The sequence below is a fragment of the Salmo trutta genome, chromosome 8, assembly GCF_901001165.1.
Source record: "Salmo trutta chromosome 8, fSalTru1.1, whole genome shotgun sequence".
Classification (NCBI taxonomy): domain Eukaryota; kingdom Metazoa; phylum Chordata; class Actinopteri; order Salmoniformes; family Salmonidae; genus Salmo; species Salmo trutta.
The window spans coordinates 24,109,717-24,181,805 of record NC_042964.1 but is presented as its reverse complement, the minus strand read 5'-3'; the positions used below and the strand labels follow the sequence as shown (position 1 = coordinate 24,181,805).

General features: G+C 43.0%; 3 protein-coding genes across 3 annotated transcripts; 1 reads left to right on the top strand and 2 right to left on the bottom strand.

Annotated features, from left to right (window-relative positions):
• Positions 1 to 8,036: 8,036 nt before the first annotated feature.
• Positions 8,037 to 18,197, top strand: vgf (VGF nerve growth factor inducible). The gene is made up of 2 exons (XM_029760586.1): positions 8,037 to 8,312; positions 13,246 to 18,197. The coding sequence occupies exon 2, from the start codon at positions 13,290 to 13,292 to the stop codon at positions 15,450 to 15,452; it is 2,163 nt and encodes a 720-aa protein (XP_029616446.1). The 5' UTR covers positions 8,037 to 8,312; positions 13,246 to 13,289; the 3' UTR covers positions 15,453 to 18,197.
• A 9,430-nt stretch (positions 18,198 to 27,627) lies between these two features.
• Positions 27,628 to 47,729, bottom strand: LOC115198565 (AP-1 complex subunit sigma-1A). Its single transcript, XM_029760585.1, has 5 exons — positions 47,523 to 47,729; positions 37,612 to 37,790; positions 33,963 to 34,071; positions 30,452 to 30,589; positions 27,628 to 29,935 (listed from the first exon to the last, which is right to left on the bottom strand). Exons 1-5 carry the CDS (start codon positions 47,523 to 47,525, stop codon positions 29,888 to 29,890), a joined length of 477 nt encoding a protein of 158 aa, XP_029616445.1. The 5' UTR covers positions 47,526 to 47,729; the 3' UTR covers positions 27,628 to 29,887.
• A 649-nt stretch (positions 47,730 to 48,378) lies between these two features.
• LOC115198564 (plasminogen activator inhibitor 1-like) lies at positions 48,379 to 56,279 on the bottom strand. Its single transcript, XM_029760584.1, has 8 exons — positions 56,126 to 56,279; positions 54,216 to 54,454; positions 51,405 to 51,629; positions 50,950 to 51,144; positions 50,291 to 50,590; positions 49,848 to 49,934; positions 49,502 to 49,585; positions 48,379 to 49,232 (listed from the first exon to the last, which is right to left on the bottom strand). Exons 2-8 carry the CDS (start codon positions 54,451 to 54,453, stop codon positions 49,195 to 49,197), a joined length of 1,167 nt encoding a protein of 388 aa, XP_029616444.1. The 5' UTR covers position 54,454; positions 56,126 to 56,279; the 3' UTR covers positions 48,379 to 49,194.
• Positions 56,280 to 72,089: the final 15,810 nt, after the last annotated feature.

Genomic DNA, 72,089 nt, shown 5'->3' with positions numbered 1-72,089 from the left:
CTGTCCACCAAGCCCGTCCTCCTTCCTGTCACCTTCCCGGACTATCCTGGCCCCCCACTGAGTCCTGTCCTAGTGGACTCAGGTTCTGCAGGCAAGTTACTAGACCGGTCAGTGGCCTTATCATTACGCATTCCTCTAGTCCCTTTACAACCCCCTATTCCAGTCCATGTCCAGGCCATGATTCCTATTTCCCTCACGGTTGCTCACAACCACCATGAACGCATCACTTTCCTCATCTTAGACTCTCCTGCACACCCCGTAGTTTTAGGTTTCCCCTGGTTACAGCTGCATAACCCCAGGATATTGTGGACAGAGAGGAGGTTGTTGGGTTGGTCGCAAGCGTGTCAGGTTAGGCGTCTCTCTGTGTTTCTGTGCCACCTCCGTAGAAAGTCCGACCAGGCCACCCACGTCCCTATCCCGGAGGAATACTGTTGCCTACAGGTGGCTTTTTCGAAGACAGGTGCCACGTGCCTTCCCCCTCATCGCCTATGGGACTGCACTATCGACCTACTGCCTGGTAACACCCTCCCATGGGGGCACATCTGCCCTCTCGCACATGCAGAGACCGAAGCCATGGAGGCCAATGTCCAGGAGGCGTTGGCCCAAGGATTCCCCCATGTCCACCTCTCCAGCCTGTTCCAGCTTCTTTTTTGTGAAGAAGGACGGAGGTCTCTGCCCCTGTATTGATTACCGGGCACTGAATAAGGGAACTGTTCAATTCAGTTATTCCCTGCTTCTCATACCCACTGTGATCGAACAGATGCACGGTGCTCAGTACTTTATCAAATTGGTTGCCTACAACCTGGTGAGCATCAGAGAGGGGGATGAATGGAAGACCGCCTTCAACACCAGCACCGGGCACTACGAATACAGTGTAATGCCCTACTGCCTGACAAATGCACCCTCAGTGTTTCAGTCCTTCATTAACAAGGTGTTTAGAGACATGTTGGGTCACTTTGTAGTGGTGTACATAGACGACATCTTGGTGTACTACACACGACTAACATGTCTCATGTCAGGTCTGTTTTGGAGAGGCTGATAGGGCATCACCTGCAAGCCAAGGTGAAGAAGTGCCTTTTCTTCTAACAGGCAGTCTCCTTCCGGGGCTATCGAATAGCCACCGCAGGAGTGGAGATGGAAGAGCAGAGGGTCAGTGCAGTACGGTCGTGGCCTCTTCCATCCAACATAAAGGCGGTGCAGCACCTCCTAGGTTTTGCCTAGGTGCTTCCTTAGGGGTTTCAGCACAGTGGTGGCCCCTCTCACCTCCCTCCTGAAGGGAGGACCTCGACAGCTGCACTGGACTGAGGAGGCCAACGAAGCCTTCCGTGCATTCAAGGTACGTTTTACGAACGCACCTGTTCTGGCTCACCCTGACCCATCTCTGCCCTTCATCGTTGAGGTGGACGCCTCCGAGGTTGGAGTAGGGGCTGTTCTCTCCCAACGCACTGGATCGCTGCCTAAACTCCATCCATGCACCTTCTACTCACAGAAGCTGTATCCCGCAGACCGGAATTACAACGTGGGGGATCGTGAGTTGCTGGCCGTCAACAAGGCGCTGAAATATTAAAAACACAGGATGGAGGACTCTTCTTCAAACACAAAATGTCATTTTTTTCAGTTGATATTGGCAAAGGAACCAAACCAGCCGCATTGCGCGCACAAATGTTCCAAAATAAATGTACATATGCATGTTTTTCAATCATTTAATCCAACCTGTTTGAGAGCGTCAACGGGCGTCTGCATAGCCAGGCTCTAAAATAGAACTTGGTTCTATTGATGCGCTGCAAGTCGCGCTTCTCCCATCTATTCATTGGTTTTTACCAGTATGGTGTCAAATCCTATCCAAAAGTCGAACGAGCACTAGATGGCGCCCCCGCGAGCAAGATGACACATCATTGCGTGAGCAAACTCTTGAGTCAAGTGAGAAATGGGGTCGAGCGAGCAGAGGACGGGTTCTGCGAGCGCAGGCCAGCATGGTGCGTGCAAATTTAACTTGACAGCTTACGAGTGTGACTTTGAGGGAGCAGAACTGCATTTCCGCATGCAGTAGATTCATTTGAGAGCAGAGATTTTTGTTCGACTGAAGAGATACTTACTACATGTCAAGACTCAGAAATTACTACACTCTCACAAATACTCTGCTTCCCCACACATCTTTTCTCCCGCCCAAACCAATTTTCCAGTTTGCTCTCCAAAATCAATTTTGCTCTCGCAACTGCTTACTGTAATTTTTAACTGGGGAAAATTCTAGCCAATGAACATAAACTGTGTTTCTGTAGACTGCTACAGGCTGTCAGGTTTTTGGACCAATCACAGATTGACTTCTCCCTAACCTGATTTTTGACCATGGACATGAAAGGGGACGATGAAAATAAAGGTAAGTTCGATCGTTTTTTAGTGGAGAAACTAGCTAACCAACTAGCTAGTTAAACAACTATGATTTCAATATAGGTAGGCAGTTATTTGGTCTTGTGTTATTAAAACAGGCTATTGATGAGGCAGGCTAGATGAATGTCAGCTAGCTAGGAAGCTAACTAGCTAACGTCAGCTAGCTATGTGGTTTAACCAAAGCTTCTGTCTATTATTGGTTAGAAAGATGGTTCTATACTGAATGTATGTGATAGTCATTGCGAAACAATATGAGTAGTGTAGGTAAGAGATGAAGTAAACTTATAGGAGGAGAGCTCTCCACGAGGTGGATTGGGCTTGAATTGATGGCAAGCTGTTCAATACTGAGGCATGCTGACTGAAGTGCCGTGGATTGGTACAGGGCAATTCCGCGGTATTGAAGTGATGCTGAGACTCAGATTGTTCGCTTTAAAATGTGTGTCAAACAAATCAATGATTGCACATAGTTAAAAATATCCTTGTGCATAGAGTTGTATGGTTTGTTTTACTTTGAAGTCATTGGTTTTGTTTGACACATTTTAAAGTGAAAAATCTGAGTGTCCACATCACTCTGTTATCGTGGATTTGCCCTACACCTGGGCTCAGTCCAGTCCCACATCTTATCACTTATTTGGCAAAATAATTAACCATTTTGATACAGCAGTCTTAAAATGGACTTCCATCTTGAATGCAACATTAAGATGTTAAAACATTTAAACTCTGTCTGTGACATTTCCAGTCACAAATTGTAGACTTGTTTACGTGCTGCTGTGCGGTTTGTTGCTAATGTTATTTTGCTACCTGCCAACTTTACGGTTTTTACTTTTAATTACCATTTTATATTTTCCCTCGCTTGACTTTTTTTCATTCAATTTTGTCACCCCGGACGCTTTATCTGGACATGGTTCTACACGACCTCCACCAGCCAAAGCTAAGTAGTAACATTAACATTAACATTAGGCCTTCTAATTTTACCTTTATTTAACTAGGCAAGTCAGTTAAGAACAAAGTCTTATTTTCACTGACGGTCTAAGAGCAGTGGGTTAACTGCCTTGTTCAGGGACAGAACGACAGATTTTTACCCTGTCAGCTCGGGGATTCGAACTTGCAACCTTTCGGGTCCTACGCTTTAACCACTAGGCTACCTGCCACCCCAATTACAGTCGCTGTACTCATAATATACCGGAGAACGGTGCCTTATGGTGAGGATAGCCTTGCTGCAAGCCCTGCTTCAGAAGCAATCATTAGGCAAGGGTAATTTAAGTGTAGGAAAGGATGAAAAAGCGTCTGTGCCACCAATAAGTACAGATAGTAGTATAAATCCCCTCGCACAGTCCCCGCAGCCGAACAATTTTCTCATGGCTTCTGGAAGGAAATGCTGTAGGAATGCTCAACTGGTTTTGCTCATTCAGCCGACAAACTTTCAACTGGTTTTCCCATTAAGCAACGAGTCGTAGTCAGAGGCCGAGCCTCCTCTGGTTTCTCCTCCACCCATTTTGGGGTCTGAGACGCCAAAGCCTCCCACCACTAGCTCTGACAAATTGAAACCCCTAGTCATTTGCAACTCCAATACCCGCAGTATTAGACTTAAAAAGAATCATCCAGCGATCATACACTGTTTACCAGTGGGCAGGGCTACCGACATTAAGGCTAATCTGAAGATGGTGCTGGCTAAGGTTAAAACTGGCGAGTGTAGAGTATAGGGATATTGTTATCCACGTCGGCACCAACGATGTTAGGATGAAACAGTCAGAGGTCACCAAGCACAACATAGCTTCAGCATGTAAATCAGCTAGAAAGATGTGTCGGCATCGAGTAATTGTCTCTGGCCCCCTCCCTGTTAGGGGGAGTGATGACCTCTACAGCAGTCTCACAACTCAATCGCTGGTTGAAAACTGTTTTCTGATAGAATTTGTAGATAATTGGCCCTCTTTCTGGGACTCACCCACAAACAGGACCAAGCCTGGCCTGCCGAGGAGTGATGGACTCCATCCTAGCTTGAGGGGTGCTCTCAGGGGGTGCTCTCTTTGACCTCATTTCTACCAGGGTGTCACCTGTGCAACTAGAGGTGATAAAACTGTAGATCACATTTACTCCACACACAGAGACGCATATAAAGCTCTCATCCGCCCTACATTTGGCAAATCGTATCATAACTCTATCCTGCTGATTCCTGTTTACAAGCAAAAACTCAAATCAGGAAGCAATCAATACGGAATTGGTCCGATGAAGTGGATGCTAAACTAGAGCACAGATAGGAGTTTACAACGTCAGTCACCAGCTTCATAAATAAGTGCATCGATGACATTGTCCCCACAGTGACCATACGTAACATATCCCAACCAGAAGCCATGGATTACAACATCCGCACTGAGGTAAAGGCTAGAGCTGCCACTTTCAAGGCGCAAGACACAAATCCGAATGCTTATAAGAATTCCCACTATGCCCTCCAACAAACCATCAAAAAGGCAAAGCATCTTTACAGGACTAAGATCAAATCCTACTACACAGGATGTGGCAAACTATCACGTATTACAAAGGGAAACCCAGATAGGAGCTGCCCAGTGACGCGAGCCTACCAGATGAGTTAAATACCTCCTATGCTCGCTTCGAGCAAAGTGAACCATGCGTAAGAGCACCAGCTGTTCTTTCCGTAGCCGATGTGAGTAAGAACTTTAAACAGGTTAACATTCACAGACGGGTTACCAGGGCGTGTACGCAGAGCATGCGCTGACCAGCTGACAAGTGTCTTCACTGACATTTTCAACCTCTCTCTGACCCAGTCTGTAATACCTACGTGTTTCAAGCAAACCACCATAGTCCCTGTGCCTAAGAACGCCAAGGTAACCTGTCTAAATGACTACCGCCCCGTAGCACTCCCGTCTATAGCCATGAAATGCTTTCAAAGGCTGGTCATGGCTCACATCGAAACCATCACCCAGAAACCCTGGACCCACTCCAATTTGCATACTACATACTATCTCTGTTGTATTCCACACTGCCCTTTCCCACCTGGACAAAAGGAACACCTACGTGAGAATGCTGTTCATTGACTACAGCTCAGCGTTCAACACCATAGTGCCCTCCAAGCTCATCACTAAGCTAAGGACCCTGGGACTGAACACCTCCCTCGGCAACTGGATCCTGGACTTCCTGACGGGCCGCACCCAGGTGGTGAGGGTAGGCAACAACACATCTACCAAGCTGACCCTCAACACGGGGGCCCCTCATGGATGCATGCTCAGTCCCCTCCTGTACCTCCTGTTCATCCATGACTGCGTGGCCACGCACGACTCCAACACCATCATTAAGTTTGCCGACAACACGACGGTGGAAGGCCTGATCACAGACAATGATGAGACATTCACATCGACAGGGCTGTAGTGGAGTAGGTCGAGAGTTTCATGTTCCTCTGTGTCCATTTCACTAAGGACCTATCAAGGTCCAAACACAACAACACAGTCGTGAAGAGGGTATGATATCACCTCTTCCCCCTCAGGAGGCTGAGAAGATTTGGCATGGGAACTCAGATCCTCAAAAAGTTATACAGCTGCACCATTGAGAGTGTCTTGACCGGCTGCATCACCGCTTGGTATGGCAACTGCTCGGCATCCAACCGCATGGCGCTACAGAAGGTAATGCGTACGGCCCAGTACATCACTAGGGCCGAGCTCCCTGCCATCCAGGACCTCTGTACCAAGCAGTGTCAGAGGAAGGCCCTAAAAATTGTCAAAGACTCCATCCACACAAGTCTCGGAGGAGAGAGGACACATACTTACTCACGAACACACAGGCATTGATTGTTGGTTTTAATTGTACACATTTAAAGATATCCAATACAAAGCTTAAGTTTCCCACTTTGCTATGTGTCCCACTACTCACCCTAAACATTAGACCTTGCATATATATATATTTTTTTTTTCAGATTTTATTTATCTTAGGCTATCAGAGTTGGTATGCCTATAGCCATAGGCCTAGCTCAACTATTTAGATAATTGAATATTAGTTTTGACCTCACTTTCAGACATATATCCAACCCACGTCCCAAAGGGGCCATGTGGGCAGCATTAGAGAAGGTGAGTCACTGCGGGGAAACGAGGAAGCTGCAAAACAACAAACCCGCGCGCCGCTCTAATATTGAGTGGCAGACGGTAAAATTAAACTGTTATAGGAGAATCTGCCCCCTTGGCACCCGATTACCTGTGTCATCTATCTCTGCTGGAAACACACACAGATCTACACAAACGCATATACATGCACGCGCACATGCACACACACTTCCTCTCTATTTCTCTCTGTCTCTCTTGCTAGGTTTACACAGGCAGCCCAATTCTGATCTTTTTTTCACAAATTGGTCTTTTGACCAGTCAGATCAGCTCTGAAAAAGATCGGATGTGATAAGATCTGATGTGATTGGTCAAAAGACCAATATCAGAATTGGGCTGCCTGTGAATACGCAGCCTCTGTGTTGCACACAAACACTTCCATGTCCAATCCCTGTAAGAGTCAGACAGGCACTGCTCATTGCAGCCTGCCCCACCATCAGATTAAATTATCCTTTAATTTGATTGGACTGTACTCTCCATACAGCAGTGTACGCCTTGACATTTGCTGGAGAAAATGCATAATGTTTCCAAATGAAGAAAGGGCCGAGAAGGCATAAGATAGTAAATTAGTCTAACGTTGATAATCTATGATATAAACTAATGGATACAAGCTTAATTGACATAATAGGCTCATTCATGCATTTCAGAGGACAAAACCTTCCAAGCATTCCAACATAGGTAAGCAGGGGGGTGTTACAGGTGCCCCAAAGGGACAAACTAGAATATCAATCCACAACAACAATCACTTTTTGTGCAGTATTAATTTACTACGCCAAGAAACCACTTCATGTGCATTACTGTATATAGGCTGGTCATCTAGGTTTGTACCTGTAGACTTTCCATCACCATGAAGAAAAACAATGCACGATACAGTAATTGAGTACATTTGAAATAAGTGGTGTGTGATGATTTGATGATGTGGCTCAGTTGGTAGAGCATGGTGCTTGCAATACAATGGTTATGGGTTCAATTCCCACGGGGGACCAGTATGAAAATGTATGCACTCACCACTGTAAATTGCTCAGGATAAGTGCATTTACTAAAATGGAAAATGTTAGACCAGAATAGATCAGATTATCAGATTAACTATCTTGTACAGATGATTATCAGACTCAAGTTACAAATGCTGGTAAAGACTCAAAAGTAGTATACTGGCCCTTTAATAGTTAGCGATTATAGTGTCTTCAGTGCAGGCAACAACAAAAAATCTGCACCCCCCCTCCTGTCTGGAAACAAATCGCAGCACCCACCCCCAAACTACTTCTCGCGGCTGAGTTCACCTGTCTCCCTCTCCTGAGGTGTCTTTTTGGCTATGCTCCCCCCTGGCGGGAGAAATACTATTTAATTCACCCCGTTTCCGTTCATTCATCAGGCTACTGCAGTGTGGCAGAGCCAGAACGCTCGTGGTTCATTCAAGCGAAGCGAAAATTCTTATCAATGAAAGCTTGGTTCCGTCACTAGGGGAAAACTCTGACGTCGGGTCACGTAGGCAGGGAGGGGGGGACGTATAAAGAAGCGGTGCTGTCGGTGATAACTCACTGAAACAGAAGCACAGCGAATGAGGCAACAGTAAGGAAACCTGCGGTGCTGTCCGTGATAATATTCACTGAAACAGACGCACTGCGAATGAGGCAACAGTAGGGAAACCAAAAGGGAGAAATAACTTTCTACTTTATATACACTTCCAAACAACACCGAGCTTTATTTGTGTTAAGTAGACATTTGTGTCTTGAGTTAGAGTAGCACGTTCAATTAGAGAGATTTGAGGAGTGACAAGGAGGGGAAAGTAGCCTATCTGGTTTCACCACACGACACCAGGTAAGTCTTAACTACTTTAATATATCTTATTTAAAAAGTGATCAAACTGATTGATCCTATGGCATGAACGATTGAAAACTAAAGCTATGGTAACGTCTTTGAGAATGTGTATGGGCTTCCACCTTGCATTTTGTTAGACAGACTGTAGTTGAAAGAAATAGTAACAAAAGTGTTTTAATAATAAAGGAAAATATATTGAATGTGTTTACTCCAATTAGGGGGGAGGTGGTAGTGTAAGGGGTGAAAAAAATAAGGAAAATAAAAAATATGTATAAGTGCATTCAGAAAGTGATCAGACCCCTGCACTTTTTCCACATTTTGTTACATTACAGCCTTATTCTAAAATTGATTAAAATGTTTTTTCCCCTCCTCAATCGAAACACAATACCCCATAATGACAAAGAAAAAGCAGGTTTAGACAAAAACAACTGAAATCACATTTACATAAGTATTCAGACCCTTTACTCAGTAATTTGTTGAAGCACCTTTGGCAGTGGTTATAGCCTCGAGTGTGACGCTACAAGCTTGGCACACCTGTATTTGGGGAGTTTCTCTTATTCTCCTCTGCAGATCTCCAGGTTGGATGGTGAGTGTCGCTGCACAGCTATTTTCAGGTCTCTCCAGAGATGTTTGATCTGGTTCAATTCCGGGCTCTGGCTGGGCCACTCAAGGACATTCAGAAACTTGTCCCGAAGCCACTCCTGCATTGTCTTGGCTGTGTGCTTAGGGTTGTTGTCCTGTTAGAAGGTGAACTGTCACCCCAGTTTGAGGTCCTGGGCACTCTTGAGCAGGTTTTCATCAAGGATCTCTGTATTTTGCTCCATTCATCTTTGCCTCGATCCTGACTAGTCTCCCAGTCCTTGCCGCTGAAAAACATCCACACAGCATGATGCTGCCACCACCATGCTTCGCCGTAGGGATGGTGCCAGGTTTCCTCCAGACGTGACGCTTGGTATTCAGGCCAAAGAGTTCAGTCTTGGTTTCATCAGACCAGAGAATCTTGTTTCTCATGGTCTGAGAGTCTTTAGGTGCCTTTTGGCAAACTCCAAGTGGGCTGTCATGTGCCTTTTACTGAGGAGTGGCTTCCGTCTGGCCACTCTACCATAAAGGCATGATTGGTGGAGTGATGCAGAGGTGGTTGTCCATCTGGAAGGTTCAATTCTGGAGCTCTGTCAGAGTGACCATCGGGTTCTGGGTCACATCCCTGACCAAGGCCCTTCTCCCCCGATTGCCAAGTTTCGCGGGCTGGCCAGCTCTAGGAAAAGACTTGGTGCTTCCAAACTTCAATTCCTTTGACCGCATGGCTTGGTTTTTGCTCGGACATGCACTGTCAACTGTGGGACCTTATATAGACAGGTGTGTGCCTTTTCCAAATCATGTCCAATCAATTGAATTTACCACAGGTGGACTCCAATCAACTTGTAGAAACATCTCAAGGATGCTTAATGGAAACAGGATGCACCTGAGCTCAATTCCGAGTCTCATAGAAAAGGGTCTGAATACTTATGTAATAAATAAATAAAATATTTAAAATGTATACATTTGCAACAAAACAAAAAGTTTTGTCCTTGGTGTATTGTGTGTACATTGTTGAGCAAAATAAATAATTTAATCATTTTTAGAATAAAGCTAACAAAATTTTGAAAAGATCAAGGGGTCTGAATACTTTCCGAAGGCATATATAATTTTTTATTTAACCTTTTATTTAACTAGACAAGTCAGTTAAGAACAAATTCTTATTTTCAATGACAGCCTAGGAACAGTGGGTTAACTGCCTTGTTCATGGGCAGAACGACAGATTTTTACCTTGTCAGCTCAGGGATTTGATCTAGCAACCTTGCGGTTACTGGTCCAAAGCTCTAACCACTAGGCTACCTGCCACCCCAAAACATATATATATATATATATATATATATACATAAAAAGAGTATATATATATACATTGATAGAAGCCACAATCTATCTGCAATATTAAAGATGATCTACACCATAAAATAAACAAAAAATAAATAAATAAATATAACACAAGTGTTTTAAAAGATCAACACAAAGGAATGTATTTTCACAAGTTTCAACATATTTTTCAATACTAATCTTTGTAAATTGTAAGAGATTACTATCTCCCGGTATGAATAGCCTACAAGAAAATGGGTGTGGATTATGAGAAGGGAAATAATCGAATGATAGAAAGACTGAGGTTGGCTAATGATTGTGGTAATCATATTGACAGGGATTACCGGAGATCATGATAATTGTCATATCATCATCATAACCGTCATCACCATAGCCTCTTCCCTGTCTTCCATCATCTTTGCCATCACCATGGCGTCACCAACTGCCAAAAATAACCCCAGGAAGACCAAATAAAGACAAAGGGTGAAAAGGACACTTGAAACAGTTGCATCTGGCTGCGTAAAAGATTGGTTTTGCATGTCAAACCAATTTTGATGCTACTTTTTAATAGTTAGTTGAGACATTTATGTACATGCATTAATTATGTATATAAGTGCTCTGCTTTCTTCTATACTTTCATGCATACTAGAGTTCCTGTGGTGATACAGTTCTTGCACTTTTATTTTTGAGGCAATAGAGAGTCGTGTGGCGTTTCTACTGGGCAGATTATGGCTAGATGGGGCTTCTTAAAAGCAGATGAATAATGTGCTTTGGTGGAGAGGCTGCACCCTACGTATATTGCCCTCATGGATGGGCATTTGCGGATAGAATTATGAGAACGGGAGAGACAGACATATGCGGTTACAGAAGCTTTTTAATACCTGTACAAAGTGTACCACACGAGGTACAACGTTTACCAAACATTATACAGCTAAAGAATTAAGTTTGGAAAAAGTGGGACCAATAAAGCCAACAAAAGAGATGGAATTGTAAGGTGATATAGATTGTTGCTATACAGTTTGCCTACGCATGACTTGGGCATGTTAGGAAAGATCACTCTATTGGGTGAAAGTGAGATTTGGGGTGTATCATCCACACACACACACACACACATGGGTGCATCATCCACACACACACACACACACACACACACACACACACACACACACACACACACACACACACACACACACACACACACACACAGGTGCATCATCCACACACACACACACACACACACACACACACACACACACACACACACGGGTGCATCATCCAGGCCAGGTAGGTTGTTTCCTAATCTCTCACTCTGTAGATTACACTGATCCATCTGTGTTATGATTATCCAGGGGTCAAACCTATATCATGCATCCCAAATGGCATCTTATTAACTGTTGGTCTACTATTTTGACCAGGACCCATAGGGCTCTGGTCAAAAGTAGTGCACCGTGTTGGGTAGGGAAAATCCTGCCAATTGGGATGCAGCCTCAATGCGGTAATATGATCTTTTAATCTCATTTCCATTTTCAATCTCATCTACATTCTGGGATGATATCGGCAATGAATACAGACCTGTGTCAGTGGTTAAATCCAATGGGTTTATGTTTGATATTGTTGTGGCTGTAATGAAGGAGAATATCAATTGGGATCGATTATTTCATCAATCTATTCATGCTACTTATTGAATTTTTAAGCGAAAAAAAAAACAAAAAACTAAATCATTGTGGAGTTAGTTACGGAGTGTTATTATACTGTAGCGATCAATGTGAAATCTGTTGTTGCCATGGCCACAGATATAGATGACCTTACAAATAACACCTACTTCTTCTCTGTAGCACGCGCATTGGAACGCTTTCTTGCCAGTTGCCACCCGCCCTGTTACCACGTGCCCGGAGCGCTCACATGCGAAGCGCGCATTACACACGCAGGGAGCACCAGTCCGAGACACTGAGACAATTAACCTTTTGTTAGATCAGCTCAGTGGAGGCGCCAGGAAATACTAAATACTGTATAGCATGTGCCTAATCCAACAGTTTAACACAAATCGACGCACAAGAGTTTCATTTATCTTGACACCTTGCAGTAAATAGCCTACAGGTATTCTAGTTTAGCCTGTGGAGCAGTAACGTTCAATTGAGGAAAAGTCAAAATTGGACAAACTGGATTTAAAGGAATTGTTGTGAAAGCAATTAATATGAGCCATGGAAATAGCCGAAAAGCTAGCAAGTCGTTGAGAAACCATTTCAAACTGTTAGCCTAATACTGGTCAGCCATTTTGTGTGGGTCCCTATGCTCAACTGATGTTATTTGTGACCTGCACAGAGGTGCATGATCTACATTGATTAAGGTGAATGAATATAGTATTTTGTCTATTATGTATGTTATATTTATGGGGGAAACTGATAGTGTGTACTGAGAAAATGACATCTGTTGTAAAAGCAACCTACTCTAAAGTTTCATCATGATTCTAGGTTGAGAATTGTTTTCACATGCAGATGAGTGATGACATCATCTACTCCATTTGTGCTTATTTTTTGGTTCATATCCCTCATTCCTTTACAGGCTGACTCACGTCCATGAATTCATTTCACTTTAATAATGCTATGAGCTAATGGTTTTCTTGGCAGTGATACCACATACTTTAACTGAACTGTATATGCAGCTCCCGAAGTGGCGCAGCGGTCTAAGGCACTGCATCTCAGTGATTGAGGCGTCACAACAGACACCCTTGTTCGAATCCAGGCTGTATCACAAACGGCCATGATTGGGAGTCCCATAGGGCAGCGCACAATTGGCCCAGCATCGTCCGGGTTTGGCCGGTGTAGGCTGTCATTGTAAATAATAATAATAATAATATATATATATATATATGCTCATTAAACAATTTGTACCATCCTATAAAACGTTTCATTAAAGGTATATAAAAAGAAAATGCTTTCTATTGTATAGGGGGGTTCCATAGATTAAAAATTCTATGTGGGTTCACCCATTTTTCTTATTTTATCTAACATATCTCTATTTTCTGTCTCTCTTTCACCAGGAGCATCACCTTCCCTCGCCCCCTCTTGTCCTTTCTCTGTGGTCATGATGTGGTCCCACTTCGCCACAAGTGCCCTTATCCTACTGGTTGTCCTGTTGAGACTCACCCTAACCCTCCCGCTCACCGCCTCCGTGGCAACCGAGACACACAGCCCCAGCGACAGCCATGCTCCTTCCCCTCTTGGACTTAGGCCAGCCGAGGGAGAGAATGAAGGGAGGAAGGGCGGACTTCCACAGAGAGAGAGAGCAGAAGAGGAGGATGAGCTTTTTGGAGACATGGACCCCAAAATGTTAGCAGCCGTTCTGCTGGAGGCGATGAATAAGCCGCACGGGGAAAGGAGGAACGGTGTGGAGGATGGGAGCAAGGAAAAAGAGAGAGGAAAAGAGGAGAATGAGAGAGAGAGGCAGGAGGAGGAGAGGGGAGCGGAGGTGAGAGCAGCATTGGATGAGGAGGGAGCAGACCGAGACAGGGACGGTCGCGAGGAGCTTGAGCTGGTGATGGCGGCCGCTGCGGCGCAGGGCAAGGAGGAGCGAGAGAGGGATGAGGAGGAGGAGGAGAGGAAGAGAGCACAGGAGGAGGAGGAGGAAAGACTAACAGAGAAAGTGACTAGCCACACCACCAGCCAGACGATTCCTGGAAAGGAGAAACGACCTCCGGCAGAAGGAGAAAGAGGGGAGGAGGTGGGAGTGGAGGAGGTGGGGGCAAGAGAGGATGCGCAGCAGGGACCCCCCACCTCACAGGAGACCCAGCAAGAGGAGGAAGAGGAGCAACTAAGTCCAGATGAAGTGCAGAACCTCCAGAGCATGTTGGAGGAACTACAGAACTACAACACAGCTAACAAGAGAGAGAGGGAGGCCCAGGAGCAGAGAGGGAGAGAGAGCAGGGGCTACAGCCAAGACGACACAGACCAAGCCCTGATCCACAACCAGATAAAACCCAAAGCTAAAGGATACCCCCGAGCCATGTCGAAGAAGCTCAAATGGCAAGAGGAGATGCAGAAAGCCCTGAACATGCCCACTTATAGAGGAGGCAACTTCATGGACGACTTTGACAATCTGGCTCGCCCGGCGGCTGAGGAGGATGATGAGGAAATGCTGAGCCCCGAGGAGGAAGAGAGGAGGGCGAAGGAGGAGCAGGAGGAGGTCAGGAGGCAGGCGATGGAGGCGCAGAGGGCCAAAGCCGAGGAGGAGAAGTTGGCGGACATCGCCTCGGACATGCTCCTGCAGTACATGGTCAAACAGGACAAAGGAAAGTACCAGAACAAGAAGACCCTGCTGTCCAACGCAGCAGAGGACAAGCGCTCTGATGAGGAGGTCGTCAACGAGGACGATGATATTGATCCTCAGACCATTGATAAGCTCATCGAGATCTCCAGTAAGCTCCACCTCCCAGCGGACGACGTCGTTGACATCATCAGCGACGTTGAGAAGAAGAAGAAGAAAGACGCTCCTGAGACATTGCCCTGGCAACGACCCCAGCAAAGACCCCTGGTTTACCCAGCAGCCAAAGCCGTCAATGCCCAGCCTTCACACCCCCGATACCCCACCCTGAAGCAGCCTCTCCCGGCCATCAATCCCCTCAAGGCCTGGTTCAAGGACAAATCCTCCATCAAACCCTCAAAACAAGACCTCTGGATCAAACCTCAACAGAAGTCCTTTCGGACTTCCTCCAACTATCCTACCTATCCCTTCTACCAACAGAAGCCCTATCAAGGCTACTACCCAATTTACTTCCCCCCTCCCAAGCCCAAGCCCCGCTTCTATGCCAAGCCTTCCTTCATGCTCAACGACCTCCTGTCGAATTCTCTGGACTACGACTTTGATTTTCCCCCCAAGAGGAGGTACCGTCCCTGGGTACAGCCCCGCCCGAGGAAGCCCCCCGCGGCACTCCGGCGGAACCTCTACTACCCAAATTACTCCAGCTACCCCAACTACCTCCTCCCCCCACACCCCAGGACATACAACCCCCTACCCGTCCCAGTCCCCATGCCTAAACCTCGCTCGTACCCACCCAGGGGTCAGGTTCAGCCTCGCCATCGGCATGGTTACTATTACCAAGCACCCTCAGCACCTTTGGTGACCCGGGACCAAGATTACTATGGGATGCAGGGGATAGGGATGGGGCCGCAGCAGCAAGATAGCAATGAAGACCTGGAGAACTACATTCAACAGGTCTTTATGAAACCCAGGCCTAGGATGTTTCAGTGAAAAGAGAGGAAAGAGAGCGAGAGGGCGGGAAGGAGGGAGGGGAAAAAAGGGAGGAAGATAAATTTTTTTCAGCACTTACTTTTGATTTCAGGTTTTGTCTTGGTTTTGTCTCTTTAATGTACTGTTAGATTTTTGTCAAAGAGCAACACAAATTACAAGTAGCTTTTTTTTGTATAGAGTAAAAATTCACTTGCAGATAGAAAAGTGAGGGAGTCGGGACGACACATCCATGAAACTGAAGCTGTTGTCCAAAATGACTGAAAGAGGGGCACTAAACCAATCACGTAAAGAACTATAGAACATACAGAACTATAGAACACTGACTCTATAGACTCATCTCATCATCCTGGAATTCTGGAAAATATGAGGGAGCGTCGGCATCGTTCAGAAGACCAACATTGAGGGGAAATTGCAAATGGCACCCTATTCCCTATGTTGCGCAATACTTTTGACCAGGGTCCATGGGGCTCTGGTCAAAAGTAGTGCACTATATATATGGGATAGGGTGCCATTTGGGACTCTGCCTGACTATCATGTTGCCTGTAATCCAAAACTCATACAAGAGACTTACAGTTGTTAACAAATACACAGATGTCAATGTTTGGAACCAAAATGCACAGTCAAGTGTGTTTATATTCCAAAAGACTAGCCATCGCTATTGGAGAAGAGGCCCCAATGGATATAAAGCCTTACCAATGTGTATCTGTTATGTTTTATTGTTATCAGTGGTTACATTGTTACCATTTCAGTTATACGTCATTGATTGTTTACAGAAAATGAAGCTTGCAAAAAAATATAGAATTGGACCTTTTCAAGAACTCACAGATACAAACAGTTATCGTCAAGGACAGAGAAAGTCATTGTTATTGTATTGATACCCTTGATGATACGGTGCCATACTGTACGCAAATGCAGTCACTATTTATTAATCAAATATATTGTTTGTTTTTTATTATTTGTTACTTGTCTGTTTTTATCACTTCTGTTTTGTTATTTCCTGTTGTTATCACAGTGAGTTTGTTTTAAAAAAAACGGTAAAATTTTTATGTCAATTGCCCGTCTGTACACTTTTTGATTATTTGATAAATATTATTATTTTATTTGATGTACTTGTAATGTACTTGTGTTTTTTCTACAAAGCAGTGCTAAGATTTACACATTCATACATTCCAAATATTTGTAAGACAAAGTGATTTTAAAGGAAAGAAACTGAAAGTACTGAAATACAGTTTTATATTGCCTTATTATGATTTCCCCCTCATCTTGCTAAGACTGTTGACTTTGTAAAGGGGGTAGAATTGAGTTAAGCCCTTGTAGAGAAATGGGGTTGTGATCACAATTCCATTAAATCTGAAATTCGATTCACAAATTGAAAAATTTTGGGGAATTTTTCAATGAAACTGACTTGATTTGAAATGGAATTGTCCCTCACATACTCCCGACGAATGAGTGAAATGAAATGAGAATAGGGAAAAGAAACTGAAAAGGGTCAAGGATTTTCACTCTGTGCTACTGTAGAGAAACCGATATGTCTCTGTGTTTATGCCTTTAGATGCTGGAAAGGACTGTGATTCAGTATCTCACCACAAAAATAAGGATTTTGTGTTATTGGAAATCAGTATCTAATCACCTACAAATCCTTACTCGATCAATATTTCCTTGTAAACGAAACCCCAACAAAAATAATTTTTTTGTCACCCTCATGTCTTTAAATAACCATGTGGCAATCTCGTAGCTGAGACAGGGCTTGTGTCCCAAATTGTGTCCTATTCCCTTTAATAGTGCACTACTTTTGAACAGAGCCCTATGTGCACCATATAGGGAAAAGGGTGCCATTTGGGATGCACCCATTGGCTTGGCTAGCATCAAAGCTCAATCAAACACAGCAGAGACAATCTCAAAGTGAAACCATTTTCAATGTGACTGACGCCACAGACACCAATGAAAAATCCATTATTTTAGAGAAGCGACGAGGGGAGAAACACTGGAAAAACATTGGGAGTGGTGTTTGATTTGATATGTGTGTTCTGCTTAACTGCGATTTAGACTTAGGCCATAGGGCTCTGGTCAAACGGAGCTCACTATATCGGGAATCGGTGCCATTTGGGACGTACCTTTAGGACTGTTTCAGTTCACTCAACTGAACTCATTGCATTTTGGCATTTGAGTGGGTCCACTAGAAACACTGATCGAAGGGGACAGAATTGGCCTTTCAAACCTCCTACTCAATACTGAAGTGTAAGATATCTGCTGTAGGAGAGAGACAGAGATTATATGGTAGGCATTGAAAGTGGGGAGAGTATACCTAAACATTACTTCCACATTGAAACAGATTTGTTTGTTTTTTGTTTCTTTTACAAAAGAGAGGGAGGGAAAGAGAACATTTACAGGGATGAAAAAGAAAGACAAGATAGTAGACAGTGTCTGCTGCACGTTTCTGTGTGCCTGCATCTAAAATGTGTTGCTTCTTTTTGATGAACTTAATGAGCATTAAATAAAAGTATTAAAAAAATCTAAAAGGATAACTAAAAGATGACTTTATAGACGTACGAAGTACCAGAAAAAAAACCTGTTGAAGTCTTGTATGAGGATGTTCTGATCTATGTGCTCTATTTCTAGATGTACCTTGTACCTATGTCGTAATAAACATGCGTATTGCTGATTGTAAATAACCGCATGTATCCATGATGACTAGTTTTGCTACACAGAGAGAAATAAATAAAATCAACTATTTTTATTATGAAAGTGAAACGCATTTTTTTTTTTTTTTTTTACAACTCCTTTTTGTGAAGTTCTATTGGCTCTTCGCTTTGACTCCTTTTCTCATCTATCACACGCAGCAACAATGGGACAAACCATCATGAAAACAGCACACTATGTTTGATAGGGATTTCTTGCTTATTCCCTTCTGATTCCGGGAATCTTCCACCAAGGATTTCTGAAACATTTTCGGAAAGTTTTTGGGAAAGTTGCCAGAATTTTGCAACCGTAGACAAAACTGATACTGCTACTTGCTACAATTTATTCCTTTATAAAACAGTGATTAGTGCACAACCTGCATGAGACTTACAGCAAATCGATGCCAACACACCACCTATTGTCCCCCACGAAATCAGATGGGAACTATGGATCTGTCTCCATCCGTTCGTACGTACTATAGTCACAAGTGATATTTCAGACACCACTTGGGTGAACGATGCATCTTGCAATTAAGATCCAGCATTTACAAAATTACACTGATTGGCTCAAGGGGGGAGCAATAGTAATCAACTGAAATCCAAACTTTGAACAAGCATATGTCCTGTCCCGTTTGACTCCAGCCATGCCGTTTTGTACATACAGTGGGGTCTGAAATTGACACCGTTGACAAAGATTAGCCAAAATGACTGTATAAAATAAAGAATTCAAATACTGAGCTACACTGAGTATTCCAAACATTAGGAACACCTTCCTAATATTGAGTTGCACTACCACCTTTTTTGCCCTCAGAACAGCCTCAATTCCTTCGGGGCATGGACTCTACAAGGTGTCGAAAGCGTTCCACAGGGATGCTGGATGTCCTTTGGCTGGTGGACCATTTTTGATACACACGGGAAACTGTTGAGCCTACAAAAATCCAGCAGCGTTGCAGTTCTTAACACAAACCGGTGCGCCTGGCACTTACTACCATACCCTGTTCAAAAAGTACTTACATTTTTTGTCTTGCCCATTCACCCTCTGAATGGCCCACAAACACAATCCATGTCTCAATTGTCTCAAGGCTTAAAAATCCTTCTTTAACCCGTCTCCTCTCTTTCATCTACGCTGAAGTGGATTTAAAAAGTGACATCAATAAGGGATCATGGATTCACCTGGTCAGTCTGTCACGGAAAGAGCAGATGTTCTTAATGCTCCCAAAAATTGGGAAATTATACACTGCTCAAAAAATAAAGGGAACACTTAAACAACACAATGTAACTCCAAGTCAATCACACTTCTGTGAAATCAAACTGTCCACTTAGGAAGCAACACTGATTGACAATACATTTCACATGCTGTTGTGCAAATGGAATAGACAACAGGTGGAAATTATAGGCAATTAGCAAGACACCCCCAATAAAGAAGTGGTTCTGCAGGTGGGGACCACAGACCACTTCTCAGTTCCTATGCTTCCTGGCTGATATTTTGGTCACTTTTGAATGCTGGCGGTGCTTTCACTCTAGTGGTAGCATGAGACGGAGTCTACAACCCACACAAGTGGCTCAGGTAGTGCAGCTCATCCAGGATGGCACATCAATGCGAGCTGTGGCAAGAAGGTTTGCTGTGTCTGTCAGCGTAGTGTCCAGAGCATGGAGGCGCTACCAGGAGACAGGCCAGTACATCAGGAGACGTGGAGGAGGCCATAGGAGGGCAACAACCCAGCAGCAGGACTGCTACCTCTGCCTTTGTGCAAGGAGGAGCAGGAGAAGCACTGCCAGAGCCCTGCAAAATGACCTCCAGCAGGCCACAAATGTGCATGTGTCTGCTCAAACGGTCAGAAACAGACTCCATGAGGGTGGTATAAGTCCCGACGTCCACAGGAGGGGGTTGTGCTTACAGCCCAGGACGTTTGGCATTTGCCAGAGAACACCAAGATTGGCAAATTCGCCACTGGCGCCCTGTGCTCTTCACAGATGAAAGCAGGTTCACACTGAGCACGTGACAGACGTGACAGAGTCTGGAGACGCCGTGGAGAACGTTCTGCTGCCTGCAACATCCTCCAGCATGACCGGTTTGGCGGTGGGTCAGTCATGGTGTGGGGTGGCATTTCTTTGGGGGGCCGCACAGCCCTCCATGTGCTCGCCAGAGGTAGCCTGACTGCCATTAGGTACCGAGATGAGATCCTCAGACCCCTTGTGAGACTATATGCTGGTGCGGTTGGCCCTGGGTTCCTCCTAATGCAAGACAATACTAGACCTCATGTGGCTCGAGTGTGTCAGCAGTTCCTGCAAGAGGAAGGCATTGATGCTATGGACTGGCCCGCCCGTTCCCCAGACCTGAATCCAATTGAGCACATCTGGGACATCATGTCGCGCTCCATCCACCAACGCCACGTTGCACCACAGACTGTCCAGGAGTTGGCGGATGCTTTAGTCCAGGTCTGGGAGGAGATCCCTCAGGAGACCATCCGCCACCTCATCAGGAGCATGCCCAGGCGTTGTAGGGAGGTCATACAGGCACGTGGAGGCCACACACACTACTGAGCCTCATTTTGACTTGTTTTAAGGACATTACATTAAGTTGGATCAGCCTGTAGTGTGGTTTTCCACTTTAATTTTGAGTGTGACTCCAAATCCAGACCTACATGGGTTGATAAATTGGATTTCCATTGATTATTTTTGTGTGATTTTGTTGTCAGCACATTCAACTATGTAAAGAAAAAAGTATTTAATAAGATTATTTCTTTCATTCAGATCTAGGATGTGTTGTTTAAGTGTTCCCTTTATTTTTTTGAGCAGTATATTATTTTACACTAATACAATTGCTCAGAGAAATAGATTTTGTTTAACAAGTCTCAAAAAGGTTATTATTGACACCCCTGTTTTCAAAACCTCACCTCGCCTTTTTCTAAATTGTTTCATATGAGTTGGAGAACACATTGGGAGGGATCATAGACCATTCCTCCATACAGAATCCTTCACGGTCCTTGATATCCTTTGTTTGCGCTTATGGACTCCCCTCTTCAATTCAAACCACGTCGCCTTGTTAATTCTGTACTGACTGAAGAGATGAGGGAGGGAAGGAGAGGAGGATGAGGGAGGGAAGAGGTGGAGGGGAGCAGAAGAGGGAAGTGAGGGATGAGGGGATGTGAGGGGGTGGGAAAGAAGAGGGGGGTGAGCGAGGAAGCAGAAGAGGGATACAGGGCGGAAGAATGGTTGTGTTGGTTTGATAACACATGCACCTAAGGGGAGAGGAGGGAGAAGAGGGGAGGAAGGGGGAGAAAGCAGAGGAGGGAAGGAAGGGGTAAGAGGGGAGAAGAAAGGTTGGAGTGTGTGTATGTGTGTGTGTGTGTTCAGGGAGCTGTTTGAGGTTCAATGGGTGATCAGAGGAGATGGATACACACACATACACACTGGAGGGATGGATACACACACACAAACTCGCATACACACACACAATCACACACACACACTACCCATCCATTCACCCCATGGATCCAGCAACGGAACAGGAGGAGGAGAGAGGGAAGGAAGGGAGAGAAGGAAGAGGGGGAACGAGAGAAGAGAGGAAAGGAAGTCATGTCAGACTAAATGTACCAGCAAAGTTTCATGGTGCCGCTGTGTCAGGGACCTACCACTGTTACTGGGGAGATTCAAACATGCATCACTTTCACGCTGAGATCCAGAGCACAAGGGGTCGGCCGGAAGCTTTGATCTCAGTAAGGAGTGCCTGTTTCCCCCTTGTCGAACAGGTGGGCTGCCCCCGCTGGCAATGACAGAGATCTAATGGAGACTCACACTGTCAAAGGTTATTCAATCATATGGCTAGGGAAGCATGGGGTAAATTGACGGGTGAAGTGTGAGTGGAGTGAGTATTTATACAGAGTTCCATTTGTTGGTGTTTCTGATACAATCATTTATGTTAGTTAGCTAGTTCATTATTATTATTATTGTTATCCTCTCTCTCACTCACTCACTCAGAGTCTAAATAAAGAGATAGATTGCAAATAAATGAGAGGAATAGAGGATAGGTTGGTGAGTGGGAGGGATGGAGGAGAGGAGGGATGAGAGGAGGAGGAGTGAAGGGAGCGAGGGATGGAGGGAGGAGATATGGAGAAAAGAGAGGAGAGGAGAGAGGAAAGGAAAATGGAGGGAGGGATGGGATAAGGAGAGAAGAGGACAAGAAGGAGAAGAGGAGAAGAACGGATGGAATGAGGAGAAAGGAGGAGAGGAGAGGAGAGGTTGATGAGTGTAGCTCAGCCAGCCCACGGAGGGGTAGGAGCAGTGATTCATTGGTCATGTGACTCCCCTCTTCCCTCCCTCCTCTGCTGGGTGAGTCATCCTTCGCGCCACCATCTCCACGCAGAGCCACTGCAGAACCCCTAGGCAGTCAGCCCAGCCTCCTCACTCACTCACACACACACACACACACACACACACACACACACACACACACACACACACACACACACAAAGAAGTGCACACACCATGCGCAGAGTCAGGCACACACTCAGGACCTACTGCAGAAAGAGCCTACTACACACTCATGCACATACTGTCAACATATGCAGAGATAGATGTACAGGTAACTGCCAAAATAAAGGAAACACCAACATAAAGTGTCTTAATAGGGTGTTGGGCCGCCATGAGCCAGAATAGCTTCAATGCACCTTGTCATAGATTGCGACACCATTCTTCCGAAATTAACATAATTTAGTGTTTTGTTGATGATGGTGGAAAACGATGTCTCAGGCGCCACTCCAGAACACTCCCATAAGTGTTCAATTGGGTTGGGATCTGGTGACTGACGCAGCCATGGCATATGGTTTACATCTATTTTATGAAACCATTCAGTGACCACTCATATTATGTGGATGCAGGCATTGCCATTCTATGGGGGCATAGCCATAGTAGCCAAAATAATGGCCTGTTCAGCATTTTTATGACCCTAAGCCTGATGGGATGTTAATTTCTTAATTAACTCAGGAACCACACCTGTATGGAAGCACCTGCTTTCAATATACTTTGTATCCCTCATGTTTCCATTATTTTGGCAGTTACGTGTAGAAACGTGTACATTCACTTAAACACCCACAGTTACTGCATCACCTCTGTCAAATCAACTCACATCATGTTTGTAGCCTATGCACACAGACAACCAGCTATAACCACACACACACAGCCAGGCCATATCAGGAAATGGAATACACACCCACATAATCAAAAACAGACCTCTCTCCCTATTTCTTTCTCTTTCAGTCTCTCTCTCTCTCGTGCACACACACACACACACACACACACACACACACACACACACGACCTGTATCATTTTGTGATATGTTCCCAGTAATTTTCCATCTGTGTACTGATAAAGTATTGATGCAGTGCATCTCAACTGGCACCCGATTCCCTATATAGTGCACTACTTTTGACCAGGGCTCCATAGGTAAAAGCAGTGCCGTATATAGGGAACAGGATGCCATTTGGGATATAGGCAGATGGAAAACATAATGGAGCAGCATTCTAACATTCTAAGTGCACTTTATTTCACAGTATCAAACATTATTGATCGTGGCTGATGCGTGACTCCAAAAAAAACACTAACCCAGGAAAGAGTGATATGACAAACAACGGTAAACAGATGCACATACAAGCACACACACATTTATGCGGGTACACACGCACACGCCCCCACACACACACACACACACACACACACACACACTAGGGCCCCATATCGTCACCAAATATAGTAGCGTTCTCAGAGAAGGTATGGGCCAATCACTGCAATTTATAAGGCAAGAATGAAAGGAGGGAGGGACAGAAGAAGAGAAAGAGAAAGTGAGGGCAGTACTGTCGTGCTTTCATAACAGCAAGAACAACAGTCTGTTTGTGGGCCTCGTTTTGGAACGCAATATGGCAATCACATCATTGTACTATGCATGCGTATTGTACCGTATTTCCATTGCCTCTCTTACTAAGTCACCCACACCTTGGGAACGGTTACTCTCACACGCACACGCACTGGCTCTCTCCTCCCTCTCCTTCTCGCTCTCCACGCCCTTGTCAGTAAGTGTAACGTGGGCTTTACTTGACAAAACACAGCGTTAAAGATGCATGATGAAGAGGGTTAGATAGAGGTCTCTGGCAGTAGCGGAGCCAAGTAGGACCATGTGATGGGAAGAGGGCAACGGAAGGTAGGAGGGGACAGGCAAGGGAATGGCATAAAGCCTTTAAGGTATAGCTAGTGTTTTAGGAAGTATGCATCTAGTATGCAGGGGAAGTGTGTTCATTTAAGTATGCTTGAAAGACCAAAGTTGATATCTACAGTGGATGTTGTGAGGGGCCGGATAGGCCATGTGAGGGTAGGAGGGTCCAGCAGAGGATACTGTTGGCATAAACCATGGCCATGTTCAAGTTGACAAACATTGCAGATAGAAATGCCATGAATAGAGCCGTCACGATTACTTGTTTTTACATGTCAGAGAGGCATGTTTGTTGATCAATACATATTTGTATCTGAAAGTTCCAAAACGTTGTCTTGCTGAACGCTCCCCATATCTCCATCCGCTAGCTTGGCGGTGGCCACTGCTACTGCTGTATCCCAATGGGAGCTCTGGGCCAGCCAACATGGCGCCCACCCTGAATGCCCTGTTCATCTCGCCTACTTTGTGCAGATCTGAAAACATTGAATAGTTTGTAGTAGATTATTCATTGCCTGAATAATCCTTCTCTCCACCTTGTCACTACCATTTTTCTCTGCACTTATTTACTGAGCTCTCCTCCTTTATCTCATCCCTCCATCGCTCCCTCGTTTCTCTCTCGCTCTCCGCTGTATGGCAAGGCCACGCATCACTGCAACACTGTCACAAAGGAATGGTGACTCATACACTTAAATGCTCCATCTTGCTTCTCTTCTCTTTTTTTTCCCTTTCCTCCTTTCTCTCGCTCCTCCCTCCCCTATCTTACACAAACAGCTTTGGCTTTAGGATTCTCTCTGAATTTCAAACAGTAGCTACATCAACAGGTTTGTATTTACACCTATAGACTGACATTTCCCACTAAAACATGCGTCCACTTTTGAACACAACAAATGTCAACAAATTATAAGGCGCTGGTAAGACACAGTTAAAGGGGCAACTGCGGTTCAAACAACAACCAGGGCAGTCACCTGCTACTGTTTTGGTAAAATCAAATTATAGTTTTAAACCATGTTTTGAGGCTATACAGTGTTTCTTTCGAATGATATTGTTTACAAACAATTGCGTAAGAAAATATTATTTGGGGTTCTGATGGGGTATGACAGTTGAACTAAGCTCATGAGGCATTTATAAAGTTATGTTCTTATACTCTCAATGGGTATAGAGTACACTCCCCACTTCTCCATTAATGTGGATTCTACCATGACTGTGGATAATCAGAAATGAATCGTGAATAATGATGAGTGAGAAAGTTAAGAGGCACAAAGGTCATACCCCGCAAAAAAAACGCACGCAACGTGTTTGTAGTCACAAGCCAAGCTTGATGTACTCAGTGCGTGCTAAGAATACGGAACCAAATACTAAACTTTTGACTACTTTAATACACTAAGTGAATTTGTCAAAATACTTGGGGGGGGGGGGGGGGGGACTAGACACATAGTGTTTTAATTTCTAAACAGTAAAAAAGATATGTATGAAAACACCCTCATATAAAATTGGACATTCTGTACTGTCACCTCATATGAAACATTTGATCTTAAATCCAAAATGGTGGAGTAAAAGACAATTTCAAAATGTTAGCTTCACTGTCCAAATACATATGGAGGTGAGTGTATATCATTCATTTAAAAGTCATAAAATGGATATACCAATCACAGTCTGCTTCTTTAATGCAACAAATGTACGTAAACAAAAGACAACTCACCTTCTCTGTGACAAACAGCTTCCTACACTGAGGCTTTGGATTCTCTCTGAATTAAAAACAGTAGCTACATCAACTGGTAGCTGTGCATTACACTACATGACCAAAAGTATGTGGACATCTGCTCATCTAACATCTCATTCCAAAATCATGGACATTACTATGGAGTTGTCCCCCCTTCGCTGCTATAACAGACTCCACTCTTCTGGGAAGCAAGGCTTTCCACTAGATGTTGGAACATTGCTGCTTCCATTCAGCCAGTTAGAGCCAGTTTTTGCGCTGTTCTGGGACGGAAGTAGTACACAGCGCTGAACGAGATCTTTAGTTTCTTGGCAATTTCTTGCATGGAATAGCCTTCATTTGGTTGCTGATAATGAGCTTCTGTACGCCTATGTAGATATTCCATTGAAAAATCTGCCGTTTCCAGCAACAATAGTCATTTACAACATTAATGTCTACACTGTATTTCTGATCAATGTTATTTTAAAAATGGGCAAAAAAAATCGTTTTTCTTTCAAAAACAAGGACATTTCTAAGTGACCCAATACTTTTGAACAGTAGTGTGTATCTCACACACACACACACTAACAGTCAAAAGTTGACACATCTACTCATTCCAGTGCTTTTCTTTATTTTTACTATTTTCTACATTGTAGAATAATAGTGAAGGCATCAACTATGAAACAATACATATAGAATAATGTAGTAACCAAAAAAAGTGTTCAACTAATCAAAATAGATTTTATATTTGCGATTCTTCAAAGTAGCCATCCTTTGCCTTGATGACAGCTTTGCACACTCTTGGCATTCTCTCAACCAGCTTCATGAGGTCGTCGCCTGGAATGCATTTCAATTAACAGGTGTGCCTTGTAAAAGGTTAATTTGTGGAATTTCTTTCCTTCTTAATGCATTTGAGCCAATCAGTTGTGTTGTAGGGGTGGTATACAGAAGATAGCCCGATTTGGTAAAAGTCCATATTAGAACAGCTCAAATAAGCAAAGAGACATGACAGTCCATCATTACTTAAGACATGAAGGTTAGTCAATCTGGAAAATGTCAATAACTTTGAACGTTTCTTCAAGTGCAGTCGCAAAAACCATCAAGCGCTATGATGAAACTGGCTCTCATGAGGACCGCCACAGGAAAGGAAGACCCAGAGTTACCTCTGCTGCAGAGGACAAGTTCATTAGAGTTACCAGCCTCTAATATGGACTTTGAAGAATCTCAAATATAAATTATATTTTGATTTGTTTAACACTTTTTTGGTTACTACATGATTCCATAGGTGTTACTTCATAGTTTAGATGTCTTCACTATTATTCCACAATGTAGAAAATAGCAAAAATAAAGAAAAACCCTGGAATGAGTTGGTGTGTCCAAACTTTTGTCTATAGACTGACATTTCCTACTATGGAAATCCACAGGTTAAAGCATGCATGGGCATTCATAGTTAACACATCAAACATACCTTTTTAAACAATAACTAGCTACATTTACATTTTCAAGAGCGGCTAGACGCTCGTATCCAGACCAAGTTACTGTCAGTGCATTCAACCAAGGTAAAAACAACAATAAGCAAACCAGAAGGCACAAGTACACAAGTCCTTTCTAAAGGCATTTTATTTTCATTATAAAATTACATTCACACGATTCCCTTTGATAATATGTCTGCGTCCCAAATGGTACCCTTTTCTCTTTATGGTGCACTACTTTTGACCAGAACCCTGGTCAAAGCCAAGATTGTACACTATAAAAGGAAGAGGGTGCCATGACTGGACCGTAGTTCAATAGTCATTTATCACATGCCACCGACCCCTCATGCTGGATCCCAAATGAATAAAACACACACACACACACACACACACACACACACACACACACACCTTTTGGAGTCCCTGAAAAAACATGAATCAAAATATCTCCTAATTTCTTATTCGGCGCAACTCCAATAATCCACACTAGCGCACTACTAATAACGAAGCAATAGTTCTGTCCCATTGACCATACTAGTATACCACTTTGAATGGAGCAATATATTGGGAATGCATCCAAAGGCTTCATCCCAAACGACACCCTGTCCCATATTTAGGGCCTCTGGTCAAAAGAACTGCACTAAATAGGGTGCCATTTGGAACACCAGCTAAGTGGTATGCTAGTGTGGACATTGGAATGTAGCCTATGTATTGATACTAATTGGAGTGAAGCAATGTATTGGGAATGCACACTAGCAAGTAGTACACTAGTATAAATCTTATTTAAATCAAAAAGCTCAAGTCAGGTAATAAGAATACATGTCTACAGTCTGAAGCCAAACTCTCTCCTAGTTGCACTTTATTCCTATTGGTCTATTCCCTCTTGTTGCAGACACAAACATTATTACTCTTTGGAAAGTGGGTATTTTATCGGTGTAAAATGTACTACATTTAATGTGTGTGATGTTAAAGGAATGGTAGCTAGGTCCATTATTTCTCTAAAACGTCACGTGTACGTCAAAGTAGTTTGTTTGCCTTTTGTTGTACGTTGCTGTTCAAAGAACAACACTCTCCCTCTCTACCTATATTTTTGTGCCCTGGGTAAGTGTCATCTGAATCATAATCATCACTACATTGCATACTATGACATTGAGCCCTTTCCACGTAAACACATTCATGCTAGCACAGCCACACACAGGCTAAAAGATCACATCAAACTTCCCCATGGGTTACTTGCTCGATACGCGAGAGAGAGCGAGGGGGTTGAGAGATGGAGGAAATCGAGAGAGAGAAAAACAGTTGCGGAATAGAATGCAGAAATAGAATTCTAAATTCTATGGAATTCTGGATGGAACCGGAATTTGGGAAGAGTCATTCTTCAGCTTGACATAAATGGGAAAGGGCAAGAATGTGTTCTTTGTTTGTACCCGTACAACATATCCTACTGCGGTTCAACAGAACTCACCAATGCAGACAATCAATGTGGTCCCTTAAAAACAGCAAACGTATTATATTATTCTCATAACGAGTGGTACATATACAAAATGTTGGACGACCATTAATTTAAAAGCAAATCCCTGTCCCCTTCAAATTGCACCCTATTCCCTACATACGGCTCTGGTGAAAGTTAACGCAATATGGGCCCTGGTCAAAAGGAGTGCACTATGTTGGGAATAGGGCGCAATTTGGGACACAGTCTAATCTGATAAAACGTAATCTGTTGGGGAAAACGTTTTGATTTCATCACCTGCTTAAAAAGACCCATTCTGAACTGCCTCTCGAGGGAAAGTTCCCAGGTCAAATCAGACCGGGGATCAAATACTATTTAAAATACTTCAAACTGAGCTTGATTGAGCGCCCTGGCAGAACGGAACCAATAGAGTGGCCTCCGTGCAGGCTAAAGCAAAAACGCTAGAAGTACTTGAACAATTTCAGATAGTATTTGAACCCAAGTCTGGGTCATACAACAGTAGTAGTAGCTAAATCTTTCGGCCAAAAGGGGCACCATTTTCACAGAGCTAATATAAATAGGGCGTGGATCATCATCATGATAATAATATACAACAATATCAGCAATGTCTGGAATTCAGTACCCGAACGTCAACATGTGAATTTCAATCGACACCCTATTTTTACTTAAAAAGGGTGCACTTCTTTTGGCCAGAGCCCTAGAGTACTATGTAGGGAATAGGGTGCCACTTGAGACACACCTTAGATAACAGCTTACACCCCAGCCCTTAACCCCTCCCAGCCTCCCCCAAACCCCCTCCACATCAAACCCCATTTCCTCCACCCTGTTGCACATGGAACCCAAAGTCCTCCGTCTCTTCGCCTGTCTGTTGCCTGATTAAAAAGTGCTGCGATCAGAGTACCCTGCTGTCACTACGCCAGGCCCATCTCCTCTAGAACACTTCTCGGAGACTCGTCCTCCTGTAAGGGGGGAGATGGGGAACAGATGGCTCAGAATACAAGGTGACAAGTAAAACTACATTAATAGTGAGGTTAGGTAGTCATAAGGCCCGATTCAGACTTTTATATAACAGACTCAACATAGACTTAAGTCAATAAAATATGGACTTAAGTAAAAAAAATGGTTTTACTTAAGTCCGTGTTAAATACATTTATCTCAAGCCTGAATAGGGCCCATAGTGAGGTAGATACCCGATGGAGGTCACCAGACCGAAACGTTGGTAGTAAATAGATCCATCAAATTATTGAAAGTATCAAGAATACCGTGTGCTGGAGTTTTTCCTTTTTAATTAGAGCGATCACTCCTATCATGCACATGTAGCCTAATTTTGACATACATTTTTTTTTTAAACAACTTACTCAGTATATATCCTTTGCCATCCATTTTTAAATGTGATTTTGTCTGTATGTATTGTGTTTGCTGCTAGATGAATTGCCTCACTGAGGACATTAACGTTTTTTCAATCTGAATCCTACCTCCTGTAGTAGGTCGGCCTGTTCGATGGCCTTGAGTACACTCTTCTTGGACGTGTCTTGGATCTCCCCTCCCATCAGAAACTCATCCAGTATAAAGTAGGCCTTCTCAAAGTTAAAGATGATATCCAGCTCACATACCTGCCAGGACGCGCGCACACACACACACACACACACACACACACACACACACACACACACACACACACACACACACACACACACACACACACAGGGAGCAATCATAATCACCTTTATTCACCAATTACATATATCAGGAATTTGACTTGGTGAAATGGTGCCAACAACAGACAAAATAGACAGAGGAATTGACACAGTCTACGTACAGTATATACAGGAAACCTACACCAATTACACGATAGAAGAGTATAAGCACATTTATAGTTGAGGATATACAAGGAGAGAAGCTTGGGCGAGAGGAGAGCAGTGTTTTCCACAAGTACATGGAGGAGCCAGCCAAATAGAAAAAGGAGCCAGCCAAGTTCACCTGGGCCGGGGTTCTCCCGGGTTAAGACATTTTTGCCGCACAAGCCCTATTTTGGCGGCCTCTGGTACATTCTAGCGGTAGATTGATGCTGGTTGAAAATACAATCAGGTAATAACACTGATCTAATTTTATTCACACTTTTACAGTGTTAGTTTCATCAACTGTTGTATAATATGATATAAAACATAGGAAAACAACATTTTGACTGCACTTTAAAGAACACTGTAAGAGCTGACATTCACAGACTTTAAGCTTCCTTTTAAGAAGCATTTTCTCAGCTATCTGCAATACAGGTATGACAGGTATTGTTGTTTTATGTAGTCTTTCGAAAGCCAGCACGGATAAAATGCAATAATTAACTAATATATTCCATATGCTAATAATTGTCATGTGCCAACGTATCGCCACGGTCTGTGCATTGGTGAAACTTGCACTCCTGTAGATCTGAAATAATTGGATGGTGAAAATTGCCAGCCAACCAGAAAAGCAAGGTGAAGAAATTCAGACATTCAGGACAATCCTTGTCCTGCAAAGAATGAATTTTTTTTGTAAAAAAAATATATTTTGCAAGAAGTAGGCATTTAGAATGAAATGTGGAGTGGAGCTGGATAGTTATACTTGACTTGAGTGGGTCGAGTCACTGACGTGATCTTCCAGTCCGGTTTTGCGCCCCCCTCGGGCTCATGTGGTGGGGGAGATCTTAGTGGGATATACACCGCCTTGTCTCAGGGTAGTAAGTTGGTAGTCTGTTCATATCCCTCTGGTGGTGTGGGGGCTGTGCTTTGGCAAAGTGGGTGGGGTTAAATCCAGTCCGGGGGTATCGTCGAACGGGGCCACAGTGTCCCCAACATCAGTCTCCAGTATCTATGCTCTAATAGTCTATGTGCGGGGCTCTAGGGCCAGTCTGTCTTATCTGGTGTAATTCTCCTGTCTTATCTGGTGTACTGTGTGATCTTAAGTATGCTCCCTCTAATTCTCCCTCTCTCACCCTCTCGGAGGACCTGAGCCCTAGGACCATGCCTCAGGACTACCTGACCTGATGTCTCCTGGCTGTCCCCAGTCCACCTGGTCGTGCTGCTGATACATTTGCTGCTGTTCTCCCTGCTGCTATGGAACCCTGACCTGTTCACAGGACGCGCTACCTTATCCCGGACCTGCTGTTTCAACCCTCTCTCCCCCCTCCTTTCTACTGCACCTGCTGTCTCGACCTATGAACACTCGGCTATGAAAAGCCAACTGATATTTACTCCTGAGGTGCTGACCTGTTGCACCAACCACTGTGATTATTATTTGACCCCGCTGGTTATCCCTACTGAACAAAAATATAAAATGCAACAATTTCAACAATTTTACTGAGTCACAGTTCATATTAGGAAATCAGTCAATTGAAATAAATAAATTAGGCCCTAATCTATGGATTCCACATGATTGGGCAGGAGCTCAGCCATGGGTGCGCCTGGGAGGGCATAGGTCCACCCCACTGGGGAGCCAGGCCCAGCCAATCAATGAGTTTTTCCCCACAAAAGTGCTTTATTACAGACAGAAATACTCAGTTTTCCGGGTGGCTGGTTTCAGACAACCCCGCAGGTGAAGAAGCCGGATGTGGAGGTCCTGGGCTGGTGTGGTTACACGTGGTCTGCGGTTGTGAGGCCGGTTGGATGTCTCTAAAACAACGTTGGAGGTGGCTTACGGTAGAGAAATGAACATTCAATTATCTGGCAACAGCTTTGGTGGACATTCCTGCAGACAGCATGTCAACTGCACGCACCCTCAACTTGAGACATCTGTGGCATTGTGTTGTGGGACAGAACTGCACATTTGAGTGGCCTTTTATTGTCCCAAGCACAACGTGCACCTGTGTAATGATCATCCTGTTTAAATCAGCTTATTGATATGCCACACCTAGAGAAATATTCACTAAAAGGGATAAACAAATTTGCGAACAAAATGAGAGAAATAAGCTTTTTGTGAGTATGGAACATTTCTGGGATCTTTTATTTCAGCTCATGAAAAATGAGAGCAACACTTTACATGTTGCGTTTATATTTTTGTTCATTAAAATGAACGTTTGAACATCAAGAAGAATGATCTGTCCTTAATGGCCATGTACTCTTATAATCTCCACCCGGCACAGCCTGAAGAGGACTGGCCACCCTTCAGAGCCTGGTTCCTCTAGGTTTCTTCCTAGGTTCCTGCCTTTCTAGGGAGTTTTTCCTAGCCACTGTGCTTTCACATCTGCATTGCTTTCTCTTTGGGGTTTTAGGCTGGGTATCTGTATAAGTACTTTGTGGCATCTGCTGATGTAAAAATGGCTTTATAAATACATGTGATTGACTTGATTGGTTAATGTCGGGCCCTGCACGCGACAAAAATGTATGTGCCAGAAGAAAATAGGCTAAGTGGATTTTGAGTCATCGTTACATTATTATGGGACGTGAAAATACATTTGACTGCAACCACAGCGCACACAACACACACAATTACCGAGATGCAGGACAGACAGCAGACTGTCAAACCAGCAGTGTTTCCCTGTCATTGCTCACTTTGTGACTGACAGGAGCCTGTCCAGTCAATAGATGGCTAGAAGATGCATGTCGTTCATTCTAATGGGAGAGGGCTCTGCAGACTTTCTGAAAATGTGTCTAAAAATTGTCTACATAGCCGGCAGACAGCACTAGTGGAAAATACTGGGGGAGGGAGAGAAGAGTATGGAGAGTTCAATAGATCAATAGAGGGACAGTGAGTGAGAATAAACAGCACATGATGCGAGTCATCGACTTACATGAAAATCCTTCGATTGTCCGGTAGTAAAATAGAAGAGAGGCAGGGAGGATGAAATGGAAGAGAGGCAGGGAGGATGAAATGGAAAATATAATGATAAGCCAACGAGTTAAGAGTGGAGGTGAGAAATAAGCAGTTGGAGAGAGAGAATGCAGTTGGCTAAAGAAGAGATAATGAAAGAGTTGGCTGAAGAAGTCGGAATGAGAGAGAGCGCTAGAGACTCACGCTGCCGAAGTACTTATCCAGCAGCTCTACGAAGCGGTGGATGACCTCTAGAGTGATGAGTTCGTTGTCCTGCTCCTCCACCGCACAGCAAAAATACAGACTGGCATACCTATAGAGCGAGCGCACACACACACACACACACACACACACACACACCTTATTAGTGCAAACAGCATGCAGAGGCGGAATGGAAGGAAGGAACCCAGAAAACCCCCACACTGTCTTTGGGTTATTGAGGTTCAACACACCCACACCTTCTTCATTGAGGTTCAGCTCAGAACTAAAAGGGGGAATCCATGGAGCTCCTGCCAGTCAGTAACCCAGGGCCATGTTCTATAGCCAAACGTAGATAGAATGCCACGAATAGGGGGCATGCGTCTTCTACAAAGCATATTTCTATCTGAACGTTCCAAACCGTTGCGTCCTGCTGAACGCACCCTTAGACAACTAATAACTACTGAAAGATAAGCTTGTTATGCTGCTGTTAATGATGACAGTCTATGCAGTGTATAGACCTATGCACTATACCATGTGTAAGGTTGTGTGTGTTGTTTCCCAACTGTGGCCCTGGACAAGCACACCTGATTCTACTTGTCAACTAATCATCAAGCCCTTGACAAGTTGAATCAGGTGTTTTTTGTCTGGGGCTACACCAAAAATGTATGCTGTTGAGGTACTTGAGGACCAGAGTTGGGAAACACTGTATTAGAGCATTAGCAAAGTCAGCTCTTTGGCTCACTCACCTGGCCAGAAACCGGTACTGCACTACACCGCAGAGAGCACTGTTGAGTTTCCATCAGATTTACCTCAGTTCTTCCTATTTCCATCTACATTGCCTTCAGAAAGTATTCATAGCCCTGGACTTAATGCACATTTTCTTGTGTTACAGCCTGAATTCAAAATGGATTCAATTGTTTTTCCTCAACCATCTACACTCAATACCCTGTAATGACAAATTGAAAACATGTTAAGACATTTTAGCAAATGTATTGAACATAAAATACATATCTAATTTACATATGTATTCACAATCCTGTGTCAATACATGTTAGAATCACCTTTTTGCAGCGCTCACTGCTGTGAGTCTGGGTAAGTCTAAGAGCTTTGCACACCTGGACTGTACAATATTTGCCCATTATTCTTTTCAAAATGATTTAAGCTCTGTCCAATTGATTGTTGATCATTGCTAGACAACCATTTTCAAGTCTTGGCTTGTTCAAGTCTTGCAATAAATCTTGCCAAGCAGATTTGAGTCAACACTAACTCGGCCATTCGGACACATTAAATGTTTTCTTGGAAAGCAATGCCAGTGTAGATTTGGCTTAGTGTTTAAGGTTATTGTCCTACTGAAAGGTTCATTCATCTCCCAGTGTCTGGTGGAAAACAGATTGAACCAACACTAGGATTTTGCCTGTGCTTAGATCCATTCCGTTTCTTTTTATCCTCAAAACTCCCCAGGCCTTAATGATTGCAAGCATACCCATAACATGATGCAGCCACCACTATGCTTGAAAATATGTAGAGTGGTACTCAGTAATGTGTTGTATTGGATTTGCCCTAAAACATCATTTGCATTCAGGACAAATAGTTAATTGCTTTGACACATTTTTTGCGAACATGCCCTGACTTGGGGCCAAGGCCAAGCCACTGGTACTTTTCAGCTTGCGTTTACATAAGAATGGCTAACTGGGGACTTTAAAACCTTCTCACAAACCAACTTGATGCAGAGGTTGTTGATTCGGCACACCCCAAGTCTTTAGTGTCACACTCCTGTTGGAAACAATTACACTACAATTACACTTGAGCAAAACAACACTAGGCTTGGGCGGTATCCATATTGTCATAGAGACCTTGTGCCATAAACGGGATATTCTGTAATACCGACACAGAACACCAGGGGCACTATTTTCTAACCCCACCGCCTATGTAATACGAAGGTTAGCAATGCTAACAAGTACATGTAAAATCCCATAGAGAATGCTATCATGCGCATTGCGAACATTTTATACAGTCTCTGACCTAAACCATTTTCAGGACGGACATCCCAGATCATAAAGTAACTTAAAATAAATGCTACTCACAAAACAAAATGTTAGACAGCAAGGATCTTTATCCAGGAAGAGATTCTCTGCTGTTACAAAGCGAAGCTCGACTTTGGAAGAAGGTAACCACTTAGGTAGGTAGCTACCTAGCTACTAAGTTTGCAAACCAAATGTGCAACTGCAAAACCTTTAGCAGATTTTTCACAGTTAACTTAATAGTCATAAATTATATCTAGCTGGCAAACATTTCGTTGTGAATTCCATACTGGAACTAGATCACCTGGCACACGCTGCAAAGTAGTGAGTGACTCACAAGGCTGCGTTCTCTTGTTGTTGTGTGCTTGTAAACAAATACAACATGACTGGGGACTACCAGTAAGTGTCATAATGAAATATTGCACAGCTGAAATGAAGAATGCAATCTCCTTTATCTCCTAACGGATTGCACAAGTTGACTGCAGGCATTTACTTTAAAAGTACCAAAAAATATTCACATATTAAAAAAAACTTCTAATAAATAGTTAGGCAAGTCAGGTGGAAGTGCAGCATATGATAAGCATGTACAGAATCACTGTGGTGTAGGTTACTGTAGGATCCTATGGGCAACTTCTACACCGAGTGTGGTGTGTGGATGGCTTCTGTATGAGATGTGGGAGGTGGAATGAGTGTTCAAATGGTGAGTCACTGTGCATCAGTTGGAATGCAACGGTCAAAAGTTAAATCTGTGTTTTGGGGAAACAATAGCAAACACACCTCAAAGACAGCCTGGGTGATAATGCCAGGAGACAGGTCGGGACACACACACAGTAATATCGTGTGTGTGTGTGTGTGTGAGACAGGTCTGTCTCTTTTAATGCCCCCCCTGGAACCACTTTTGAGCACAATTATTACCAGTAGAGGGAAAGGGGGGGGTACCTAGTCAGACGGGGGGGGTGTCTTAACATTTAGTGTAGTTGCCTGGTTTGGCTCCCTCACATGGGCAAGTCTGAATACCCTTGAGTTGTGCAGGTCTGTGGTAAGACTGAATGGAGAAAGCAAAAAGGCACTCCGGAGACATTTACAAAGAGCGCAAACGTAAGAGCCAGTACTGCCATTAGGGAACAGACTCAGGACCTCTTAAAACCAAGAGAGCCACTAACAGCTTTGTAGCGGCATCAGTATGGCTTTTAAATGAAAACAGTTGTGCGGTTTACGTGTACCTTGTATAGCACGGCTCGTCGTGAAATAGATTGTCACTTACATGTATCTTGTATAGGCCTAAACCTTGTAAACATTGGTAATGTCATGTGTGAACGTTGCCGTTTATATGTCTACTCTACATCTTTATCTTATTCGACTTGCCACAATTGAAGTTCCTTCTGAAAAAAACTAAGTAATTCAATTATTGTGTGAGTGAGAGAGAGTGGGAGAGTATGTGTGTGTGACTACAATTCCAGACACTTATGTGAAGCATGCAGTAGCCTTTGTTGCACATTTTCAAGTGTGTGTGTGAACAGAGCGTGTAGCAGCTACATGCTGTCTCACACAACCATGAAAAAATACTTAGGCGGCCCACCCAAGGATTTCAATGGCAGAAAAATCCCTGGTGTGTGCGTGTATTCCAGTACCTCTTGTAGACGATCTTGAGGTCCCGCCACTCCAGGAAGCTGCACATCTTGGGCTTGCGGGCCAGCACCACCTGCATGAGCTCCCTCACCATCTTCTTCTTGTCCCTCTCGGCCGTGGCCGTGTACCACTTCTGGAGACGCAGCTTCCCCTGCCGACTGAACAGCAACATGAAACGCATCTAGAGGAGGGAGACCAGGGAGAGTTAATGTCAGTTTACAGGGGGAGGAAACAGGAGGGGAGAAAGACAGGATCGGAGACAGGATCAATAGCATACAGAAAGGAGACGTTAGTACCAGATAACTTCAGGATGAACTAGTGTGCACAACAGACATAACATAGAGGGTAAAACAAATAGACTGAAATAGACAGTTATGCATAAAGAGGGACGGAGGGAGGACTTCTGGAGACGCAGCTTCCCCTGTCGACTGAACAGCAACATGAAACGCATCTAGAGAGGAGGTGGTGGGACAGCAGACAGGGCAAAGAGGTAGTGATATGTAGGCCTACACATATTAGGATGACACAGGCTAACAGAGTAAGCAGTAAGACCTAATACTGGACACACCACACGAGCTTAAGCTTTCGCGCGGCGCAGCAAGTCTCATATATTAGCAACCTGGACTGGGTCACAAAACAGGAAAAGGGGGATTATAAGTTTGATGGGGACAGAGATATTGTTCCATGAACAAAGACAAAAAAATTAACAACAGATATGCACAAAGAGAGATTATGAGCAAGAGAAAGAGTCAGTGGGAGAGAGAGGGGTGGACGGACAGACCTTACTTTTTATACAATCTATCATGTCACAAGTTAGTAGGGCCTAATGAGTTGCCTCTGCCTATAAAAACAACATCCTCTCTGGACAGCTTTAAAAATAAGTCTGATGTCTTCTGTGCCCATATGAATAACCCCTATGATGTAACTGGAATGATGAGATGGATGTTATTCTCTGTTTTTGTTTGATTATTTTCACTGCCATACTGTGTTCGATCTTGTCTAGCCATCTTGTCTTAAGAGGACCACAATGGAAATAAGTCCCAGACTTTGTGTGCTTTCCTCAATGATTTTATTCATGTGCATGTATGGCTTTTTCAAGTTTTATGTGTGCTTGTTTTTTTTTAAATGGTCAAATTAATAAACTAAACTACATGTGTGTCTAGATCTACATTTCAACCTTGTTAATATTGACAAGGGGGAAAGGGTATAGTAACAGACTACATCTCCCACCGGACTTGTCCTAGTTATCAGACCCTCCCTGGACCACAATCTCCTATCTCTGCTTTTAAACTCCCTGGCACCACGTGGTGTGGTGGAGCGTCAATCTCCTAGAGACTGCCTGGCCACGAATGTAGCACACACACTAATGTAACCTGGACTACTAACATCAGCCCCCCCCTACAAAATCATCTGTGAAAGTCCCCTTTTGAATGGACTATCATTCTACTTGCATTCAGTGTGAGTGTTCTCAAAAACACTTCAGAAAGCAAGAGAGGGTAGTGAGCTCATGGGCCCCTGAGGTTCTTCTGCAAAAAAATATAGAATTAGAGTTGGATAAATGTAGATAAGCCCTTTTGAAAAAAAAATGTTTATACAGGATACTAACCTCAACATCAAAACCTTCAATCCAAATTCCATGATTTTGGACAAAATTATCTGAATGGACTATTATGAATGGTTTTGGATTGAATGGACTATTACTACCAAGGACTATCAAGAAGAGAAAAAAACTTCCAACAAACCAAAACCTGCAGAAGAAACACAGCGCAACCTAAAAAAATACAACACTGGGTGAGTAATGTTCAGTCTGAACCTACTCCTGAAGCCAAAAAGTAAAAAAGACAATCTCTCAGTAATTTTGTTATACAAAGCTTAATAAATGAGGCTACCAAGCTGCTAGGACAGAACTGACCTGGCTGCAACTTCAATTTGCATTTTAAGTGTGAAGTGAGAGGTGTGGAAACTCTTGAGCCTAACAATGGCAGGAGAGTTTCACAGCAACCCCTACCGAAATGCAGAGGCCTTTGAAGCCCCATGGCTTATCCCTATGCAGACGACATTACAATACAGTACCCTATGGATATAAAAAAATAACACTGCATGGAATAAGTACAAAAAAAAGCTCCTTAAGACAATCCAGAGACACTATTTGCTGACTGCTACAAAGAGAGGAAGGTAAGCAACTTACTTTTCCAAACAGACCATCCCCTGGCACTGCACACTACCCCTATGTCAAGAGAGAGGGTATTGGCCCAGGATGGAAACTAGACATTGAGGAATATAAACAACCTCTGTCGATGTGTACAAGTTTGGGACATTAATGGTCCAGGGCATCCTCAAGCAGTTCCAGCTGGACTTGTATAGGATCGAAGAGAGAGCACAGCAGGAAAAGCTCTCCCTCTGTGACGACTCCTCCATCCTGAGTGAGTCTGATCACACCTCTTCAAACATTTCCTGCAGACGAGGACAGTCACCCCCCAGGACTGAACACACACAGATCCCACAACTGTACTGCTCCTCCATAATTGACAGGGATACATTCACAGAGCTGGAGAGAGACATGGTAGAGCTCAGAGAGTTAGTCCACACAATCCAGATGGAACAAACCCACAAAACAGACCAGCAATGTGGTCAGAGGACAGACTAGGTTCGCACATTCACATTATAAATTCACAGACACAAATGACCTGAGGGCCCAGCAGGAAAGGGTGGCTACAGCACTCAAGGGAGTGCTTGAAAGTGGTTATCATGAGGCATGAAAGCCAAAAGGTACTGAATAATATTAAGAAATGCTATAGATGGAAGGAAAGTAGTGTGGAAATCTACCAAAATATTATTAGGCAACAACACATTCAATCCCTTCTAGACAATTTCCTGGACAAAATGTTTCACTGTAATAGTGAAGGCAGCAGAAAACCTAAAAAGGATATTTGACCTCTCAGCTTCCCTATCAAATCTAAAAATGTCAAGCAGAAAACCTAAGAAAATGAACAACAATGACAAATGGTTTGATAAAGAATGCAAAAACCTAAGAAAAATGTACAAACCTATCCAAACAAAAACAGAGACCCGGAATACCTGAGCCTACGTCTTCACTATGGTGAATCACTAAACAACACAGAAATACACTACGGAAAAAGAAGGAACAGCACATCAGAAATCAGCTCTGAAGAATCCATAGAATCTAACCACTTCTGGTAAATTGGAAAACTCTAAAACAAACACGAAGAGTTATCTATCCAAAACGGAGATGTATGGATAAACCACTTCTACAATCCTTTTGGCTCTATAACATACATGATCAAACCCTAGAATCAACTATTAATGACTACCAGAACCCACTATATTCTCCAATTACATTGAAGGAACTTCAGGACAAAATACAAACCCTCCAACCCAAAAAGGCCTGCTGGGGGTTAATGGTATATTAAATGATAAAATATACAGACCATAAATTCCAATTGGCTAAACTTAAACTCTAACATCATCCTCAGCTCTGGCATATTCCCCAATATTTCAAACCAAGGACTGATCACCCCAATCCACAAAAGTGGAGACCAATTTGACCCCAATATCTAACGTGGAATATGCGTCAACAGCAACCTTGGGAAAATCCTCTGCATTATCATTAACAGCAGACTTCTACATTTCCTCAGCGAAAACAATGTACTGAGAAAATATCAAATTGGCTTTTTACCAATTTACCATACAACAGACCAGTCACCCTGCACACCCTAATTGACAAACAAACCAAAACAAAGGCAAAGTCTTCTCATGCTTTGTTGATTTCAAAAAAGCTTTCTACTCAATTTGGCATGAGAGCCTGCTATACAAATTGATGGAAAGTGGTGTTGGGGGAAAAAAAACATGAAATTATAAAATCCATGTACAAACAACAAGTGTGCGGTTAAAATTGTCAAAAACCTTTCCACAGGGACGGGGTGAGACAGCACCTGGTCTCACCCTACTAGAATCTGAAGTCAAATGTCTACTGATGATCTGGTTCTTCTGTCCCCAACCAAGGATGGCCTACAGAAACACCTAGATCTTCCGCACAGATTCTGTCAGACCTGGGCTCTGACAGTAAATCTCAGTAAGAGAAAAATAACTGTGTTCCAAAAAACGAATACAAATTCCATCTTGACATCGTTGCCCTAGAGCACACAAAAAAACTATACATACCTTGGCCTAAACATCAGCGCCACAGGTAACTTCCACAAAGCTGTGAACTATCTGAGAGACAAGGCAAGAAGGGCCTTCTATGCCATCAAAAGGAACATAAAATTCAACATACCAATTAGGATCTGGGTAAAAATACTTGAATCAGTTATAGAACCCTTTGCCCTTTATGGTTGAGGTCCGCTCACCAACCAAGAATTCACAAAATGGGACAATCAACAAATTGAGGCTCTGCATGCAGAATTCTGCAAAAATATTAGGTCGATACCCGCTAATTATCAAAATCCAGAAAAGATACGTCCAATTTTACAACCACCTAAAAGGAAGTGATTCCCAAACATTCCATAACAAAGCCTTCACCTACAGAGAAATTAACCTGGAGAAGAGCCCCCTAAGCAAGCTGGTCCTGGAGCTCTTCACAAACACAAACAGAGCCCCAGGACAGCAACACAATTAGACCCAGCCAAATCATGAGAAAACTAAATTATAATTCCTTGACACATTGGAAAGAATTTACAAAAAAAAACTGACCAAACTAGAACGCTATTTGGCGCTAAACAGAGAGTACACATTACATTTACATTTTAGTCATTTAGCAAACGCTCTTATCCAGAGCGACTTACAGTAGTGAATGCATACATTTCATACAATTTCATACATTTTTTTCTGTGCTGGCCCCCCGTGGGAATCGAACCCACAACCCTGGTGTTGCAAACACCATGCTCTACCAACTGAGCTACAGGGAAGGCTACACAGTGGCAGAATACCTGACCACTGTGACTAGGGTTTCACATTTTGGGGAATATTCAGAGGTGGAAACTTTCCATGGGAATTAACGGGAAAACATGCAAATTAATATTAATACCATTTAAATGTAGATGTTTTTTGCATTGGATATATTTACCATATCATATGGAGACAGAAACATAAACCTTTTACCTTATCATAAGTAGACATAATTGCAAATGATTAAATCCTTCCAAAAGAAATGTAAAAAACTATTTAGTTACAAATTGAACTTTAATTAAATGAGTTGACTCTTCACATTGGATGATTTCACGGAACAAAAGGGAATATCGAATGATCGCCAATGATCCACCGCATCTCCCAAAAACGTTTTAAACATACATCTGTACAATGATAACCAAAGCTTTAGTTTCTAGACTTTCTTCCTCTCAGGCTTCCCTTGTCTTCTCCCTGGACATCCTCAATGTCCACCTCTTGAACATTCGACTCTGAAGCCTCATCTTCACTGTCACTTTCCAACCTTCTTGAGGATGGCTCGTTGTCAGGCTCAAAAAGCCTCATATTTGCCTAGATGGCCACTAATTTTTCAACCCTTGTCTTGGTCAGTCTGTAACGTGCTTTGGTGTGTGTGTTCCCAAACAAGGACCAGTTGCGCTCTGAGGCGGCTGATGTTGGTGGGATTTGGAGGATGATGGAGGCAACAGGGGAAAGAGCCTCAGATCCACAAAGTTCCTTCTACCTGGTGGCTGATGAGATATGTTGGCACGACTGCCATATTGCATCTCCATCCCAAAGCCCTTGCTTGGAAGTGTACTTCGCCAGACTGCCAAGAACCTTGCCTTCATCCAGGCCAAGGTGGCGAGATACGATAGTGATGACACCATAGGCCTTGTTGATCTCTGCACCAGACAGGATGCTCTTACCAGCATACTTGGGGTCCAACATGTACGCTGCGGTGTGTATGGGCTTCAGGCAGAAGTCTTCACGCTTTTTGATGCATTTCAGAACTGCAGTTTCCTCTGCTTGGAGCAACAGTGAAGTGGGCAGGGCAGTACAGATTTCTTCTCTTACATCTGCAAGCAGAGTCTGAACATCAGACAGGATGGCATTGTCTCCCTCATTCCGCGTAATGACTACTGCTATAGGTTTCAGGAGTTTCAGGCTGCATAGCAGTCTCCCAAAATAAATCATCCAGGAGGATCCCCTTGATGGGCCTGTCCATATCGACAGACTGTGATATGGCCATTTCTGGGAGACTCCTTCCCCTCCAGGAGACTGTCAAACATGATGACAACACCACCCCGACGGGTGTTGCTGGGCAGCTTCAATGTGGTGCTCTTATTCTTCTCACTTTGATTGGTGAGGTAGATTGCTGCTATAACTTGATGACCCTTCACATACCTAACCATTTCCTTGGCTCTCTTGTGGAGTGTATCGATTGTTTTCAATGCCATGATGTCCTTGAAGAGCAGATTCAATGTATGAGCAGCACAGCCAATGGGTGTGATGTGAGGGTAGGACTCGTCCACTTTAGACCAAGCAGCCTTCATGTTCACAGCATCGTCTGTCACCAGTGCAAATACCTTCTGTGGTCCAAGGTCATTGATGACTGCCTTCAGCACATCTGCAATGTAGAGACCAGTGTGTCTGCTGTCCCTTGTGTCTGTGCTCTTGTAGAATACTGGTTGAGGGGTGGAGATGATGTAGTTAATTATTCCTTGCCCACGAACATTCGACCACCCATCAGAGATGATTGCAATACAGTCTGCTTTCTCTATGATTTGCTTGACCTTCACTTGAACTCTGTTGAACTCTGCATCCAGCAAATTAGTAGATAAAGCATGTCTGGTTGGGAGGGGTGTATGCTGGGGGAAGAACATTCAGAAATATCTTCCAATACACATTGCCTGTGAGCATCAGCGGTGAACCAGTTGCATACACAGCTCAAGCAAGACATTCATCCACATTTCTCTGACTACATTCCTTCATTGAGTGAAAAAAACTTCTGATTCCAGGAAGACCATGAGCTGTTGCTATTGATAAGGTGTCAGATTACTTCTATTCGAGGGGAAAATGAGCAGAGGGACTTTTGTCAGAGGTTGCTTGTTGTGAGCAGAGGGAACTTTATGCACTTGGCCAGATGATTCTGCATCTTTGCTGCACTCTTCACATATTATTTGGCACAGTATTTGCAAATGTACACAGCTTTTCCTTCTACATTAGGTGCAGTGAAATGTCTCTACACATCAGCTAGTGCCTGTGGAATTTTCCTGAAAAGGATTAGAAAAAAATTAGTAAAAAAAATTAAAATAATATTCCATGTACAGATAAATAGTTAAGCAGTTAGATTAAACAACTCCTTTGCAAGATAAATGTTTTAAAATTAAACATGTATGGAAACAGGTGAATTAACACTCCACAATTAGCAGGCTCAAGCAAGCTAAACCCCACATGGTAGCAAAAACTAACTAGCAGAAATTGTTAACAAGTTAGAAATGATTTAAACACACTGTAGGCTACCATTTACTAGTTAACAAAAAATCATGTAAGTCATAAAATATATTCACCCTACCCAGTATTGTAATCAGAACTTACCAGAAAGCATGTAGTCCTTAGCTCAGACAGTGTAGTAGCGTGGGCTCAATAGCATCTCATTAGTGTGCAAGATCTTGAGAATCAGCTGTACATGTGATGGAAGAATGCGCTGTGCATGCAGAGGGTTGCAATTCCATTCAATTGGGGATAGTTTAACCAAAATATGCCACAAGACCTAGAAATGCCTTGGTTATCCCACAAAAAAAGGTTCACTGTTATAAGCCAACTTTTTTGATGAATTTAAGCAAAATTCCCCAAATATCCAGGGCTTAACTTCCCATGGAAAATTACCAGAAATTTACCGGAAAGTTTCCGACCCTATGCAACCCTAACTGTGACTGATACAAAATGAAGGACATCTTTGACTATGTACAGAATCGGTGAGCATAACTCTCCTGGCTCTCAAGAGGAGATGGGTTATGCGCACACTGAACACAAAATGAGGTGGAAACTGAGCTGCACTTCCTAACTTCCTGTCAAATGTATGACCATATTAGAGACACATATTTCCCTCAGATTACACAGACCCAAAGAATTTGAAAACAGATCAAATTTTGATAAAGTCACATATCTATTGGGTGAAATACTATAGTGTGCAATCACAGCAGCAAGATTTGTGACCTGTTGCCACAAGAAAAGGGCAACCAGTGAAGAACAAACACCACTGTAAATACAACTTATATTTATTTGCACATCATTACAACACTGTATATATACACATAATGACATTTTAACTGTCTTTATTCTTTTGGAACTTTTGGAAGTGTAATGTTTACTGTATTTTATTGTTTATTATCTATTTCACTTGATTTGGCAATGTAAACATGTGTTTCCCATGCCAATAAAGCCCCTTTGAATTGGAATTGAGAGAAGAGAGGAGAGGAGAGGGGGACATGTGACAAGGGAGTGTGAAGTAAAGAAGGCCATGATGTGCATAAGAATAGACTAGCTTCCTTTTGGGAGATTATGCTTAAGCTCATCTGTGTCAGATCCTACAATGTGATGTGATTTAGCAGCAGCAGTCCTACTTAGTTATAAAGCAGTCAAAGGACCAACCATATTCTAGCCTGTGCCCAGATCCGTTTGTGCAGTCTTGCCAACTCCTATGGTCAAAGGACCCACCGTATTCTAGCCTGGGCCAAGATCTGTTTGTGCTGTCTTGCCAACTCCTATGGTCATTGTCACACCGCACAAACAGATCTGAGACCAGGCTAACACTATTCAACTTAGCTAACACAGTATACAGGACTATGTACAGTATGTCTAAAACACAAATATTGGTACAAACCATCCCTCTTCAAGAAGCAATGGCCAGCCAACCACAAATATTAGTATAGTACCGGTAATCAAATATGAATGACAGCAAGTGGGAGTCTGTTTGTGTAATCATGCCAACTCCTTGTCACTCATTGTCATGCCAAACAAGGAGTTGACATGATAGTACAAACAGATCGTCACTCTGGCTTGTTAGCTTTTTAGTTGGTGACCACGAAACATAGATGCAAAGCTGAGCTACACAAAAACTCCAATCAATAGCTTTTTAACAGATTGTGATAGAGACATGAGGTTTGTACCATTGGTTTTCTTGAAGGATTATCCACACACTTAAAATATTATTTTACCCATTGGTCAAAATATGCGTTTTGATTGGACACCCTTCAAGTTGACAAAGGTGGCATTTGTCTAATAGTCAACAGTTTATCATTTTGTCCACAGTAAAGGTGCAGTAAACAGGCAGCAATACAAGAGGCAGCCTAACTAACTGACTGACAACCAGATCAGCAAAAGAGAAAGGGGTGTCTGAATAGTTTAACACCATTTTATCAATACACATCGATCATTGTATCAATTTAGTTAGTGCAGGGTCAGTGTTGAGGGTCAGAGTTATCTGCAACGTGTAGGCAGTCAACAGCCAACTTTACAGCTGTTAACGCCAACTATGTACACAGTAACAATGACAGTAACCTGAGGAACATGTCAAACTACCTAGTTCAAATGTACATTTCGTTGTAAGCAAACAAACCAGCTAGCATTCCAGCTATTTGGCTAATCACGACATCTGGCTAGCTAAGCAAATGTCAAAAGGCTTAGTTATGTAAGGTTACCTTCGAAGATAACTTGTTAGCTAGTGAGCTCAACATACATCTTGTTAGCGAAGTTAGAATTTAGACTAGGCAAAACTCTAATGTGCGGCCTGTCCACTAGCAAACAAGTTGGCTACTGTACCTGTAGCTGTGTTAGCGTTAGCCACTTTACCTTGCTAGCAAACACAGGTGGCCAACTAGCTTGCTTCACTCTGCTTCCTGAAACCATACACCTTGCTTGCAGCTAAGGTAATGAGCTAGACGGCTGGTTTTAGCTATTCATCTCTTTTTATGGCGAAATTACTTACCATTTTATCAGGTTCACAACGCAAATATTAACTTGGATCTTCGTATATGAATTACTTGATTTTCCTTTTCGTTTTAAACACAGCAAACGTCAACATTCCATGTCTGTTTCAGAATACTACGGCTCGAGCGAGCAACCCATTCAACCAACTAGCTAGCTAGTAGGAGCGATTCCGGTGACAGACGTCAGCTGTTCCCCTCCTCAGTGAACATGCGCATTGCGCATTTTGAGGCAACCGGTAAAGTCAGTTTCGTAACCAAGCCAACCGAGGCGAACTCGTTAGATCTACTACGTCTATTTCAAACAATTTCATAACTAAAACTAAACATGTATGTAGACACAACGCTGTTTCGTTTGAGTTTAGGAGTTGATTATATTAAATTGGAAATCTGATTTGTGGTGCTCTAAGATTCTTGGAGGATGGGGGGCATGTGTCTCTCGCACCAGTACAGTATGTTCGGATGTTGTTGCCATGACAAGACGGTCGATGTGGTTTCCATGGAAACTGAGTTCTTACGGGGTGATGGCCAAAAAGTGTGCGTTCAGTCAGCAAGATAGAGATTTTTATAGATTTCTGCACAATTTAGCATGCCAGTTTTATCATATGCTCTACACATAATTGCTTGAAATATTACATTTAGGCCTACTCTGTTGCCTAAAGTGACTGTAACCACAACAGGTAGGTTACAGACAGCTTATGTCACCTAGTGGGGCATATTTTATTGTATATTTATATGAATTAAAAACCTATATTTCTGGATCCAACTAGTCCAACCACTAAATTATTGCTTTTCTAAGTCAGTATTCATGTTATCAACACCAGAGGTCAAAACTAATAAATTGTAGTCGACAACATGTCAGGTTTTTTAAAAAGTTTTCATTTTAATAAATATATAAATACTGCAAAAATACGACTTGTCGCAACAAACAGAGCATTACAGACAATAAAATTCAACAGCAAAATAAAAATACATCTTACCCATTCAATAATTTTCCCTTCATATCAATATCAGGCATTAACAACCATACCCATTGCTCACAAATAAAAAAACATCCCATCAGCGCAGATAATAGATATATAAACTTTCACTTATCAAAATATATGCATTTTGCCAATTTGGTAATATACAGATTAAGGATAATTTAAGTTACAGTTATTGTCCAGGTCATAGATTTAACTATTCATGGTCAGTTTCAGTAGCAAGTTGATTGACAGGTGTCCCTGTCAATGGAATGAAAGGAATGTTCATGGTCGTTGTATATCAGCACAGATTATCCATTATATTGACCAGATACTCAAGTAAATCTCTTCAAAAATGGAAGGCAGTCGCGAGGAGGCAAAATCAGGTGGGACCATTCTAGCTAGCCAATGGGAGGGCAGATATGCGTGTGAAAAACAGTCACAACTCCGATATAAAGTGTTTTTTCTTAAAGTTGAGGGGATGTTGTCTATCATATTTATATCAATACACTCGTAACAACCTAAGCATTAAGAAACATGTATTAGATAAAATAAGCCACATGTAGAAAATAAGCAATTCATTTTTTGTTAACCAAATTTGACACTCTCATTGACCTCCATACAAAAACTCCTCGCTGGAGAAGACAGATTTTGGGCTGTTATTCCTCTCGCTTTGCTTCTTCCTCTCTGGTATATTGGTCTGTTAGTGTTGCTAGGGTTGGTTGACTTGACCCATGAACAGTACAGCACCTAGGAGGGGAAAACAAACATATTTTATATTAGAGGACGAACAAGGTAGGAAGTATGTCAAAGTGTCTGAGGGACAAAGAGAATTCCATACAAGATCATACAGTATATGCAGGGACAAAATAGCAGGACTTCCCCTGAACCTACTTGAAAGTGTATGCACTTATATAAAAAGGGCACAGCTAGCTAGACTTGTGGTGATTTGCGACCAAGGCTAACATGATGTTGTTTTTAACATAGATGGTGGTGTAGGCACATTAGAGGAAACTCACCTGTGGGCTTGTGTTGGATGAGGAAAAGGAAGGGCCTGTCCAGGGTGATCTCCTCTACAGCCATACGAGAGAACATAATGGCAGCTGTAAGGGACAAAGAGAGGAGACAATACAGTCAAAACACAACTCTGTACAGTAACATCACTTTAACATCAATTAATTATTGTTATGTACATCCGTATAACAAGCACTGTCAAAACACAACTCTGTAGCCTATACTATCATCAATTCATCATACATGTATTGTCTTTATGTACATCTGTATATAAGACAAGTCAAAACAGTCAAACACTTCTTTATACTAGTGGTTCAATCATCAGGAATAAGTATTGGTCTTGTAATGTACCTGTGGCAGCTGATCCCTTGGTTCCCTTCTCGTTCACCTCAATCTTGACTTTCTGCAGAACCTTGGACACACACAGCCTTTCCTCAGCTGGCAGAGAAATAAAGAGAGGGAGTTTAGTTTAGCTGTCTAAGAATAATGAGAAACATGTAGTATTCTGTATTTGCTAAACACACAAACTGATCATATGGAAGTAAGGAAAGGACCAAGTCTGTCACTTTCCAATGTCCATACTTTCATACCACAGAATGTATGCCCAATACATTCCTTCATTCTAAAGTGAAATGCTAGTAGTGTGGATATTGCAACAGAGCCAATCCTATTCCCTACATAGTGCCCTACGTTTGACCAGAGGCCTGGGCCCTGGTCAAAGGTAGTGCACTATATAAAGAATAGGGTGCCACTTCAGACACCAATTACTAAGTGATGAATGGTAGGGTACTCACTGGTGATGCGAGTGAAGTCTGCTTTGGCCAGGTTGAACATGTCCCCCAACCCCATCCTGGTCAGTGTAGACTTCAGATCCACCTCAGTGTCCAGGGTAAACCTGGGCAGAGCCAGTTGACGCTTGACGCTCCTCAGCTCCTCTCTCCACTGCTGCAGGCGTCTGGTGGTCAGCTCGCTACTGAGCACGCTCACTGGCTTTTCGGACTCGAAGGGGGTGACCAGCAGCATGCTCAGGGACTCTCCCTCGTACGGAACCTCGATGACATCATAGTCCACACCGTCGGGGGTCACAAACTCACCTGTAGAGGAGAAGAGAGGAGAGGTTGGATTAGTTTCAGTTTGATTGGTGGAGGTAGTACTTGTAGTCATGACTGTTTTAAACACTGGCTGCTGGGCTGGGGCGGACTCATTTGAATCACTGTTGAAGAATGCATGCCGTAAGGACCAAGTCCTAACTAAATGGGTGTAAATAATATCGATGAAAGACATGAAAACTTGAGTTACATTTACAGATCTCATGTTAGGATTCTGCCCAAAATGGTATTCTAAGTTAACTTCTAAAGTATTTAAAGGGAAGAGAGGATGTATTCATGTCAAGGGGATGTAAAAATGTCTCATGGGAAAATTCTACACTTGAAAAACATCTTGAGGTACCCACCGTAGTTGAAGCGGTGTGTGAGCCTCATCATAGGTACGGGCACAGAGCTGCCGTTGGCACAATGGAACAGTCTCTCCTCCGTCATCTTGGGGTCAAAGGGCACCTTCCATAACCCCTGGAAGTGCAGAGCGTTCAGTAGGACCATGCGAGTCTCGTCGGTCAGAGCACCGGACGACAGGAACGAAGGGATGGTACCTGGAGCAGAGAGAAGAGAGGAAAGAGAGTGTTAGGGAGGTTTGTTTAGATTATTAACCTGTCTAATCCCACATAGAATTTGATTTTCTGGAGAAAACAAGCAACTTGTATCCTCTCTGTCTGTCACTGGTTGCGTTGTATGCATTGTTGTTGCTATATCTACTACAACTTCATCTATTTTAACAAATTGCACACTTGCAATATGTGATGATGGGCATGACATTGAAGGTATAAGCCAATACTATACCACTGTATCTCACCTGAGGTGTGGTTAGAGACCCAGGCATTGATGGATTCCAGGGCCTGGTCTGGCCTGGAGAAGTCCAACTGGTGAGGGGAGGCCTGGAAGGCTTTCCTCAGCCCCCTCCTGAAGCCTTTCTCCAGAGCCATCTTCTTCTCTACCATGATGCCACTGGCCAGCTCCACTCCCTCCTCACTGGAGAGGTGCTGCTGTAGCAGACGCTGCTGACGTGACATCCCTCGCTCTGGAGGAGAGGAATCATTGATTTTAATTTATGATTAAAAGTACAAAAAAGGTTGGAGAGGAAGAGGAGGAGGAGAAGTGGAATGGAAAGAATGAGAGAATGAATGAGTCACAATTGCATATAGAGACGGTGAGATAGTGTGGATGTTGCTAGTCGCCGGCTAGGATGGCTCTTTTTGTTTTGACTATGTCAGCCTGGAGTTATGTTATTGTCAAGGCCTCATTGTTTAGACAAGGCCAAGTCTACCATCTGTCTCACTTTGCAAAACTCATGCAACTACCCTATGTAGTTGCATGAGATGACACGGATGCTACACAACAGGACTGTTTTGCTAGCACAGACTGGAATACGTTCCGGGATTCATCCAATGGCATTGAGGAGTATACTACCTCAGTCATTGGCTTCATCAATAAGTGCATCGACGACGTCGTCCCCACAGTGACCGTACGTACATATCCCAACCAGAAGCCATGGATTACAGGCAACATCCACATCGAGCTAAAGGCTAGAGCTGACTCTTTCAAGGAGCAGGACACTCATCCGGACGCCTATAAGAAATCCCGCTATGCCCTCAGACGAACCATCAAACAAGCAAAGGATCAATACAGGATTAAGATTGAATCCTACTACAGCGGCTCTGATGCTCGTCAGATGTGGCAGGACCTGAAAACTATTATGGACTACAAAGGGAAACCCAGACGCGAGCTGCCCAGTGACGCGAGTCTACCAGACGATGCCTTTTATGCTCGCTTCAAGGCAAGCAACACTGAAGCATGCATGAGAGCACCAGCTGTTCTGGATGACTGTGCGATAACGCTCTCGGTAGCCGATGTGACAAAACCTTTAAACAGGTTAACATTCACAAAGCCGCTGGGCCAGATGGATTACCAGGACGTGTACTCAAAGCATGCACGGACCAACTGTCAAGTGTCTTCACTGACATTTTCAACCTCTCCCTGACCGAGTCTGTAATACCTACATGTTTCAAGCAGACCACCATAGTCCCTGTGCCCAAGGAAGCGAGAAGGTAACCTGCCTAAATGATTACCACCCCGTGGCACTCACGTCGGTAGCCATGAAGTGCTACCGACGGGAGTGCCACGGTCATGGCTCACATCAACAGCATCCTCCCGGACACTCTAGACCCACTCCAATTCACATACCGCCCCAACAGATCCACAGAGGACGCAATCTCAATTGCACTCCACACCGCCCTTTCTCACCTGGACAAAAGGAACACCTATGTAAGAATGCTGTTCATTGACTACAGCTCAGCGTTCAACACCATAGTGCCCACGAAGCTCATCAATAAGCTAAGGACTCTGGGACTAAACACCTCCCTCTGCAACTGACGGGCCGCCCCCAGATGGTAAGAGTAGCCAACAACATGTCTGCCACGCTGATCCTTAACACTGGGGCCCCTCAGGGGTGTGTACTTAGTCCCCTCCTGTATTCCCTGTTCACCCATGACTGCGTGGCCAAACATGACTCCAACACCATCATTAAGTTTGCTAACGACACAACAGTGGTAGGCCTGATCACCGACAACGATAAGACGGCCTATAGGGAGGAGGTTAGAGAACTGGCAGTGTGGTGCCAGGACAACAACCTCTCCCTCAATGTGAGCGAGACAAAGGAGCTGATCGTGGAGTACAGGAAAAAGCGGAACGAACAGGCCTCCATTAACATTGATGGGGCTGTAGTGGAGCGGGTCGAGAGTTTCAAGTTCCTTGGTGTCCACATCACCAACGGCCTATCATGGTCCAAACATACCAAGACAGTCGTGAAGAGGGCACGACAAAACCTTTTCCCCCTCAGGAGACTGAGGCCCCAGATCCTCAAAAGGTTCTACAGCTGCACCATTGAGAGCACCCTGACCGGTTGCATCATCGCCTGGTATGGCAACTGCTTGGCATCTGACCGTAAGGGGCTACAGAGGGTAGTGCGAACGGCCCAGTACATCACTGCGGCCAAGCTTCCTGCCATCCAGGACCTATATAATAGGCGGTGTCAGAGGAAAGCCCATAAAATTGTCAGAGACTCCAGTCACCCAAGTTATAGACTGTTTTCTCTGCCACCACAAGGCAAGTGGTACCAGAGCGCCAAGTCTAGGACCAAAAGGCTCCTCAACTGCTTCTACCCCCAAGCCATAAGACTGCTGAACAATTCATAAAATTTGCCACCGAACAATTTACATTGACACCCCCCCCACTCCTCTTGTACACTGCTGCTACTCGCTGTTTGTTTGTTACCTATGCATAGTTACTTCTTCCCCACCTACATGTAAAGATTACCTCAACTAGCCTGTACCTCTGCACAATGATTCGGTACCGGTGCCCCCTGTATATGTCCTCATTATTGTTATTCTTATTGTGTTACTTTTTATTATTACCTTTTATTTAGCCTACTTGGTAAATATTTTCTTCTTGAACTGCACTGTTGGTTAAGGGCTTGAAAGTAAGCATTTCCATGGTAAAGTCTACACTTGTATTCGGCGCATGTGGCAAATTAAGTTTTATTTGATTTGATTTAATGTCATTATACATAACAGCTGTGGTAAGAGTCTACAAAACAGTCCACCCTTACCTTGTAGAGAGAAGCCCAGTTTGGCGTTGAGTGTCTTCAGGGTGTTGCCCCTAGCGCCCAGCTGAGCCATGCCCAGGATGGTGGCCACGCCGTAGGGTGAGAAGGCCAAGTTAGAGCCCCTGGAGGTCTGGGCCACATGGGAGAAGACCCGCATCCCAAAGTCTGTCTGTTTCTCCTGGAGGTTAGAGAGGGCCGCTCCAGAGAGGCTGAGGAAGAAGCACACGTACAGGCACAGCATCCTGGGGAGAGGAGAGAGGGATGAGTGGAATGGTAGACAGCTCTAACAACATTATCTAACGGCAAAGCATCCTGGGCAAAGGAGGAGGAGAGAGGGTTAAAGGAATCTAACAACATTGTATACAGGTAAAGCATTGTAGGGAGATGGGGAAGATTGAACAAGAACAAAGATAAAGAATTCTAGGAGAGAGGGAAGCGAGGAGAGAGAGATTTGTGAAATTATAGAGATTCAACAATATTGCATATAGGGAAATCAGGAGAGGACAGGGGAGAAAAATGAGTGAAATGATAGAAGGATCAAAGAAAGACAGATCAAAGATGAAGAGATCCGTCAGATGCATTGCTGCGGTACATACAAGACTGGCTGAGGGGCTACTTAAAACCATAGTTTTTAAAATCGTATGTTCTCTACAAATACAAAGGTCCGTTTCGGTCTCAGTTGCATAAATTATTTGGCACAGTTTCTGCTTGCTAGCCATTAGAATTTAGAACCCTTATAAGAAGCATTCCACAGTGTGTTTATAGCTAAATCTGTTTCTTGATGGGCAGCCTTCAAAGATATTTTCTATTCCACCGGACCAGTACAGACATCACAGACAGAGGTATGTAACCACACTTCTGGATGAAGGATAGTAAAATCAAAATAGTTGATATGGTCATATTCACCAGGCAGCAAATGGAAGAAAACTGACTCAAACAGGGAGGGGCTATGCAGCAAATTGACCAATTTGAAACATCTTTGTTTTCTGTAGCAAAACATTTTGCTACGGTGTCTACTAATGAATACGACCCTGGTTCTCAATGGAAAACAGACCATGGCACAGTGACCCTGGCATTGGTTTACTGTGGTACAAACATGGGTGAGACAAAACAAGAGACAAGACCCAGGTGCCAACCTTGGACATGTTGGCGTGACACACACACACACACACACACACACACACAGAGAGAGAGAGAGAGAGAGACAGAAAGAGGTAGAGGAAGAGAGAGAGAGAGAGAGAAAGCGACAGACAGACAGACAGACAGACAGACAGACAGACAGACAGACAGACAGACAGACAGACAGACAGACAGACAGACAGACAGACAGACAGACAGACAGACAGACAGACAGACAGACAGAAAGTGAGTGTGTGGGAGAGAAAGAGAAACAGAATTGAACAAGTGTTTATTGGGGTGCAACTTTGCATGCTACTGTCATTTGTCTGTTGTCCTATATTTGTTTTCATATATGAAAAAAAAATATGCTTCTTAATCAGACTGTTTAATTATATACTTGGACCATAATGCTTCATAATAAAACATATTTGAAACAGAATGGTTTATTTTGCCCTCAAGGCTTTTGGTGCAGCGGTGGTCATTTGAGTTCATACATCTTTAAACACACATTTCTGTTGTAGAATTTGAAAATATCCAGTGGGTTTTTTTTTCTCCAGAAGTTCAGGGTTCAAATATTGACTCATACAACATGTTGTCTGTATGCAACTTGCAGTGCAATTGTTACAACCTCTGAGTTTGTTTAGTGACGCACACAGACAATATATGTATCCATTTGGTGATTTGTTTCATAATAATAACAACAAATGGAAAACAAGACTAAGTTTGCCTTATGGGCATATTTCCAAGAACTTTAACATTTGCTCTAAAGAAAATAATCATAAACTCACTCTTACCTTGAAGTTGAAGTGTTGAAAGACGTAGACGAACTTGATGAAGATAAGCTTGACGTAGCTCTTGAGTTGCTTGAGAGTTGCTGGAATAGTAATAGCTCAGTCTTTCAGTGTTTTCCCTGTGAGTTATTAGAGAAGCATCATTTGAGTGTGAGTGAGTGTGTGAGAGTTCTACTGCTTTATATAGCGTAGTCGAGCGGCATGTCTCCCTAGGCCCCTCCCTCTTCCCTCTAGGCCCCGTTCCTGTACACATGTGCAGAGAGGAAGTTACTTGTGACTATGAGGTCGACATCCCTTACTGCCTGGACAGGCTTCTACTCCCTAGCGAGGCTGTTACACACACACACACACACACACACACACACACACACACACACTGAATCATGGGCCCCAGCTAACGTCATCCTCGGGGAGCACCCAAAGGAGAGAGGGGAGAGATGGGGAAAAAACGATGCAGCACTCTAGTGTGAATGAGCAATTGAGGTGCTTTCTCTCTGTTTCTCAATCTGGCACACACACACTCACTTATGTCCTCTTTATCACTCTCTACCTCACACAGACTCAGGCACATTTTTCTCTTTGTTTCTTTTTGCACTTGGGGAGAGAGAGCGAGAGGGGGGGGGTAGGTTCAGTCATGCTGTTTACTCAGGGGAGTTTGGAGCTCCCATTGTCTGGCAAAGGTCAGGTGGTTCCAATTCTACCTGTCTCTACTGTGTCTACTCGTCCATCCCCGCTCTTCCCATGTAGTTCTCTCTCTCTCTTCCTCTCTCTCCCTTCATCTCTCTCCTTCTCTCTCTCCTGTCAGAGAGGGGTGACACACAAACACAGATTTGACACATTAGAATTCCAAATTTGGTTCTGTAGCTGCCAGCATTCCATGGTGTGTGTGTGTGTGTTCATCACACCAGCTGTCCATAGTCCTTGTGCTTACATTATTTACCTTCAGAGGTGAATGTATCAAACCAGTTGCCGTGATCATTTTTTCTTGTTGTTGTGCACTCTCCTCAAACAATAGCATGGTATTTTTTCACTGTAATAGCTACTGTAAATTGGACAGTGCAGTTAGATTAACACAAATTTAAGCTTTCTGCCCATATGAGACATGTCTATGTCCTGGAATGTTTGCTGTTACTTAAAACTGTCATGCTAATCACATTAGTGCACGTTAGCTCAACCGTCCCGGTATAGGGACACCCATCCTGTAGAGGTTATTAAGGTGTGTGCATGCATGTGTGCGTATTCTTTGACATTTTGCTGAGAGGCACTGTATATATTTCCTTTTCTCCAACAGCTATGTGTGTTTAAGAGGTGTGAAAACTGAAATTACCCGCCACTGCAGTAGAAGCCTTTGAGGCCAAAACATAACAAAACGGAAAACTGGTTTGGTCAAGCTGGATGGCCTCTCAGAATTCTTGTTCCTTTCCACTCTCCCTCAAGCATCTTACTGTAACTCCACGGTTTCCACAGTAACTGAGAAGGAGGGGGGTTGACCTTGAAGCAACATGGTAGTAAATTTGGGGTTCCTTTGACTCTGTGATATCATAGGCTGTTAATGTTTTATTGTTGTTTTTTAACCTACATGTGTTATTGTTGCTGTTGCTGCTTGTTCACATGAGCTTAACTGCCTAGTTACACACAGCATGTTGATAGTGTATTGTAGATTTACACCATGGCATTTTTGAATACTCCTTTGTGATTGTCTTGAAGGGCATTCTAGAGCGTGCATTACTTCCCTATAAGGCACGATATATTTGCGCTGTAAAATTCCATGGCTATAGTTTATTTTTAGACATTTTCTTTGAGCTGCTTTTGAAAGCAGAAGTCGAATTGAAAACAGTATTGCAATTGTTGGTTAGCTAAACAAGCAAATCCGTGGAAGGTCAGGAATGAGCACTGTGCTCAACAATGGCTGCTATGGTGGGTTAAAATAACCAATCGTCAAATACATAAAACAATGTCAAACATTAAGACACGACCACTGAAAAGTATTAATCAGAACTACTTACAACTTACACTTTATAATTGAAGGTTAATAATTTAAGTAGCAGGGACCCTACATTTACCCTACATATTCAAGTAACTTAAATCGTTATAGTTCAGAATTCACTACCATTCAAAAGTTTGGGGTCACTTAGAAATGTCCTTGTTTTTGAAAGAGAAGCAATTTTTTTGTCCATTAAAATAACATCAAATTGATCAGAAATACAGTGTAGATATTGTTAATGTTGTAAATGACTATTGTAGCTGGAAACTGCAGATTTTTAATGGAAAACGGCTCTCTCAGGTCAGGGCGTGACAGTACCCCCCCACAAAGGTGCGGACTCCCGGCCGCAAACCTGAACCTATAGGGGAGGGTCCAGGTGGGCATCTACTCATGGTGGCGGCTTCGGTTCGGGGCGTAGCCCCCACTCTGCCCACTGATCCCTCCGCTTTTGTGTCGCCGGAGGAACCAGACCGTGGATCATCGCCGGAAGCTCCGAACTGTGGATCATCACTGGATGAACCGGACCGTAGATCATCGTCGGAGGTTCTGGACTGCAGACCGTCGCTGAATACTCCGGACTGCGGACCGTCGCTGAAGACTCCGGACTGCGGATCGTTGCTGGAGGCTCCGGACTGTGGACCGTCGCTGGAGGCTTCGGACTGGGGATCGTCGCTGGAGGCTCCGGACTGAGGACCGTCGCTGGAGGCTATTGTAGCTGGAAACTGCTGATTTGTAATGGAATATCTACATAGGCGTACAGAGGCCCATTATCAGCAACCATCACTCCTGTGTTCCAATGGCACATTGTGTTACAGTAGCTAATCCAAGTTTATTATTTTAAAAGGCTAATTGATCATTAGAAAACCCTTTTGCAATTATGTTAGCACAGCTGAAAACTGTTGTTCTGATAAAAGAAGCAATAAAACTGGCCTTCTTTAGACTAGTTGACTATCTGGAGCATCAGCATTTGTGGGTTCGATTACCGTCTCAAAATGGCCAGAAACAAATAACTTTCTTCTGAAAATCGTCTGTCTTTTCTTGTTCTGAGAAATGAAGGATATTCCATGCGAGAAATTGGCAAGAAACTGAAAATCTCGTACAACGCTGTGTACTACTCCCTTCACAGAACAGAGCAAACTGTCTCTAACTGGAATAGAAAGAGGAGTGGGAGGCCCCAGTGTACAACTGAGCAAGAGGACAAGTACATTAGAGTGTCTAGTTTGAGAAACAGATGCCTTACAAGTCCTCAACTGGCAGCTTCATTAAATAGTACCCGCAGAACACCAGTCTCGATGTCAACAGTGAAGAGGCGACTCCGGGATGCTGGCCTTCTAGGCAGCATTGCAAAGAAAAAGCCACATCTCAGACTGGCCAATAAAAATAAAAAGATTAAGATAGGCAAAAGACAGACAGACACTGGACAGAGGAACTCTGACTAGAAGGCCAGCATCCCGGAGTCGGGACATAATGTTTGATGCTTGATTGATGCTATTATCCCTAATAACTTCATCATGTAGATTAGCCTACCTGCACTGTAGGCTGTCTGGGAGCTATTGGCTAGATCGCCCATGCCGAGACCAGAGTAGGCACATTTACTATTTAACGCAACAGTTTTTGTGACAAAAGTTGAAAATGCGATGGAAACACATAGAACATTATTCCATACATGAAAACGTAAGCAAAAAAGTAGCCTACATTTTGTGTGCACTATGTCATCACACACTTATTTAGATTCGCAACAAGTCCCTTTGGTGGAAACACACCACAGGTGGGAAAATTTGCATTTTCTTCATGCGGATTTCAGAGTATTTGCACGAAAATCTGTTGACAATTGGATGGAAACCTAGCTACTGTCATGTTTGTTTGTATAATGACGCTAAGTGGCGGTAGGTTGCCTAGTGTTTAAGAGTGTTGGGCCAGTAACTGAAAGCTTGCTGGTTCAAATCCCCGAGTCCTCTAGATTAAAAGTCTGTCGATGTGCCCTTGAGCAAAGCACTTAACCCTAATTGCTCCTATAAGTTGTTCTGGATAAGTGCATCTGCTAAATGAATAAAATGTAAACATTAAAAAAATCTAAAAATATCATCCCACCCACAAACCCCCAGACCCCTTCATTTGGTACATTCCTTATTAGTTTGTCAATGGAAATCTGGTTTGACCGCCCACTCCATTTTCTCTGAGGTGGGATAAAATGAGCATGGGAATATGAACTCACTGTTCTGTTACTACGGGAAACAGACTAGGGGTATTCTGGAAAAGGAATGAACCCAAAATACATTTTGGATGAAAGACAAACAGCTTTTATGCAACAATAAAACTTCCCTTCCAACCACTTTCTCAGACAAATTAATTCAACATTGGTTTAATTTCCACTCCGGCTATTCAGGCCCAAGGCTACTCAGATCTAAAGTGAAACCAAAAAGCTGCAGTTTGAAGGAAAGGTTTTAGTCATAGAGTTATGTTGTAAGAAAATACATCTAAAACTGTCCTACATTTGAAATATGCATTGAGAAAGAATCTGTGAAAATGTGTTTTGTTTCTACTATACCACAGAGAAAGAGAAACTGCTAAGCTTCTGTGGTTTTAAGGAAAGTTTTAGGGATAGTCATAGAGTAATGTGGAAAGAGAAAAAAAAAGCTGTCATATGAAAAATCATTAAGTGTCAGTACAAAATACACATTATGACAAGCATAGAAAGTCACCACCCCATTTCAAAATGTTCACCTTTTGTTGCCTTACAGCCTGAAATGAAAACACATAAAATGGGACTTTCTGGCTTTATTTACACACAGTAACCCACAATATCCAAGTAAAAAAAATATACTAAATTATCTGAAAATGTATTAAGATTAAAACAGTAAAATATCCTATTTGGATAAGTGAACCCCCCCCCCTTTAGAATTGCAATTGCAAACTTAGTGTGGTATAACCAACCACCTTCCAGATCACAAATCAAGCTAATTGGCTTCCAGATGTGACAGCGGAGTCAATCACCACCTTCCGGAGACACCTGAAACCCCACCTCTTTAAGGAATACCTGGGATAGGATAAAGTAATCCTTCTAACCCCCCCCCCCCTTTAAAAGATTTAGATGCACTATTGTAAAGTGGTTGTTCTACTGGATATTATAGGTGAATGCACCAATTTGTAAGTCGCTCTGGATAAGAGCGTCTGCTAAATGACTTAAATGTAAATGTAAATGTAAATCAATTGTAGTGACTTTGATTAGAATAAAAGCAGTTGTTCATATATAACTCCACTGCTTAGTAGCGTAATTCAAAGCAAATAATCCACTATGTGCGGAAAGGTACTTTCAAAAGATCTATGAGATACAGTTGTGGAAAGGCACAAGTAAGGGGATGGATATAAAAAGATTTCAAAGGCTTCGTCTATCCCTCGGAGCACAGTTAAGACCATTATTAAGAAGTGGAAGGCGTATAGCACCACCCAAAGACCAGCATAGATCAGGCCGTCCCTTCAAACTGGATGACCGGGCAAGGAGGACACTGATCAGAGAGGCTACCAAGAAGCCAATGGCGACTTTGAAGGAGCTTCAGGCCTTTATGGCAAAGACTGGTCAATGTGTGCATGTGACCACAATATCAGAAGCGCACCACAAATCTGGCCTCTATGGGAGGGTGGCAAGAAAAAAAACACTCCTCAAAAGTCACATCAAGTCTCGTTTGAGCTTTGCCAAAAAGCACATTGCAGATTCCGAGACCAAGTGGCAAAAGGTGCTGTGGTCAGATGAGACAAATTACATTTTGGGCTGAACGCAAAACGATATGTCTGGCAAAAACTCAATACATCTTCCACCCAAAGAACACCATGTCTACAGTAAAGCACGGCAGTGGCAGCATCCTGTTGTGGGGGTGTTTTTCTTCAGCAGGGACAGGAGCACTTGTCAGGAAAGAAGGGAAAATGGACCGTGCAAAATACCAACAGTTTGAGGAGAACCTACAGCCCTCTGTCAAGAAGTTGAAAATGGGAAGATGGTTCACATTTCAACATGACAATGACCAAAAGCAACCGTACAGTGGCTGAAGGACAAGAAATGTGAATGTCCTTGAGTGACCTAGTCAGAGCCCCGACCTAAATCCCATCGAGAATCTGTGGAATAACTTGAAGAGTGCAGTCCATGAGCGGTTACCATGAAATTTGACTGAGCTTCAACAATTCTGCAAGGAAGAATGGGCAGGTATTGCACAGTTGTCGTATGAAGGAGCGGACCAAAACGCAGCATGTGTATCGTTCCACATTTTATTATCACTGTGAAACTATGCAAGACATATAAATAGACTAATCAACAAACCGTGACGAAGACGTGCAACATACACTAACTCAAAATACAATCTCCCACAACCCCAGGTGGGAAAAACAACTACTTAAGTATGATCTCCAATTAGAGACAACGATGACCATCTGACTCTAATTGGAGATAATCCCCCCCAAAAAACATAGAAAAACAGAAACTAGAACATAACATAGAAAATCGAAACTAGACACAACCCCATCACACCCTGACCTACTCTACCATAGAAAATAAAAGCTTCTATGGTCAGGACGTGACAACAGTCTAGGTGTGCAAAGTTAGTAGAGACGTATTCAAAGAGACTCATGGCTGTAATTCAAGCAAAAGGTGGTTCCACCAAGTATTAACTCAAGGGGGTGTTCACTTATTTTACAGTTTTAATTTTAATACATTTTCAGAGTTTTTAGATGCATTTTTTCACTTGGATATTGTGGGTTACTGTGTGTAAATAAAGCTGGAAAAAGTCTGATTTTATGTGTTTTCATTTCAGGCTGTAAGCCAACAATAGGTGAACATTTTGAAAGGGGGTTGTCAGGAGCGTCGTAGAAAGTGGACCAAGGCGCAGCGGGTATCATGCTCATCTTCTTTTGTTTATATAAGTGAACACTTTAAACAAAATAAATCAACGTCAACCAACAGTTCCGTAAGGACACAAGGACTATACAAAAAACAACTACCCACAAAAACCATGAAGAAAAACCCCTACTTAAATGTGATCTCTAATCAGAGGCAACAAGATTCAGCTGCCTCCAATTAGAGATCAACCCAAAATACACAACATAGAAATATAAGAACTAGATAAACACAGAAATAGATAACATAGAACATAAACCAAAACACCGAAACACACAAAACAAACACCCCCTGCCACACCCTGACCAAACTACAATAACAAATAACCCCTTTTACTGGTCAGGACGTGACAGGGGGGGTGACTTTCTATACCCACTGTAAGTCTGCAGGTATATATTGTTTGATCATCATATTGATCATCATATGATGTGGTACACACTCATTTACACTTAGACTACACACACACACGCACACACACACACACACACACACATTTCAGCACACATTAGGAAACATCATCTGCTGTGGAATTTTTTGCCGTAATTTTGCGTGCCAGGGTTCTCATATACAACCTGAATCAGCTGGAGAGTAATAACTGCAATCTATCTGTTGTCACTTTAAAATTCCATATGTATGCTGTGTATAACAACTCCTAGACATTTAGAAAGAATGACAAACTGTTTAATGCAACATTAAAACTTAGCTCTCTTACTTTCCCAGACAAATTAATTCAGCTGAATCGCCTGAATCAGGTCCAGACCAAATATTTTCTATGTAGAATCAGCTGGCTAGTAACTGCAGCAATACATTTGTCGTCACTATCAAATTCCATAAGGACATTGTCCAGTATAACAACTCATAGACATCTGCTATGATTGCTTGTCAGGCATATCATTGTGTTTAAGGCAAAGGCTACTTATTCTTAAGAACTTCTATGCTCAACCTTTTCCAGTCAATCCACTTGACTTTACTATTACAATGGAACAGCTATTTAATGTATTTCAATAAATCAGCTTCTGAACTCTAACAAAATGATCTCTTAAATAAATAAAGAAGGATAAATTAAGCAATGACGGTGGTATGAGAAAAACACAATGACTCAAGAACGAAGAGCTTGGGCAAGACCAAAAAGATTATTGTGCAACGGGCCAACCTATTCTGAATGAAAATTGAAAAAAGTCATTTATTTATTTGTTCTTCTATCATAATTCACTGTTAAATTACTTTTCTGAGCTCTTACTTTATGGGTGTGGTACACTCTTAGAAAAAAGGTGCTATCAAGAACCTTAAAGGGTTCTTCGGCTGTCCCCATAGGAGACCCTTTGAATAACCATTTGGTTGGTTGCCCTTTCTACCGACGGTTCTACGTGGAACCCAAAAGGGTTCTACCTGAAAACAAAAAGGGTTCTACCTGGAACCAAAAAGGGTTCTCCTATGGGGACAGCCGTAGAACTCTTTTAGAACCTTTTTGTTCTAAGAGTGTAGTAGAAAACGACAATGACTCTAGACAAGAGTTCATCCAAATAAAGACTAAAATAGACTTATCTATTGGTCTGTGCTTATTTTGGCTAGTTGTCAAGATAACACATATACACATAAAGTAGCCTACACTGTTATGTAACAAAGAGGAAATCTGGATATTATTATTGTTGTGGTCGTGATGGCAAATAAATAAACAACTGAGAAAAGAAGCGAGGAAGAGAGAGATCGTGGACATAGGTCTAAGGACAGATGGTCTGGGAGCGAGGGATGGGGGATGGGGAAATGGAGGGATGTGATGTGTGGGGGAGGAATGACTAGATGAACAATGAAAATGGGGGAAGTTACAGGAAAGGGTGATTAGAGGAAGACACATGACAAATAGGAGGAATGGGTATTCCCTCGAAAAGGCCAATCCTGTCAGAAATGCTGACCCTGTCTCCCTGACTCCTACTCATCCTCTGATTCTCGTTGAGTAACAGATATCCATAAGCAGCGAAGATGTGGCCGAAAGTTGCAGTACTAGTGTCAGTAATATCATAGTATTCACTAATAATGTTCAAGCAGGCACACTTACAAATAAAGATGACAAGAAATTACCCAATGAAAATGAATTACCCAATGAACAATTACAAAATTGAAAGTGACTAAGAGTTAGCTACTAAGTATGTTACAAATTATTGTGGAAAACAGGGCATTTCAATGAAAGTTGTGAAATTGCTTGTTTGAACAAAAAACTCTTGCTGCAGTAATTCTGCTTTGTAATAATGACAGTGCCGATGACCCATACAGGAATATTCACGTTTTTCTGGCATCAGTCTTCATTTTTGTCTGATAACGGTGGTTGATTGCCCAGCGAACCAGACAACAACAGGAAGTGAATAAGGAGGTGAAATTGTCATGGGGGAAAATAACATTTCCTGAACACTCCCCAGAAAGAGAATAGCTGTAGTGTTAATGGTTAGTAATAAGAACATGCATACACACACACACACACACACACACACACACACACACACACACACACACACTCAAGGAAGAGCATGAAATGGCAATGCATACACGCCCCCACACATTTCTAGATAGCTAGAAATTAGTGGAATTCTACTGGAGGGTCAACAAAGTATGAATGGTCAAATTCTCCAGTTGGACACCATTGTCTGTTGAAGATTCCAAGAAATGACTGAAAGGGAAGGTGCTTGGGTTTTGAATGGAAAAGTGGAAGATTTTTCTGGCCGCATCCCAAATGGGACCCTGTTCCCTATATAGTGCTCTACTTTTGACCAGGGCCCAGTGCCCTATATAGGGAACAGGGTGCCATTTGGGACACAAACAATGGTGATACAGAGGAGGGACGACATTGTTTTGACACTGATAAGTGCGGCCGGCCGACAGAGCCTACTGTGTAAAGAATTTGGCTAGACGAGTCCTTAAAGTCTTAAAGAAAGTGCCTGGCCAATGACTGGAGTCATTTCAACCTGGTCTACGTGCGATTTCCCAATTGTGGAGTAATAGTAGCTTGATCCCTGAGTTTTTCCACTCCAGGGAGAAAAGTTATAACTATTTGAGTTTATATTACAGGCTGTAAGTAGGGCCCTGAGTTTTTCCTGGTCATATCGCCACTTCAAGTGTAGGTGCAGCCAAAATGGATGAATAATTGAAGAGAGTAGAGACACAGCTCTAACTGGTAGAGTCAACATTTATTGTAACGTCCTTTGTCATATTTGGCCTCTAGCCAACAATACTGCTGGGTTACCAGTTCTACAAACACAAACCAGCATCAATGTTAACATCATGCTTCTGTTTCCACTTCTGGAGACTTTGTGAAAAGAACATCCCCGTGGGGTGTATCTTTGGTAATTGACCACAACTGGCAACAATTCAGGTTTTTATTTAGTGAAAGAAAATGTTGCATTTGGTGTCTGCCTGGCTAGTGTGAGCCTGCATGTTGGTGTGGTTCTGGTAAGTTATTGGGAGAGGTTGTAGTGGTTATAACCACTATATGTACAGACGGGGGACTGGTACTGTACCTTAAACGCACAGCGCACAGCTCACACACAGCACACGCTTGTATAAACACACAAACCGAAGCACACGCAAACTCTCACACAGGACGGAACACACCCAGACTTTTACGTAACCTGTCTAAGTCAAATCGGACCTGACACATCAGAGGGGTATACAGTACTACAAAGCAGGATCAGTGAGATAGCCAGCAAACTTCGATAAGCAACCAGAAATAACTATTGATTGTATGGTTCATTAACCCAAGCCGGTGTGATTTAGGACTTCTAACCCCTTTTAAACATTGTGCGTTTGAGCGTGATTAGAGGGTGCTGAGATTTAGCGGTGCTTGTGAGATAAGGGCGGATCTGGAAGGGGACTGGGGCCGGGTCTTTTCTTTACAAAAACGGCTGTTTTTGGGGATGGGGGTACAGTATGAGCATGTCTGGGCAGATGAGTTGTAGTCGTTCTTTGTGTACATCTGTAAGTTGATGTTTGTATGTGTATGTGTCACGTCCTGGCCAGTATAAGGGTTAATTAGTATTGTAGTTTGGTCAGGACGTGACAGAGGGTATTTGTTTTATGTGGTTCAGGGTGGTGTGTTTGGTTAAAGGGGGTTTGATTTAGTATTTCCGGGGTTTTGGTTTATAGTCTATGTTTATGTATTTCTATGTCTAGTCTGGTGAGTGTGTTTCTATGTTGTGTTGATTGGGGTTGGGACTCTCAGTTGAAGGCAGGTGTTGTCTATCTGCCTTTGATTGAGAGTCCCATATATTAGGGTGTGTTTGTGGGTGATTGTTCTGTGTTGAGCTTAGGCTTTGCCAGACTGTTTGTTGTCGTTCGTTCATTCGTTTCTCGTGTTTGTTATTTTTGTATTAATTTTTTGAAGTTAATAAATCATCAAAATGAGCATACACGTACCTGCTGCGTTTTGGTCCTCCTTCACCGACGACAACCGTGACAGTATGTTTGTATCTGGTGTAAAAAAAATATTAAATATTATTTTTAAAAAGGCATTCATATAAAGCTTTTGCTTTGGCAAACCTTCTTTTATTGACATTTGTCAATTAACACTCATGCAAGCAACTGTTTATGTCAATTTGTTTTGTGTTGTAGTTGTAGCCCTGGTTGTCCTGAAAAGAACATGCTAAAACACTTCATTGTGAGGCTAAATATAAGGGCTGGTCATGCAGATACATTAAATGAAAAGTCGATTTTTGCTTGGGCCTCGGGACTGATATGGTTAAAAAAGCTTGCATATGTCTTTTCATTTGTTAAATCAATTAGACCATGCCTATTTCAAGCTTATCTTTCTACAAAATAAAAAGGCAAGTTAGCTGTCTAACTCCATGATCCTGCTTTGTACTGTATTATAAACTGGGTGGTTCGAGCCCTGAATGCTGTTTGGCAGACAGCTTTGGTATATCAGACCGTATACCACAGGTATGACAATACATTTGTTTTTACTTCTCTATCATGGTCGTAACTACATAATGAGGACTCCGAGGTCTGGATATACAGTATATATACAGTACCAGTCAAAAGTTTGGACACACCTACTCATTCAAGGGTTTTCTTTATTTTTTATTTTTCACTATTTTCTACATTGTAGAATAATTGTGAAGACATCAAACAATGAAATAACACATATATAATCATGTAGTAACCAAAAAAGTGTTACATTTGAGATTCTTCAAAGTAGCCACCCTTTGCCTTGATGACAGCTTTACACACGCTTGGCATTCTCTCAACCAGCTTCATGAAGTAGTCACCTGGAATGCATTTCAATTAACAGGTGTGCCTTGTTAAAAGTTCATTTGTGGAATTTCTTTCCTTCTTTATATATTTGATCCAATCAGTTGTGTTGTGACAAGGTAGGGGTGGTATACAGAAGATAGACCTATTTGATAAAAGACCAAGTCCATATTATGGCAAGAACAGCTCAAATAAGCAAAGAGAAATGACAGTCCATCATTACTTTAAAACATGAAGGTCAGTCAATATGGAAAATGTCAAGAACTTTGAATGTTTCTTCAAGCGCAGTCGCAAAAAACATTAAGCGCTATGACGAAACTGGCACTCAAGAGGACCGCCAGAGGAAGGGAAGACCCAGAGTTACCTCTGCTGCAGAGAATATTCATTAAATATAAAGAAAAACCCATTGAATGAGTAAGTGGGTCCAAACCTTTGACTGGTACTGTATATACACCACCTTTCAAAAGTTTGGGTTCACTTAGAAATGTCATACATTTTATGTTATTTTAATGGACAAAAAAATTGCTTTTCTTTCAAAAACAAGGACAAATCTATCTGACCCCAAACTTTTGAACAGTAGTGTATATATGAATACAATAAAGAAAAAATCTGATAAGGGTCAACATCTAAATATTGCTCCCAGCTTTGATCAAAGCTCAGAATGCTTATATTCTTGATCTGACTGAGTTCTAATAACGCCTGCGTCTTTGCAAAGGAGTGGAATAATGAACAGTGGTTTGTTCGTTATGTTCGCCTGCGTCCCTCGGATTTGCTTCCCCGGATTTTCCTTTTTAGCAGCACATTCACCACTCTCTCAAACGGCTAACTCCTCCATCTCGACATGAAACAAACTACCCCAGCTTGCAGTCGGAAACTAGTCTAGACACGCTGCTGACGGTGTTTTTGCGAGCAGCTGGACAAAAGGCAATCTTTCAAGATATGTTTCAATATGCAATCAAAATGCAAACAATACAGTTCTAAAAACGACATACTGTCACGGTTGTTGTAGGAAGGAGCGGACCAAAGTGCAGCGTGTGTGTTGTTCCACATTTTATTTTCACTGTGAAACTATGCAATACATACACATAAACTAAAGAACAAAAAACAACAAACCGTGACACAGAGGTGAAACATACACTAACTCAAAAACAATCTCCCACAAACCCAGGTGGGAAAAACACCTACTTAAGTATGATCTCCAATTAGAGACAACGATGACCAGCTGCCTCTAATTGGAGATCATCCCAAACAAAACCCAACATAGAAATACTAAACTAGAAGAGAAAAAAAAACTGTCACGCCCTGACCTACTCTACCATAGAAAATAACAGCTTTCTATGGTCAGGACGTGACACATACGTATTTGTTTCGTCGCTGATGTTACATTCAGTCTGAATCATTTCTCGTATTTCCCCCCCCTTTCAGGGGTAGCCTACAACATTACAATTGTATAGCTAATAGGCTATGTGCTTGTAGATCGACTGAGGTGAATGAACCTACAGCAGCCAAGGTGATAATGGCTGGGGTCATATAACACACTAACACCAGGATGGTCTCCTGACATTTCTAGTACACAGAGCAAATGTTTTTCCCTTAACAAAACCGAGAGACTCTTATGGGTCTTCCGAAATGAAAGTAATAGTCTAGTGAAGAGCTAAAACCAAAGGACCGTTGTGTGCCTCAGAGTTGTCCGACTGAGTGAAAACCTTAACCGTTTTTAAAATATGTACTAACTTATTACCTCATTCATATCCTTATCCCCTTGGATTTCCCTTCTAATCCTCTCTCTCTCTCGCTCTCTCACTCCCCTCTCTCTCTGACCCAGTAGTGTGTTTTGTGGGTACTGCAGGTGTGTGTCATTGTCCCTTTAGCATTGCCACGACCCATTGAACTGCTGAGTCACAATGTGTGTGTGTGTGTGCGTGTGTTTGTATGTCACCCCAAACTTGTGTGTATTACGCTTCTTTCCATATGTTTTGTCCAAACCACCCCTCTCATCTGTCAGCCCTTAGATAAGGGTTTTATCAGACCTCAGGATAAGACCCAGATGCAGACAGTTCAAATCACAGATGTTTAGTAACAAAACAGGGGGCAGGCTGCCGACAGGTCAAGGGCAGGCAGAGGTCGGTAATCCAGGGCAGAGTCAGACAGGTAGAACGGCAGGCAGGCTCAGGGTCAGGGCAGGCAGAGGTCAGTAATCCAGCGCAGTGTCAGACAGGTAGAACGGCAGGCAGACGACAGGTCAAGGGCAGGCAGAGGTCGGTAATCCAGGGCAGAGTCAGACAGGTAGAACGGCAGGCAGACGACAGGTCAAGGGCAGGCAGAGGTCGGTAATCCAGGGCAGAGTCAGACAGGTAGAACGGCAGGCAGGCTCAGGGTCAGGGCAGGGACAGTGGGCAAAACTGGCAAAACTTGAAAAACAAGGGCTAGAGAGAAACAGAAATACGGGAAAAACACGCTGGTAGGCTTGACGAGACAAGAGAAACTGGCAACAGACAAACAGAAAACACAGGTATAAATGCACAGAGGATAATTGTGAAAATGTCTCCACCCACCTGGAGGTGGTTGGAGACAAGCACAAGACAGGTGAAACAGATCAGGGTGTGATAGGTGTGGCAAATCTCATGTCTGTATTTCATTTATTTATTTTTTTTACCTTTATTTAACCAGGTAGGCCAGTTGAGAACAAGTTCTCATTTACAACTGGGACCTGGCCAAGATAAAGCAAAGCAGTGCGACAAAAACAACAACACAGAGTTACACATGGGATAAACAAACGTACAGTCAATAACACAATAGAAAATCTGTATACAGTGTGTGCAAATTAAGTAAGGAGGTAAGGCAATAAATAGGCCATAGTGCTGAAGTAATTACAATTTAGCAATTAACACTGGAATGATAGATGTGCAGATGAGGATGTGCAAGTAGAAATACTGGTGTACAAAAGAGCAGAAAATATGGGGATGAGGTAGGTAGTAGGTTGGATGGGCTATTTACAGATGGGCTGTGTACAGCTGCAGCGATCGGTAAGCTGCTCTGACAGCCGATGCTTGAAGTTAGTGAGGGAGATATAAGTCTCCAACTTCAGTGATTTTTGCAATTCGTTCCAGTCATTGGCAGCAGAGAAATGGAAGGAAAGGCGGCCAAAGGAGGAATTGGCTTTGGGGGTGACTAGTGAGATATACCTGCTGCAGCCGGGTGGGTGTTGCTATGGTGACCAGTGAGCTGAGATAAGTCGGAGCTTTATCTAGCAAAGACTTATAGATGACCTGGAGCCAGTGGGTTTGGCGGCGAATATGTAGCGAGGACCAGCCAACGAGAGCATACAGGTTGCAATTGTGGGTAGTATATGGGGCTTTGGTGACAAAACGGATGGCACTGTGATAGATTACATCCAATTTGCTGAGTAGAGTGTTGGAAGCTATTTTGTAAATGACCTCGCCGAAGTCAAGGATCGGCAGGATAGTCAGTTTTACGAGGGTATGTTTAGCAGCATGAGTGAAGGGGGCTTTGTTGCGAAATAGGAAGCCGATTCTAGATTTAATTTTGGATTGGAGATGCTTAATAGAAGTCTGGAAGGAGAGTTTACGGTCTAGCCAGACATCTAGGTATTTATAGTTGTCCACATATTCTAAGTCAGAACCGTCCAGAGTAGCGATGCTAGGCGGGCGGGTGCGGGAAGCAATCGGTTGAAGAGCATGTGTCATGGGTGTGTGTACTGGGGGCAAAGTCAGGTGCAGGAGAGCAGAGAGTTGTGAACAGGCGCACACTTTATTCAGGCTGGAGTGAACAAACAGATGGACGCAAACTGCGTCCAAACCTCCAGCAAAAAGGCAAAAGTGCAAAGCGCGAAAAAACAC

Coding starts and splice junctions, on each gene's coding strand:
- vgf (XM_029760586.1), top strand. CDS start 13,290: ATGATGTGGTCCCACTTCGCCACAAGTGCCCTTATCCTACTGGTTGTC.
- LOC115198565 (XM_029760585.1), bottom strand. Junction 34,072..37,611: donor CTCAAGATCGTCTACAAGAG/GTACTGGAATAC, acceptor CTCGCTCTATAG/GTATGCCAGTCTGTATTTTT. Junction 29,936..30,451: donor AGGCCGACCTACTACAGGAG/GTAGGATTCAGA, acceptor CCCCCCTTACAG/GAGGACGAGTCTCCGAGAAG.
- LOC115198564 (XM_029760584.1), bottom strand. CDS start 54,453: ATGCTGTGCCTGTACGTGTGCTTCTTCCTCAGCCTCTCTGGAGCGGCC. Junction 51,145..51,404: donor GGTCTCTAACCACACCTCAG/GTGAGATACAGT, acceptor TCTCTGCTCCAG/GTACCATCCCTTCGTTCCTG. Junction 49,586..49,847: donor CAAGGGATCAGCTGCCACAG/GTACATTACAAG, acceptor TGTCCCTTACAG/CTGCCATTATGTTCTCTCGT.